Source organism: Centroberyx affinis, unplaced genomic scaffold (genome assembly GCF_046629955.1).
Source record: "Centroberyx affinis isolate AG114_WGS23_722 - 3 ecotype Tasmania unplaced genomic scaffold, CSIRO-AGI_Caff_v1 ptg003223l_1, whole genome shotgun sequence".
Taxonomy (NCBI): domain Eukaryota; kingdom Metazoa; phylum Chordata; class Actinopteri; order Beryciformes; family Berycidae; genus Centroberyx; species Centroberyx affinis.
In genome coordinates, this window is record NW_027281258.1 from 62,485 (window position 1) to 134,573 (window position 72,089).

At 44.5% G+C, this 72,089-nt stretch overlaps 1 protein-coding gene across 2 annotated transcripts; it reads right to left on the bottom strand.

Annotated features, from left to right (window-relative positions):
* Window positions 1-227: 227 nt before the first annotated feature.
* sema3aa (sema domain, immunoglobulin domain (Ig), short basic domain, secreted, (semaphorin) 3Aa) lies at window positions 228-34,412 on the bottom strand. Of its 2 annotated transcripts, none has more exons than XM_071538212.1 (17): window positions 34,307-34,412; window positions 20,280-20,440; window positions 18,513-18,575; window positions 14,996-15,115; window positions 13,914-14,004; window positions 13,703-13,822; window positions 11,495-11,637; window positions 11,148-11,262; window positions 10,971-11,040; window positions 8,164-8,308; window positions 7,847-8,066; window positions 7,195-7,286; window positions 7,038-7,079; window positions 6,643-6,800; window positions 4,223-4,290; window positions 3,978-4,126; window positions 228-3,262 (listed from the first exon to the last, which is right to left on the bottom strand). In XM_071538212.1, the coding sequence occupies exons 1-17, from the start codon at window positions 34,410-34,412 to the stop codon at window positions 2,531-2,533; spliced, it is 2,595 nt and encodes an 864-aa protein (XP_071394313.1). In that variant the 3' UTR covers window positions 228-2,530. The 2 variants fall into 2 exon arrangements, with proteins under 2 accessions (XP_071394313.1, XP_071394314.1); XM_071538213.1 differs by lacking the exon at window positions 34,307-34,412 and having other exon boundaries at window positions 228-2,671; window positions 2,933-3,262; window positions 20,280-20,438.
* Window positions 34,413-72,089: the final 37,677 nt, after the last annotated feature.

A 72,089-nucleotide genomic window follows, 5' to 3' on the forward strand; every position in this document is an offset into this window, starting at 1 on the left:
TCATGTCATGCCCAGAAGCTGAAAAGTATTACTTGCATATGGCACCGCTTTATGTCTGATGTCTATGTTCTCACATTGGAAATTGAGGCTCCACAACCGAAGTAATCCTTTAATACTAGAAAACATGAGTTGTTCGTGGGTCAAGCTGTGACAACAAGAAGTCAGGTACTGTATGTCTGGCAAGGCTGACAACTGAAAAGAGAACAAAGGCAGTTTTTAAAGGAGATGTTTATTTAGACAACTGAATGCATGCCAGAAAGAACCATGTTACAGCAGTGGTAACTCTCAGCTCTCTCACTTTTCTAACTCTGAGGGAGAGACCGGGAGTAGGGACACACCAAACCTTTGAGTTTCGGTAGAGAACACTATCTGCTGTAAGTTATTGCATCGACACATCACTCTTGTCATGTATTGAGGGGACGGGGAGACAGGGGGTAACATTGTTGAATAAAAAGATTAAGGAGCTTGGTTCTTGATCGGTTTTGGCCGGAGTATCGTGAGGTGTTGGTATCGTTGTTTTGGCAAAAGGACAAAAGTAATTCACACCTTGCTTTAGGGAACTTTACCTCTCACACAAAACACTTAAAGAGACGATAAAAAAGATGCACTTACTGTAGGTAGCATTCACATGCAGTATAACGCGTCTTCTCCTCAGACTAGTTTTAACATTTTTCCGCACTATTTCTTACAGAGATTCACAGCTAATGTTTTTCAGTTTTGGGTATTATCTTACATATAATGGCTATTGGATGAATAAATGACATGTTGGATGGATTTGGGAGAAAAGAAAAAGTCATGAAATCACCCGTTACGAAAGGCAAAAGAGACAGAAAATCTGCTACGCAGCAAAATGACAAAATTGTGCTTATCATTGTCGGGATCTCTGTCGAGACTTGGATTTGGTTACTGACACAAACCCCTGTACTCGTGCTCCGAAACTTAATTCATTTTCAACGCTTGCATCCCCAAAAAGGGATTCCTTGACACAAACTCAGCAAGTTGGTCCATCAAAGTCGTTTTAGTTGCTGTTGCCATTATTTCTCCAATATTGATGAGCCAAAAATACCATAATATCAAAAATAAATGCAACCCTTTCACAAAACAATGAGCAATAAATAATAATCAAGTGGTGTTCTTGTACTGTATATATGTACATACACAAAGAGTTAAGTTTGTTGTATATATGTACACAAAACAACTGGCAGTCCAATTCAGACTGAGTTTTAGCATAGCCTAGAACTGGAATTCATGCCCAGAGTCTATAAATCCCAGAAAAAGAAACAACATAATAACTTAACACAGAATCCTCGGGAGCAAAAGGGATAATGCAAAATGAGACTACTATGTTGCTTGAATCTTTGCCCCAAAACAGAAGCACTGGTTTGGATGGAAAGGAAAGTAAATATAAAAGAAAAATGTAACATTTTTAGATAGGGTGTAAAAAAAAAAAAAAAGCCTCTAGAATTCCATAAAATAACTGACAAGAACTAGCTTATTGACACATTGATTGACAACAACATGCACAATGCTTTCCCAGCCTTGGGTGGAGAGGATCATGATGAAGCACTTTTTCTGCACCAAGGCATGACTTAGCAGTTTTGCATGTAATAATGCTTCTATTCATTTCCAAACAACGTGAGGGGCGCTGATGCGGATCACCAGCCCGACAAAATAAACCAGCCTCCTTTTCGACCGCTGAACTTTTGACCTAAAAGCGCAAGCTGTGTGTGTCTGCGCCTCAAGTGCTCTTGGTGAATCAGAACGCTCCAAACTGTGGTCCAAAGCACAGTCCCCTCCTCGAAAAGGTGCTGTTGTTGCTCTGTTGTCGCTTCAGTGACTTGAAAGACTAGACGGCAGGTTCTTTTATCCTCATGGACAGTTCATCCAAATAAGAGTTTTTAATCCATTCAATGTACACAATCTTGCGGTTCACATGCTCAGGTCAAAGAGGGCGGGTTGCAGTGAATGTACATTTCTGCTTCCATAAACGTCCATATATCTATGAATGTCTCCAGAATTGTCCTCTCAACGCATTAAGTCCATCTGCTTAACAAGTAGGTATTACAGTATATATGGAACACATAATATCCTCACTAAACATGAACGGCTCCATTTTTGTCCCAGTCTTATTTTAGTAGCTTATGTACAGGAGGGCTATGTGTCCGCCAGGCAACCAGCCATATCCTCACACATTTACAGTATGCATTCCAGTTTTTCAGTCCTGTTCGTCGTCAGCGTCCTCTTCACAGATTGTGTGCGTTTGTGTACGTGTGCGTCTTTGAATGAGAGCCTTCTTTACTGTAACCGCATGGGCGCATTTACGTATTTCTACCTAAAAAGTCTGTTTTCGGTTATTAATGTTTTTTTTGTTCTGGCTGCAGTTATGGAGAATTCACTGGATGGTTCATTGGATGCACAATCTATAGAATGTGTATGTGTGGATGCATGGGTTTGTGCTTGTGCATGTGTGTGTGTGTGTGTGTGTAAGTCTGGTTGTATGTGTGCATCTCATCTCTGCGCTCAGCTTTCCTCAGACGCTGCGTGGGGGTCTTTGGAGCTCATGGGTCCTCCTGTTGCGTCCCTTCTTATTTTCCTGCATCCGTCTCCACTTGGCTGTGTGCTGGGTGTTCGCCCGAGACCCCCCCACAACCTGGGACCCAGCCAGGCTGCCCTGCCCCTTCTGGCCATTTTGGGCCCTCTGGTTGTTCTTAGGTGCCTGTCCGCTCACCGTACCCAGGTTTGGTTGAGCTTTCTGGGCGTTCTGGCTCCGCGCCGCCCCTTCCCCTGTCGAGGCTCCGGCCTGGACCCTTGGGCTGCTCTGTGGCGGACCGCCCTGCTGCTTCTGGGCATTGGGAGCCATGGCTTTGGGCCTTAACGGAGAGCTGGGACCGCCGGCACTGTCAGGTTTACCCTGACCGTTGCCGTTGGGTACCTTCACACGCTTCTGTTTGCGCTCTTTCCTCCAAACGCGATCACAGAACTCCTCCACGCTGTTGAGGTCCGGGTGGTCCAGGAGAGACAGGAAGTCTCGGTACCACAGCCTGTGTTTGGCCGAGTGACCTACGCCACCGCTTCCCCCGGGAAGTCCAGGTAAGATGTCACCCAGCCTCTGGGTGGGGATGACCTGGAGGTTGAGGCGCAGCAGGGGCTGGATGAAGCCGTGTTCGACGGCGTGGCAGTGGTAGACGCCCGTGTCGGACTGCGTCAGACTGCGGATCAGCAGGCCCTGCTCCGTACGAAGCACCCGGTCATCTAGCTTGATCTGAGAGATGGAGAGAGAGATAGAGAGAGAGAGAGAGAGAGAGAGAGAGAGAGAGAGAGAGAGAGAGAGAGAGAGAGAAAAGGGGCAGGGTGGGTAGAACAGAAAGTTCAGTACAAGCAAGACAAATATAGCCACAATATAAGCTCAGACAAATGTATTCACTTACATCATAGGGTCAAAAGTCAATCTAAACATCCACACCCTCAGGTTTCCTCCCTATCTAGGTCACCGAGGTCAAAGGTCAAATAGGTTATGGGTCATAGGTCAGTAGATGATAACACAGAGGAAAGGTGTTCCCCTCGGCAGGGAGAGGATGTTTGCCTGCAGCAATCTAATTAGTGTGAAATAGATACCAGTGCAGATAGAGATGTGAGTGAGAGTGTGTGTGTGTGTGTGTGTGTGTGTGTGTGTGTGTGTGTGTGTGTGTGTGTGTGTGTGTGTGTGTGTGTGTGTGCGCGCGCGCGCGCGCGTTACTATCATCCAGCCCATGGTGTATAAATACATTGTGCAGATGAACCATTAATTGATTGATTGATTGATTGATTAAGCAGGGAAGCAGCAATATACAGTACATATTTACATTCAATGTGTGTATTATAACATACAAATTATATATCTTCTAGCAAGTCACATACTTTTAGGAGGATTGGAATTGACTCTTACACACACACACACACACACACACACACACACACACATACACACACACACACACCTCATGCTTGCGATCGTCATTGGGCCTCTGCAGCTGCCAGTAGATGAGGGCTCTCTGGGACTTGGGGCTGCACTCCAGGAACATACTGCTGTTCTCCACGCCGTACACACTCCTGTCCTCCACGCTGCCTCCTAGCCCGTCCATGTCATCTACACACACCCAGACATATACACACAGAAATGAGAGATGTGTGGCAAGAAGACAAGAGTGTGTGTGTTTTTACATTTGTTAAGTCGTTAATGTACCGTGATGCTGAAGGTCAGAGCACTGGGACAGAGGGTCTCCATTCCTGATGTCCTGCCGTCTGGTTCTCCTGTGAAGAGAACATAATGAAATCAATTTCTTTTTGTTTAAACTTTTTATTGAGGAATATAGAGTAAAAAATGACATTCCTGGTATCCAAGACTTTTCACAGTAATTATTCCAAGCATAGAAGGAAAAAAAAACAGTGGAATACCCTAATGTTCCCCTCATTTCTACTCCCTAACCTGCAATCTCACCCGTGTTCCTCTGTGGAGGAAACCACGAGTAATGTAATCAAATGTATGCCTTGAGGCTGGCGGCAGCATAAGAGTTAGAGAAGCGGGCATGTAACCAGAAGGTCACCGGTTCAAATCCCTGGTCCAGCTGGCAGGGAGAAGTGAATGAGAAATGCTCTTTCCTCCCTCAACAGCTAACTTTACGATTCCCTTGAGGAAGGCCCTTAACTACTCCAAAATGGTCAAGGAATACACTTGGTCACATATAAAGATAGTTGTGCTATTTAATTTTAACCAGTAGGGGGCAATGTTACCTAACGGTATCCTACATTCACCTTCAACTCTAGTGGATTCAGGAATAGAAAAGGAGTGTTTATTCAACCTTCACTCCACTGCTAAATCACATGGGTGAAAGAACAACTAAACCCTGGCAGAATGTAGGAAACATAAACCTGTACAGCAATGAAACAATGTGCTTCACTGCCTGCTGATGAACCGTTATTATGAAACACATACAGTATTGTTTCGCCCTTGAAATTCCTTGTAAAACAGCCCCGCGCTCTGTCCTTTTCGACATGAAAGCCCCCTATGTCATTCAGCGTTTTACTGCGACGGCGAGGCGTTTTCACAGCCTGGCTTTACTGGCTAACTGCGAATGTTTCTCCCCTGTTCCTAGTTGTCTTGGTTCATGGCCGTGGTTAAAATCTTTGACGTGTGCTGTAAAAATCAAAGTGGAGAGAGAGCGAGGTAAGCCAAAGGTGCGGTGTCTCCCGTGTAGAGGGCTGGGAAGAAAGAAAGAAACAAAAAGGGAGAGAGGGACAGAAAAAAAGTGGGGTGGCTAGAGGTAAAGAAGAAACAGATGGAATGAAATGCTGGGATAAGGAGGAGGGAGAGTGGTCAGTGTGTGTGTGTGTGTGTGTGTGTGTGTGTGCCCTACCCCATGCCCTACGTCTCTAATTCAGTCCTCTTTTGCATCCAAAGTATGGACACACATATTCTCCCTTCTTTACTTTTCTTTGCATGTAGGACTGGATACTTGTCTCTGTCTCTTTTTACTCTCTCCCTCTCTGTCTCTCTCTCTCACACACACACTCACACGGCCCTCTTCCATAGATTTCCTGGGCTAACATTCCTGTCTTTTTGGCTGTCTGAGCACGTGCGGGGCCGGGTGTCTGGTTCTCATTCGGGGAGAGAGCGGCAGGGAAAATATTTGGAGTGGAGTGGAGTGGAGAGCTCAGAGGAGCTGGGCCTGGCCTTAACCATGGGGTGTGCCACCTCCTCTGTAACCCTGCCCAGCTCCACTATACCCACTGGCCTACTTCTGATGGTGTGAGAAGTTCTGGATGAATGAGATGTTGGGGTGTAGTGCCGTGTGTGTGTGTGTGTGTGTGTGTGAGGGCCGTAGCGGTCAGCCTAATCCCGCTGGATGCAGCAGAGGGTAATTTGAGGGTGTGTATGTTCATACCTCCTGGCTGCAGGGTGAAGCGGTCAGACAGCTCCTGTTGGCTATAATTTGGTGTGTGTGTATGTGTATGTGCATGGGTCCGCGTGTGCTTGTGTGTTTGCATGTGTGTCTTTATGTATGTGTGTATGTGTGTGTGTGTACATCTTGGCTGTAGGCTGCAGTGATCATGACTCTGTTACTGGCTAGAGCTGTAAGCCACGGTGCCGAATTTTACTTCTTGGCTGTGGAATGCAGCACTCACTTAGCTTGTGTGTGTGTGTGCGCGTGTGCACATTTAATTGCCGTGTTTTTGTGCCTGTGTAATTTACTTTCAAGATTACTTCCATGTTTGGATGTTTCAGCGTGTACTGTGTATCCATGCACCTACACTGGATCACAGCACATGCAAATGGGGCAGAAGTAGCCTAGAGGTTAGAGGAACGCTGTTGTCAAAGACCAGCTGGGGAAATCTGTCTTGGGAGGGTGAATGGGTGAAAGCTCTCCCTTTCATCGACAACTGCGCTCGAGCTGCCCTGGAGCAAGGCACTTACACCCAATTGCTCCAGTGGAGCTGCTCAACAGCAGATTGTAGCTATACTGGACAGCTCCCAGGTGTGAATGCGTGTGACGGTATAAATATGAGGCAGGGTGTTGCTGAAAAAGAGCATGCATGCTCTGCACACCCTCGCTGGATAAATAAAGGTTAAAGAAAAACATTTGGTTTGTGTATGTGTGCTCCTACCTCTTGGCAGTGGGAAAGTATCTGGAGCACTCGGTGCCGTCCCAGGCGCAGTACGGGTCTCGGGCCAGACAGCACTCAGCACAGGCTTTCCCATACACCTCACAACGGTGCAAAGGCATCTGTGATACACCCAGGCCCGAGCCGAGGTACAACTGTTGCTGTAGGAGCCAAAGAAACAAAGAAGATGTAAAAAATGAGTGTTCCTGTGTGGCTCACTTGGATGCTTCTGTGTAGGAAGAAGGAGGTTGTGGGTTTGATTCCCAGTGGGCAATCTGGTCTCTGGATATCCCTGTTTGCTTAATGGCCTAGCATACTTAAAATATATTATCCTTTTTATGGTTTCTCTTGGACTTGTACTCTTGTCAACTCGATTATGTGTGAAAACAAGTCCTTACCTGCTTGGTGGACAGCTCCATAGCAGTAATGGGAGTTGGCTCCTGCAGAAAACAAATAAACCACATTTAGCACCACATCTACTGACATGGTCAATTCTAATAGGACTTCAACTTCACAATCTGTGTTGCACTCTGCTCCCATGAGTGAACGGCGTACCCTGAAGACAGTCATCTCCTCCAGCACCACCTCCTCCAGGTCATGCCAGCTCTCTCTGGGGATGGTCACCACCTTCAGCACCGTACCCATGTCTGAGAGACAGGAGACAGACAGGTATATAAAACTCTTGTATGGCTATGAATGAACTTTGTGGTTTATTAGCGAGGCAATTCTTTATGTAAAGGTCCAATCTGTGACTGGACCCCGGACCTGCTCCACCAGTATACATAGTATGCAATTGGATTGAAAAGATTTTTTTTACTATGAAATTTATTGTCTGACCTTTTTTTTTTGTTGTAATGTTTGTAAATACTGGAATTTTGTAATGAGTAATGATGGGTTAAGAAAGATCCAAAAAATCTATTTCATGTCATTATTCAGGAATATTTGTGAAATTACCAAAAAATGTAGATGACCAAATAAAGTGCTGACTGTCTATAATATGGAAAGTATTTGAGCAGTATCCATAGAGTTGCTATGTATCACATTTGCTTTTCACTTGACAGCTAAAAAATACAATAAAATGTGAGTTGTATTCTATCGGAACAATATTTCAACAAATACAGACATCTACTGATAAGAAGAGTTACCAGTGTACAGCCTGGCATGTTAAAAAGTGCTGAGGCACTGTATGATGTGTGAAGCTGTGTACCTGTGCCGATGAACATGACATCGTACTGTCCGTCCTCTGCCTCCACTCTGTCCACCACCAGCTGGGAGAACTGGTAGTCCACGTCTGTCCGAACCACGATGGGACGGCCCCCCATTGGGTGCACTGGGTTGTACATGGCCGGGTGGCCCCTGGCAAAGGTGATGACATCATCGGGCAGGTCCTTGGTGGAATCGAAACCTCCGAACGTCTTACTGGGGCACTGAGAATGAGACCAAATCGCATACAGTTACATTTGAGAACTTTCTATGCTCAGAACTTTTCTACATTTATGGCCAATTGCTTGTATGGAGACTCACAGTTCCAGGCCGGGGGTAGGGCACCCTCCCTTGGAAGGGCACCCACTGGTAGTTGGGTCCGTCTCTGTGAGCGTAGGGACCCAGGAAGACCCGCCTAATGTCTGCCATGTTGTACATGCACACTGCTGAGCCTTTAAAGATATTACTGCGGAGGAAGAGACAGCAGTGGGAAAGGGAGAAGGAAAAAAGAGGGCGAGGTTGAAGGGAGGGAGGGAGGAAGGGAGGAAGGGAGGGAGGGAGGGAGAAGACGGTGAAGGACAGAATAAAGAAAGACAGAGAGAGCCAGACAGAGAGAATTCATAAATGATGGGTCACAAGACAGGGATTAGGCACTTGTGAAATACTGTAGAAAGACAACAAAATGACCTTCAGCACACAAAAGACAGAAGGGAGAAAGGTTGTCATCAGTTAACTATGGGATGACAGACTGGAACTTCTCTCTGATTGCTTCCAGCCTCCTGAGAACGGACAGGAATTTGGGCACACCACCAACAAAACAGGAGACCTGGTTCAGAGCATATTTGAAACCGCTTCCAATATTTTGTGAGCGTTCGCTTGAGCCTGCTTAGAGAGCCAGATGGATGGGTTTTGCACTCACTGGCCAGGCAAGGTCCAAACCAGGCAAGGTCAATCAATCACGCAAAAAGGAATTGATGGGGATTTTCTTTCAAACTGTGTTTTGTTCCCAGGTCAGCCAAAAGACAGCAATCTGGGCCATGACTCATTCAAGTGGAGAATCCGGGCGTTCCAAAAGAATATTCCAAGATATATATTCCACAAGAGCTATTAAATATCTGCGTGGAGATTGTGACAAAGTGACCTGGCCGACTGCAATCTTTGAACATCATAAGTACCAAGTCCAGAAATACTTTTGGAATTGAATTGGATGAAGACATTTAACCTCTGGAAAACGTATGAAGACTTCTGCTCCAAAATGCTGTATATCCATTTTGGAACAAAGCTAGGGAATGGATAATCCTTTATACGTTATTGATTATCTGCTGTAAATTGCAATGTTAAAAATCATCTACTGAAGTTCATCAAAGACTCCTATAATTTGTTTAAATTTTGTGCTGTGAATAATTTTGTAAGCGTCACTTTTTACAATCATGGATCTTATTTTGGACACAAAATCGAACGCTTCAGTAACAGATGAACATTGAGTAAGGACGTCCTTTGTCTTACTGACTGCAAAGGGAAGTTGTATCAGAGTAAGTAGTGATGCGGATGGCATACAAACAACCAACAGTAGTCACCAAAGCACGGAAGATGAATGGATTAGCATTTGTAAATGTTAATTACAGAGAAATTCAATTAACTGCAGGGGCATAAAAAGACACTCCAATGTCTAAGCCTGGGGAGAAGGGCGAACATGTGCTTGTGCTGATACACACATTTTGAGAGAGAGAAAGAGGGAGGGAGGGAGGGAGAGAAGGAGAGCAAGAGACAGACAGAGAGACACACATTCAGTCAACCCTATCTCATACACACACATGCTTCCACATGCACACATACACTCACATACATGCAACTCACAAAAACACACACACACACATACACACACACACACACACACACGCCCACGAACAGGGGCACAATCAAACATTGATCTGTCAGTGGCAGCTTCTATGTGCCTCATTAAGCGGCGATATTAAAAGCCGGTCCCTCTGAATCCCCGCTCTATTCATCTCTGAAAACCGGCCACTTAGAAAACCAATTAAACCACTCTAATTCCTCAAAGCCCCATAATTGAATTTTCAAGCGTGCATGTGTGCGTGCGTGTCTGTGTGTGTGTGTGTGTGTGTATGTATGTGCGGGCGTGCAGGTGGGTGTGTACGTGTGCACCCACCGCTGCGCACCGACCCCTCGATTTGAATGCGTTCCAGAAAGCTGAGAAAAACCCACACGGGCCCGGCGATGCGAGGCGGCTGCCAGAGTGTGTTAGCTAGCGCCGTCGTTTCTATTCAGCCTGTCTTATCATTAGCGGTGATTGATGGTGAAGTGTTTGTCCTCCTTTCAAAGTGGTTCAGAGACACTAGCGGACACAAAGTCCCCCACCCTCCCCGAATGCAAATGCATCATCATCATGATAAGTGCCACCATCTGTGCCGTTTCAGCTCACTTATCTGCCTTGCCCCATGCCTTCACCTCGCCGTACGCTTCAATAGAACCACACCCGGCCTCTCAACCCCCCCCCCCCCACCCAATTCAAGGCTGGGGCGGTGGCGCGCGTTCCTGCTGAGCGAGGATCATGTTTCCCCCCCCTGCTCCCTCCTGTTCCGTAATCTGATTTCCCTCCAAGCCTCTGCCAAGGTTTCAATGGAAACGGGGACAGGTAGCGGGGGAGCGGGGGAATCCGCTAAAAGCAATCTCCAATCTGAGCGGCGAGACTCGGGGCGGGGGTTCCAGACGGGGGGAAAGCGACCGTCAGACACCTGTAAGTGGATTACGGGACGGGGGGAGCGCTGTCTGGGAACTCGCCAGGGCGCGCCTGGTCGCTCGCCTCCTTTCCGAGTCATTACGAATGGTTAGGAAATTACGGATAGAGGGATGGGATAAAGCACAAGAAAAGAAGGAATCCATGAAAGGAAATAAGGAGCATGTGTGCTTTTCATATACAGAGGAAATAACTTGTCCAGGATGGTTGCCCGTTGAATATATCAACTCCTTCTGATCTCCTAGCAACAAAACAACAAAACAGATATGATACTGCCAGTGTCTGTCCATGTCCTGCATGCTATTTGAGAATTGGAGCCCTTGAATGCACATTTGGAGCTCCTAATGAACAGATCTGGATATGAAGGTACCTGGATGTGGTGAAAACCGCGTAGATGACCGGATTTTTTGGATCCTTGGAGCTCATGAGAAACACATCCTCTGAAAATACAAAAACAACATCAATCAGTAAACTTTTGGGATCTTTCAACAGCCGAGCTGATCTCCTCTACTCTCACACATACATTAACATAGACATAAAGACTTACGTAGTTCATCAAAGTGTGTATCAATGCCGTTGGCTCCAGGCACTGAGCACATTAGCCGGGCTTTGAGGAAGGTGGTCCACTTGTTCACCAGACTCCTGTGACCTCCCATGTCATTCTGCATAACAGACACACACACATTCTTATAATAACAACATCAACACGTGCAGTTATATCTGTAAGAGAATGTAGATATGTGAGAAATTCAGATTCAGAATACAGTCTTTCCATTGCAACAGTGAACTGTAATAGGGACTTGGGTCATGTGGGATGTGACATATTCATATTCTTTCACTTCAGGAGTGTATGTTAGTTTGTGTGTGCGTGTGCGTGTGTGTGTGTGTTGATACCTTACACAGTTGTCCTATCCTGGCGATGGTAGCCTTGCCAGTGTGCTCCCCGTCCATGGCGTTCTCTTTGAAAAACAGGAAGATCTTGTCGTCTTCGGGGTTGTCACTCTCTGGGATCAGGTTTACCCCCACGAACCTGGGGTCTAGGGGACAGACATGCACACACACACACACACAAACACACACACACACACACGCGTAAACACACGCGCATACGTACACAGAGAAAAATAATAAAACTGAGAAACATTGCATACAGTGAACATACAGTACATGACTTACTAAAACATGCCTAAATAATTTATGCGTACACACTCAGAAAAAGACAAACAGAATCACACACACACCTACCAAACACTATTTTACAACCCAACTAATGTCCCAATGAGAATCCTCTATTTTACACCTCAGAAAACAATCCACCGTGATATTCTGCAGTCACGGCCCAGTAATACCAGCCATGCACTTTACACCCTGGTGTTACAGTATCTCACTTTACCCCAACCAAGCGCTCCAAGTCCAAATCCCACATAACCCCCGTCTCCAGCCCACATCCTCACAAACACACATGGCTCCGATTGTACCGGGTAATACTTGAATAAATCTATCTCGGCTTCGGGCGCGAGAGGAAATCAAAACTAAACGAGCGAGCCGGGGCCTTAGGCTTGGATATCCCCGGCCCAAGGGGGCGTAAGGATTGAGGAAAAGCGGGCGCAGTCACTGAGGCGTCGTCATGCGTAAAACGAGCCCGTGTCTAAGAGCTAGGGGGTTAGCCGGAGAGAGAAACAAGCAGTGCCATGTTACGCCTCTACGGCTGTTTGGTAGGATATAGAGTAGCTGTGAAAAGGGAGAGTGTGGCCAAAGTGGGAAGCAGATTTATAAGCGCTGTGCGGGTGCGAGACCTTCGGTATGAATCATGTGTACCACACACACACTTCATACCTCTATTGAGTGTGTGCCATTCAATATGGACATTCATAAATTCAACATGTGCATGCGCTCGCGTACACGCAAAACACACACGCTTGCGCCAGTGTCGCCATTGAGGTCATACAATTCATTACATTTAATTCCCAACAAAAGGCCACTTCATTCAATGGAGATTTAATCCAACTTCAATGTCAGCGAGTGTTAAAAGATGGAGAAGTATGTAAATAAATGGCATGAATCGAGTCTAGCAAAGCCAGGTTTTAACCCTAAATCCTTTTGAAGTGCATACTCATTTTAGAATCAACAGCTATTAAGGATTCATTCCCAAGTTTCTCTCTTGTTACATTTGAGTACCATGTAACCTCGTTGATAAAGGCTCAATAGAATATCCCCATCCCGGTAATCCATGCAATTACAATCCCTCCTTTGTGGAGGAGCAGTCGGATTTTGCCAGGGCGAATGGATGCAGTCCCTGGCGTATTTGTTTGAACAGGGTGAATAGATAAATGGGGATTAACGTGGGCACAATACCTTTTCCCTTTTAAATCGCTCTTTATGGATATGTCATAGCAATCAGCACTGCAGAGACAAGTGTTTGTGTGTGTGTGTGTATGTGTGTGTGTGTTTTGAGGGTGCTTATTGGGGGAGGGTGGTGGACTGAGGAATTTGACTCCGCAACAGGAAAACAGCTGAGAGCGGATTAGTTCTGTGGGAAAGAGGGGAAAAGGATGGCCCGGCTTGGGGGAAAGGTTCAAACTGACCTTTTGTGGCTCCCTAAGTCCTGCACGGTGCCGACAGATAGCCAGACAGGCTGGACAGTCGGTAACCCGCACTGCTGCACTAATCTTACTAGCACAGGCAAATCCACTGACTTTGTGAATGGGGCTCTGATATCGATGTCTGCATATGAATGGAGATGATTGGAGGGTCGAGGCTCGTGAAAGGTTTTAAAAGACCTAATGCTTCAAAGTCCATTGAATAGCTCAATGGTGTTCTTTCTCCCCCAAAAAAAAATGGCCAATCACAGGGGTTCATTTATTAAAACAGCCATTTTGATGAGAGAGTCCTATTACAATTCTCGTTTGGCCAAGAAAAGCTAGATCATACAAAACACAGTTCAGCTTTCATCAGGAGAATGTATTTAGGAAGGGAGAATGAAGATTTCCACAAAGTCTAGTTTCCCGCCATTGTCATACTTTCTCCACTCGCTACTGAGGACAAATTTACACTTGCCCAGACTGAAAATAGCTAAAACCTTCATCTGAATTTTTTTTTTACCATTCAGCCATCTTGAATCATGCTGCTCCGTCCTGATTGGATGATGATCTCCCAGGGTACGGAAGATAGCAAAATCCCTTCCCATGAAGTCAGCAGATGTGCCAGAGTACAGCTCTCCATCTGCCAAAGACAAGGTAGAGTTAGTAACAAATGACCAGTCGGAGGTAAACGTGTACTTCCTGGCACCAATCACAACAGAGATCAAACTCACCAATCAGGAGTGAGGCTGAGAGCATCTTGGGGTCATAGGGGCTTTTCCCGCGGCCATTCTCGAAATGTGATGCCAGTCGAAAGATGTTGTCCTGGGGTGGAAAGGGTCGAAGTTCAAAACGAGGCCATTGGAAGCCCAATTAAGCCACGCTAAAAGTACATTTATAGGCCGTGTCTCAAATTACCCAATATTCTCCTTATAGCACACTATTTTTGGTGAGATGCACCACAACCGAACATGAGCAATAATACAAAAAGATTTATTTACACTGCTCCACCTAATCCAACTGAGCTCAGTTCTGCTTTGGTTATCAATCATCAATAGTGACTGCAACTGTGCACTGGACAGAAATAATGGGGAAGAGTGTGGGATCATGCACTACAGACACAGATCACCACTGGAGTCTTTGAATATATTAAGAGTGGCCGCGAAAGAAAGCTCTAATTCACTCCTGTTTCTTTAAATCAATGACTGACAACACTATTTTAGACTGTAGTGAACACATGCAGGGCAGCCTATGCTGCAAACCAGCATGGTGCGCACACTCATCCCCCTCCCCATTGTTGGACTGCTGAACCCATGCTGGTACATTGATTAACCTGTAGACCTTTATCAAGATGACTGATTAAACTTTTATGTAAGGGAGAGGTTGTTTAATTTCCGACGACTGATGTCGGACCGTGTAATGACCGCTTTCTCGCTTCGCACAAAAGGAAACACTGATGAGAAGATAACAATCAATGAAGGGAATGAATACTGCTGCGCTTGACAGAAAGAGGAGAAAACCTTTTGTGTGTGTGTGTGTGTGTGTGCATCAGCATGTGTCTGAGAGTGTGCACTAATTAATGCACACATACACAGTGCAGTCAGTGTACACAGTTGCAGTGTAGGAATTCTTTAAAGGGGAAGCAATATTGGACAAACTTTCTCTTTCATTACTTTACTTCTGCAGCCTTGTGTGATGTTTTATGACACATTGATGAATGCCCAATCACAATTACATTACCTTCCACATACACTGATATGATACTAATGAAACATGTTTAAACCAGCATCCATGCACTTCTGTGACCATGCCTTACCTCTGCCCTCTTGCCCATTTCCAGAAAAGCACAGATGGGGTGGAAAGCCCCGGTGCCACAGATGTACAGGTGGGTCTGGTTGTACGGTTGGAGGACCCGGATGAAGTTAGAACACTCCTTCTGGAAAAGAGATAAAAGAGAGACAAGGGACTTAAAAACTCTAGTCTTTTCATTGAGACATACAGCAGGCAAAGAGATTTTAATACAATTGGGTATGCAATGTAGCCTTTTCAGAATGTAATAATCCTACTGAACAAAATGTACTATCCACCGAAGTTTAGTATATCAAAACTTATAGTCCTTTATGAAACAGCTTGCAAATGTTAGCAATGAACCCAAAAGCACTCACTCACTCCTCCAAAACCATATAGTTTAAATAAAGTTTTATCCTTTAATAAGATGTAAAACTTTTTTAATGGGGACAAGCTCTGAGGAAATTCCATCTAAAAGCAGGGACTTTCCAGTTGGCTTGGAAATGACTTATGAAATTGAGTCGCCATCAAGGAAATCCCACCTGTATGTCGAATCAGGCAAATCCACCTCAGAGCTGTAATGATCCATATGTTTGGATTTACTGAGGGTATTTGGGTTGGATCCCCGGCACATGTTGATAGTCCCAGTGCTGCGAGACTGTTTATTACAGTGCTAATGAACAGGATTGGTTAATCTAGGGGGGTTATTAACAGCCTCGAGGAGCTGATTCGGGCCCATGTGTTAAAGAGATTAGGCTGGGGTTTGCTTAATTATAAATACATGCTGAATATCCACCTAACAAATAAGCACACGCATGCAGAGGGGACGTTAAATCGCACACACATCACATGCATACACACACACACACACACACACACACACACACACACACACACAAATTCTCCCTCTTTCGTCCTCCCTCTCACACATGTATATCTCTTTAGCGGGTCAGAAAGAAAATAAAGACGGGCCATCTGTATCAACAGTAGGTGTGTGTGTGTCCAGTCTGCAGACCCCTAAATCTCACGAACATTTCAACTTTGATGCCTCGACGATGTCCCTCATGTGAGAAGTAAATGGATATGCGGGGTCACTGAATTCAGGGTGGGGGTGACGACATTTTCCGTTTCAACCCAAAATCAACACCAGGATCACACAGTGCATTTCTTTTCCTAGGATTTGAATTTTCTGCTATTCAAAATGGCAGAAACTCATTCAAAATGATCTTGGGATTAAATCTGAGTGAATCTCGGTGACTAAACCTCAGTTCAGACATCCGGTCACTAAGGTGGAAAACACATCATGTTATAACATGCTAGTAGTTTCTAACTGACCGAGCTGCGTTCAAGCATTCAACCCTTCAACCTATCATTAACCCGCAGTCCCAGCGAGTTCACACAGTTCAGCCACAGTACTACCACCGGGTTCAAAGAGGAAGAACAAACTCACTGCATGATGTCTAGCGGCTGATGTGAACCTCAGCTGAAGTAACCTCAACCCTGAACGTATGCGTGTGAGCCTATGTATCCGTGTGTGTGCAACTTAATGACTTTACCCTGTGTGTTTCCTACCGTTGGAGGACCGACAGTGGAAGCAAATGTCCCCCTACATCATTCTCACACTCTTATTATGTGCATTTCACCCACTCCCATTAATCCCCCCCTAATGTCAAACCTGTTTAGGTTTTCACATGGCGGGCTTTATGTTAGACTCATTAGCTATGTGGTAGGTAGGTTGCACCTAAACACTGACAGACGTTAGTAATGCAAGTAACTCCAACATGCTGCGCTGTCTCGCCCCAGGTGAAAAATGGCTTCCCTGATCACAAACCATGTTATTATGTGAAAACCGCTACACCCACAGAGGATAAAGGAGTCATTATTGGATAAAATTAATGACTCTCTTTAGACTGGGTATAACTGATGACTTTCCATGGGGGAAATGGGTGGACAGATTTGTATGTGGGTTTGTATATATTTAGATGAGTTGAGTGATTTTTGAGTTTATACTGAGGTCTGTAATTGAATATGGAAAAAGTGTTGGAAATGTAGAATAACCTTGGCCTTATTATTTCCCCTTTGATATATGTGATAGCTGGACAAATAGTAGGAAATTACATCAGGGCACGGGCACAGGACTCATTTAGGGACTTCATCGCGAATCCAAATCCACACACTGCTATCTGAGTCATTTTGTTCACTGAATCAAATGCAACAATCTGAGTCATGTTACACACTCATCGTGCCAGGGAGAATGATACAGCCATCAGGCATTTTTCGGAGGGGGCAGCTGTTACATTTGTTCTGCGGCCGTAAAGTGCGGTTTGGAGAAATTCACGTCTCTCTGGGAGCTCTGAATGCTTCGGTAATGTCCTAATCAAGGCCTCTTCGTGCTGCGCTCCGTCTCGCCTCTCACCGCCTCATTTTCAAGGGTAAACATTTTCACAGCACGCAAATACCTCATCATTGTGTTTTGTGTGTCTTCGAGCTGCCAAAACACATTGCCTTTCCACAGTGCGAGGGAGCGAGTGTGTTTCAGTGTGTAGCGGTGCTTGTGTGGTTGTGAAAGTGTGTGTGTGTGTGTGTGTGTGTGTGAAACCCAAAAAGCTGGCAGTGAGTTACAGCCCAGTGGAACCTCTGTGATTTAGTGAGCGGACTATGTAATTCTGGATAATCCTAAGCCCTCCTCTCCCCTCGTCTGCCCTACACTGCAGACTCAACCAGCCGTGAAATTAAGATCAGATAGAACGCAGAGCGGGCCTATCCAAACAGCAACGCAACGATAACACACACACACTAACACACTCGCACACGGACACAAAGCGGATGGCACATTCGTGTTCAGCAAACTTGCGCAGAGTCGCACACGTGAGCTAACACCCTGCGTCAGATAACGGGAACTCAAACAACAAACTCCCCCATAAATATGCGTCCACACACACACACACACACACACTGAGACACACACACAAACATACTCCCAACATAAAACTGTAGACTGTAGATCACAGCAAACAAATAACCGCTGAGGTAATGCATTGTTGCCCCTCTGGCATTGGCACATTGCGTACGCCTCAGTCAAACAAAACATTGTAAACCTGTGTGTGTGTGTGTGTGTGTGTGTGTGTGTATGGAGGGGTGGGGTGGGGGGTCTGCAGGTTGTGGCCAACAGAGAGTTCAGTCTGCCAGAGACATGATGCAGAGCTGAGAGAAGAAACGGCTACAGTCATTTTTATCCTTCCTGCCTCTATAGTGCTATTGCGTTTAAATTTTTATGAAATAATACGTATCCAAAATGAATATTGTCTCTAATTTCCTTTGGTGGGTAGAGCTAATGACCGGACATATTGGACAATTTAGAGTGCTGGATCCAGGAGACCACTTCCCTTCTGTATTGTTAAACATGTTATCATTATTTAGAAAAAATGCAGGGGATTACATGGGAACAGCTTTCAACACAGGACAGCAATCAAATTTGCATACCAATGGCTGGGAGAGTTGTATGGAAGAAATCAAACGATGATGTCATCATCAATGCAACTTACCCCAAGGTCTTTCCCTGCCCACTTGCATTCATCCCTCTTGGAGGGGGTGGCAGGCCACGCAATCTGTTGGAATGAGAGAGAGAGAGAAAGTCACAATACACCAGAGGAGGAGGGGAGAAACTTTCATGTTGTTACATGGAAAAGGAAGACAGTGAGTCAATGGAGTGAATCAGAGCAGAGCAGGATTCGTGTCATTCAAGGAGAATGCCTGGATTTGTCATAACCATGACTATTTTCACAATGAATGTTCAATTTATAAATTCACAGTATAAGCTGCGTCATATGCATAGTTTATATTGTTGCTTCACAGTTTACCAGCTTCTTTATTTACCACTATATCCCTGGTCATGCTGTCAGCGATGCGTGTACAAGTGATGAATGAGGGATTGTCTTTTTATAGAGGATAGATAGATTGTATCTGAGTGGAGTATTAGAAGGGTTCAGGTGTGTGTAGGCACACTGTAAGTGGAGGATGAATTGAAAATGATGAGAAACAAATTGAGTTCAGAAATGTACCGTGTCTATGTGAAATTGGACAGGATATGACAGACAAGTAGGAATATCAAGTGTGTCCCTATATAAATTTTCATACAGCCTAAATGTGGGTTCTGCCGCAAAGCATGGCATTTGAAAGGTTTAACTCCTTTCTTAAGAAGAGTCACAGTTCAAATCCTGAGCATATGGTTTTACTTTCCACTTTAAATATGAAGGGAAAGCATGCTCTTTTCTGTACTTTGTTTGGAAGAGATAATGCTCTATGTCAAATAAATCATGGCTGTCTACTGTCCTTAACGCCTATCCATCTGTGTCCCCCAGTGTCACATAAAGTATAAGAACACATTACGAGTGTGTGTGTGCATGTGTGAGCTGTAATAAGTAGTGGAAAAATTATTCACACAAAAATTGTGTGGGCTTAAGCTCACTTTTTTGCGGGCGACCACACAGGTGCAGATATATACTGAGAATGTATGCACACGCATGCACATGTATTACATCCATACAATACCTTTGCATGTGCACCCACATGCGCACAACACACATGCAAAGGCAGATATGTGGAGACACACACACACACACACACACACACACACACACACAAACTCTTCATTCCTCATTCTATTCCTAGACTTTATCTTTCCTCTGTATCAGCTGAGTTTTCCTCTCTGGGGAATGTGCAATGCACATTTCAGGGTAATTACATTAGATTTGCTTAATCACTGCTTTTTGGCCCTTATCTTCTAATGACGCATAGATCTGAATAAAAGAGTGAAAGGGAAAAAAAAGACACATCCGAGCCAAGGGCAAGAAGAATTCTGAGACTTTCTCTCTCTCTCTCTGCACCGACTATGTATTTTTCAGTACTTCAGGTCCTCTGCTCAGCTCGCTGCAGCCTGCAGGCAAGTCTGTGTCAATCTTGTGTGTCTATGATAGCGGGCCGAATCAGATAAAAAGACTGTTAACCTAGTGCAGGTGGAGTAATGGAATTATGACCAGCCGTGTCTGGACCAGGAGAGACAGAGGGAAGGAGGGAGGGAGGGAGGAAAAGAGGGAGTAATGGACTCCAGAGGGAATAGAGAGAGGCGGTGGGGGAGGGAGAAGAGAAGAGAAGAGAAGAGAAGAGAAGAGAAGAGAAGAGAAGAGAAGAGAAGAGAAGAGAAGAGAAGAGAAGAGAGAAAAACAGAGTACATTTGTTCAGAGAATGTGAAACAGAGAGAGATGGCAAAGATGCTCAAATAACACCTTGCAACTCAGAACTAGACAACCTACCTGCTTGTGGTCTCTGTTGATGTTGACCAGGTCGAATGAGAAGATGTGGTCCTCGGCTCCGACCAATAGCCTCCCCCGCTCCTCATCCAATAGGAACGTGTCGTAGCTCGAGCTGTTGGCCAAGCCGTTGAAGGTTACAAGGTTACTGGACTCTAACATCTCTGGAAGAGAAGGAGGAGACGACAGAGTGGGTGTTGATACGTGAATACGTGGAAATGGCCGACAGATGATTGAAAGACCGATGAATAGACAGATTGAAAACAAGGAAACATACAGCAGACACACCAAAGCACTTGCTAAATGTACTGAACTAAAATTGCACCTCTTGTGCCAAGTTTGTGCCAAAGATTTTAATTCTGAAGTCCTTTCATGTCAAGAATGCCTGATTGTGTGAAATTAGAACTGCTTTTAGTGTTTCCTCAGTTCCTTATCTACTATATATGTATGAGATAGAGAGTCACAGGCAGACACACACACATAAACATGCACACACATACACACACTCACATACAGACACACGTCAGTCAGGTATAGCGTGAGACCGCTGAGGTGAACACAGCATGACCCAATCAGAGGACACAGTTCAGACTGTTCAGCCGTGTGATTGGTTGAATAATTCATATAGAGTCAGGGCCAGGGGGGACACTGTGTGTGTGTGTGTGGCATTTAGCTGTATGTGGGTTATTATGTGAATTAACATAAAAGTGTGTGTGACTGCACATGCACCTCCAGACAGGACCCTATCCAGATGTACTGTAAGTACTAAAGTACTGTAAACCACTTTGTAGTGTACTAAGTAACAATATTCAATTGGCATTTGAAGGCAAGCAAAACTATTCAATCAGAAAACCAGCACAAGTTTTTCTGTGTCAGACAAGGTTTTAAGGACAGCTAAATTCTGGTCAGACAACAGCCACTCACCTCTGACAAACGCAGTTAAACTTTAATCACCAAGGAAGAGCCCCATTAACCCAGAGGTCAGCTGACACCACAGTAATATACTGAAGTACTACAGTACATTAACAAAGAAGAGCACTCCCTACCTGGACCTAGTTAACCAGTGCTTAAATGTCCAGTAAATATTAATATGAGAGCTTTGTTTTTGTTTGAGTGAACATAATATGCTAAAGTTCAGGCAAGACCAATATACTGTATGAATTTTTCAAATGAGCCAATTTAAGAAAGTGTATTTTTCTTTAAAGTAATAATGTGCAACTTTTTAATGTTCTGCTCTCTATCACCAATCATTTCAACCTATAGCCAGTTCATGAAAGCTTCTACATTTTCTGTTCTAAACATGAGGGGTTTCCCTCTTTCCCAGGAAAAATCCTCTTCTTGCATAGGAAGCGTTTTATGTTTACGGAAGCAACAACAGCAGTTTTTCGGGAATAAATATAAGAAGGTAGAAAAAATATAAGAAGCCGCAGTCTACATTGAGTGTCTGCTGGGGCAGTGCCTAGATTGAGTGCAAAACACCAAAGCAATGACCGCTTATCGCTAAAGGTGCCAATGAATCTTGTGGATTATCACTTTAAGATCCAAAATTAAAAAAATAAATTTTTAATCAAATTTGAGAATAAATTACAGAATAAGAGCAGCAGTTAAACTCCTAAAATGTAATAATAATCAGAGTGGTTAACTTCACATTTTGAATTGACTGAATCACAATTGATTGAATAGAAAATGAATTCACCCCCATGGCTGTAACCATCTGCATCAATTTAGACTGTCAAGGACCAACATGTGCTCTGCATTGGCACCACAGGTACATGGTATAGCATGAGCATCAGCACCGCTATCACACAACATCATCCATCATCATCTCTGTCACACACATGATTGCATGACATGCACGCACGCCGACACACAATCATCTATACAGAAAAGCAGACAAGCGTGAACACACACATGCGCACAAACACATACACACACACACACACACACACACATTCACCCAGGCCAATGGGCTGTGATCTCCCTGATCTCCCCCCCAAAGCTCTGATTGACGGGCTGCTATAGGAGCCATCTGCGCCCACTCACACTGGGTAAGATCTTGGACATCTGTGTCTACAAAAAAAGGGGGAATTTGATAGAGGGATGAAGGAATGGAAGGGTCGACGGAAGAAGCGGCATGTCAACCATCCCTCTGTATGGAGTGCGAGTGGGGTGGGTGAGGACTGCGAGAGGGAGTGGCCGTCACCTAATAAAGAGGGTTGCAGCTCATCTGCGTCAGTGGGATTTTGGTTTGAGGGCAAAGTTTGAGGCTTGGGAAATGGAGCGGGTGGGCTTGGGCATGAATGGAAGTGAGTGTGTGTGTGTGTGTGTGTGTGTGTGTGCGTGTGTGTTTGTATGGGTGTGAGAGGTCATTTCATGACCTCTCACACCCATACAACCTGGCATGCACATATGTACACACACCTCTGCAACTGAAGGTCATCTCAGACAGCAATATCATAGCACACCGACCAGGATGATCAAACCATTCACAGTTAAGAGGTGTAGTCAACGACTCTCAGGCCATTCCGTTGTCATGCGGTGGCCAATCAGATAACCCCTTTATTCTCAATTGACCAGACATAGCATCCCAGCGCCAGGAAATGAGTTGGAGAAGAGAAGTAAGGAAATGCGATTTCCAGTCGACAGAATGCCGGAGGAGGTCTTCTTATGTTTCAGCTATGAAGTAGAGGAAAAAGAAATGGATGTGGCAGCGGGCCAAAGTAGGTTTAAAATGGGGATGAAATGGAAAAAGAAATGGTTTTAGGCTATATAACATTTCAAACTCATAAGTGTATTGAAAGTTTAAAAAAGAGCTGGTGAGAATTTAAAAAGAAAGAGAGAAAAAGAGTGGCAAATAGGAAGACTGAAAGAGAAACAAAAAGAATAAAAAAATGAGCGAACCAGAGAAGAACTGAACAATATCCTCTGCCTTCTCTCTGTTTCCAGTTAGGACAGACTTTTCTCAGCTCCTCTTCACTGCCATTTTGGCTCTGGATGTGACGACCCAGATCATCGAGAAGTGCGAGGCTGGAGCTGCACCCGGGGAGCCAGGAATGCGATCCGAAATGGCAGCCCGCGAGGTCCGTCACGAAAGGTTTCCCCCAGATGGAGCGAAGAAAAAACACACGCACGTATTTCAACACGTGGCGATCTCTGACAAAGACAAGGTGGCCCGTGCACGTACACACACACACACACACACACACACACGCAGGCACACAAAAATATACACAGAGAGGCTTTATCTGCGCTGGGATCTACTGTGGTTTAGAGAATTGAGGGAACTGGGGCGTGAGCACCTAAGGACCTCCAACTTAAACACAGACACGCTCGTTTGGAAACGGCTGCATGAGCACATACACAGCACAGCTCATACAAAATATAGTAAACAAGCAAGGACAAGCATACGTACACTGAATGCACATATGTATGCAAACACAGCACATGCACGTGTACACACACACACCGACCCCCCACACACACACAGACACAGACACAAAGCAGCTTCTACATGAATTCACTAGTAGAGCACAACTCCCTCTACTATGGTCTGCTTTTAAAATGCAAACAAGCACGCTCACCACACCCTCAAACTACGACACGAATATATTAATATTGAACTAAATTTTTGCACCGCATCAAGTCCCCCTGTGAACACAGACACAGACACACACACACACACACAAACACACACACCTCTTCCCAGACCAAGTTGTAATCCAATCAGTATTTCTGCTTATGCAGCACGAACTAGTGGAACAGTGAGCGCACTCAGCAGCTTCCACCTTTCACACACTCCCTGCCCCTGTACCCCCCAACACACACACACACACACACACACACACACACATGTTCCCTGGACTTACACTGGACACACATTCAAACACACATACACAGCCATGCCACATACCCCTCACCACACACAGTCTGCTTACACTAGACGCTGGACACACAGACACATACAATTTAAACACATATACATATACGCATGCATACACATTCCATTCACCCAGCACACACACACATACACACACACACACACACTCATCACTACACAGTCTGCTCAGTCCCCCCCCCCCCCCCCCGCAGCACACAGACCTCTCTCTTGTTACACACATCCTCTGTCTGCCTGCTCTCCTTCACTCACACTTTCTCTCTTTCACACAGAAAAGTACACACATGCACACTCACACACCCTGGCACATATGCAAACATGCCCAACGACATATATGCAAACACGTGCACAGGCACGCCCGCCTATAACACACCTATGTGCATCCAATGACTTTTTGTGGAACCTTTGCCTTGGCTATAGTAAAGTGTTTAGGTATTAGTGAATCTGGAGCCAGCATATGTGACCAGTTATGCGAATCTATGACCAGGATGCGTGTGTGTGTGTGTGTGTGTGTGTGTGTATACATCTATATACAGTATATCCATACGTAGTACAAGAGTGAGTACTGATGTGTTTACTCGTGCATCTTCATATTCACTGCATGCAGGCTCGGTGCATATTCAAGGACGCCCCTTGAAACTGGCAAACACGAGCAAATTCATTCAAATAAATTATCATCTGTCCCTCTGTCGTACGCCATTATGGAAAATAACCTGGCTCTTGTCTTAAAAAGCCCCCTGAAAAAAAAAAAGAGAGAACCACATTCAAAACTCAAGTGCAATTGTCTGTGGAGTGCACTTCACTCCCCCATTCTCCAAACAGACAGGCGTTTTAGACGCCTACGCGCCACGCAATAGCAGAATAATGAAACTGCATGAAAGAAAGGCGACAGGGCATTAAATTATGTTTATCTGAATGTGTGTGTGTATGTGTGTTTGTGTGTGTGTGTGTGCGTGTTTGAGTGACGCGAAACATAAAAGCGTTGCCTGACAGAGGAAAACACTCGACTGAGACTTAACAGATGGGTAATATTCCATTAAACTAATGCAACACTTGTTCATATACAGTTAAGGTTTTACAAGAGGAGAGAAGTTTTCAATATGTAACAAGGTGTTTAAATGACACATTTTACTTCTTCATTTCCTGTCTGTTGGCGCTGCTTCCTTTTTCCTTTTTCTCTACATTTGGCAGAAGGTGCGTGACTTGGACCCAATGGGAGCGTTTCTGTGTTTCGTCAGTGTGCGAGTGTGTGTTATTGCATGGATGCATGGACACACGTGTGTTACAAAAGAGCTACTCCGAGTGGACATCCACAATGACAGGCAGGGAAGAAAAGAAAACGACAGCTGAAAAAGAACCGGCGCAGAAAAGTACACATGTTTATCTTTCAAATACGAGGCCAGACTCAGAACAGCAGAGACGTGCTGTTAATATCTCCAGTGGTTTGGCTTGGCATGTCGACCTCTCTCTCTCTCTCTCTCTCTCTCTCTTCTAACCCTGCGTCCAAATGCTTTCTCTGTTCTCTGTGTGTGGCGCGGTGCGGATTTTCGCCGCTCTCGCGCTGGCCTCCGCCACAAAACACAGGTGTCAGAGAAAAAGACGAGGCAGGCGCTCCATGGAAATTTGCTGAGAGCTTTGCTTAACAAAGTGTTCGAATGTTATCCCTAAGCCCAAGGATATCCACACATGCCTCAAAAGTTCACCTCCCCCCTCTCTCTCTCTCTCCCTCTCTCTCTCCTTTTCTAAGCACAGTTGCAGGTGTGGGTTGGTTTCCATGGTAACCGTCTGTACAACACAACCTGGGCCGATGGATTTCTCATTCAGGTCCGGTTGAGTGACAGCTCTGACAGGAAATGCGCTACCGTACGCGCAGGGTGCCGTGAACCCTGCGACACGGGCTGAGAATAAAAAGCGCTCTGCTGTGTGTTTAATATCAAGGGATAGAGAATGTGTGTGTGAATAAAGTGTGTGTGGGTTGACAGCCAATGTAAATGTGTAAGAACATTTGTGTTGTATCCATACTAAATCACTTTGTACCTCAGAATGAGTGAAAGAATGAGTGAGTTTTGTCTGATTCCATTTCTTTGAACTGAAATATACACCCGAGAAACAGATTCATGTATTTCTATTTTTCAGTTTAAGTGACTCCTAGTTATAATTCATAAGCATATATTCCATCTTATGAGACATTTTAATGCCATATTCTGTACCATGACAAGTCTACTTTTAGATCACCCCTATGTTCAACCATAGGATGTGAATCAGAAGGGCTAACAAGGAAAAACGCGACCACATCCCAAACCACGAGGCATCTATATGAGTAGTCTAAGTATGTGTTGAATTTCACCATACAGCACCATTCATCTCTCTCTACCCAAATACTAGATTTCCTAGTCACCGCACAACATTCCTGTCCTGCCTTGATCCACAGTGGGAAAGACAGAGAGGCACAGAGAGAAAGAGAGAGAGAGAGGGAGAGAGAGAGAGAGAGAGAGAGAGAGAGAGAGAGAGAGAGAGATAGAGAGAGAGAGAGAGAGAGAGAGCAAGAGCACAGATATACAAAAAGGAGTTGACAGAAGAAAAGAAAAGCAGAGAGGCAGACAGAAAGATAGACAAAAAAGATGAGAAATTACGAGAGTAAAATGCAAAGACAGTGATGGCAAGCTAAGTAGAAACACAAGCAGAGGGGAAAAAAAAAACATACACACACATACAACAAAAGCGGTTGAATATGGAACCATTTCATTAGTGTGTGTCTCCTCCTGTCATTGGACGGCTGGACCACAGAGAGTGGATTTCCACCAGCCCTGCGACCACAGACGGCTAGAGGCCCAGCCGTGCCCACCGCAGAAGGCCCACTCACACACCACTAAATGCTCACGGTATAACCAGGCCGCTCTGTCTCTGGTTCTGATTACTCTCAAGGAAAAAACACACACAAACACATACAGAGACACACACAGGGACACCCTTGCAAATCTACATGTTCACTTTTGCATGCAAATATACTCAAAAAGACTCATCCAGTATGCACACACTTGTTTGAATGTGAACAAGCACACTTGTACACATAGACAGGCATAGATCTGCAGAAGCACCCTCGGGGCTTGTGTATCCATGCACACACACACACACACACGCAAAATCACAACGTCCCATCCCCACAGCCTCAAAGCTGTGCTGAAAGGGAGAGATAGTGCTATCAGGAGGCAGAGTGATGGATAGAGCGGGAGAGGAACGGGGCTGTGGTTAGCGCGGTCGTGTCTGGAGACCTGGCCTGTTAGCGCAGCCTGTCAGCTGCACAGTGCAGCTCAACTCCAGCACTGCCGTCTTATTAGAGATTAATAAGGCATTGCTACAGATCTGAACATGTTCTGGGTATACTGTACTGTAAATGTAAATGCACCAATGGAATACAGGCACTCAAGCACAGATCCACAGGCACAGGCGCTCACTTCAGCTCTATTCGGACAACTGCACTGCAAGTGGTCAAGATTTGGATTTCCTGAAGTAGAACTTTAAGTTTGCACTAAAAAAATCCTTTCAAAACCTTCCTCTATACATTCCATTACTGCCTCTGTTTATCGTGACAGGAGGAAGAAAGGAGGAGAAATCATGCATCTAGAAAAGAAAAGGAGAAAGGAAATTGTGCGCCAAAAAAATGTAAAACTGAAATTACTGCGAGTTTGATTCACACAGGATTAGTATTATCAGGGGATCTCTATCGTCACCAAAATATGGTAGGCAATTAAAAAAAGTTGGATTTTTTACTTCACAAAATACAGACATGGCACCTTTGCATGCACAATCTCTACAATCACTGGACATCCCCAGGTAATTTTAGTCCTATGCAAATATATATTATACTCTAGACTTTCTCCACTGACTTTTATCTTTCTCTCTCTTTATCTGCCTCTCCTTTTCTTTGTCTACATCTGTCCGTCTGTCCTTCAGTCTCTCTTTCAGTAGAGATGTTCCCCTCATTTGTAACATGACTCTGGCCGGAGTGAATGGTGCTCCCACTCTCCATCTGACTGACAAGACTTAGCAGGTGGCAGGACCCATTCATACCCACGGTGCAGCAATCTCCACCACGCTGTAACCCAAGCCCACGTCTAGAACACAAGTGTCCTACTCCCAAACACACACACACACACATACACACAGATGTACAGACAGGATATTTTTCTGTGTGCATGTACATACAGTGCTTATGTACACACAGACATAAAAACAGACTTAAAAATGTACACACATTAGAACATACACAAGTGCTGACACTGCGCCCAAAACACATACTCCCCCGAACAAACACACACACCAACAAAAATACTGAGTCCCTCTGCTGTTGTAGCCTATGAGCACACATCCAGAATGTTGTTGATGATCTGTTTCGTTTTAATGGCGTTTACTACAGCGAATAGCAAAGTAGTTAGAACTTTTTATGAACCATTAAAAACCCATCTTGGGAAATACATGCCATTCCACCCAAACACATCAACTTGGAAAGCAAACAACAGAGAAATGCTATTGAAAGGTCACAAAACTTGCAAACTATGCTATACTATGTTGCAATATAGGATGATGTTAACAAACTCATTGCAACAACTCTAATCGTTCCTCCCGCATTCCTGCATCAACTTAAACCACATATAGTAAGATGAGACTGATATGAAACAATCGTTGATAACACACAACATCCACAGTGCTTTTACAATCAGCCTCCTCTATAGCATTAGTATGCAAGCTTAAAACTGCAACAAAAACATTTGACATATTTTTCAATGACTTGATGAATGGCTTTTTGTTTTGGCGTGGCGTCATTGCATAATTATTTGCGGGCCGCTGCGTGTCAGCACAAACACGGAAGGAAACAGGGGCACACACACACACACACACACACTTGCACATGCACACACACACAGAATAAACTTTATTATGCCATCTATCAACTTGTGGACTAGGGTGGTGGGAGTTTGCCCAACATTGCGGTCGGGTATGTGAGTCAATGTATTGTAATGTAACATATTCTGGGTGGGATGTGAGCATAGCGGAAAAGCAAGTCACAGCAAAACATAGGTTACTGGACAAGACATGGTAGTGGAATGTAGCATTCTTGTGGGAGCAAAGGGAAGATGGGGGTAGACTCAGTGTGTGTGTGTGTGTGTGTGTGTGTGTGTGTGTATGTGTGTCCAAATACAGTGAGTTGAAAAGAGGGATAGCCAAAAGATATGTATCAACTGAGCCGCAATCAAAGAGACAGGAAAAGGAGACAAGCAAAGAAAATACAAACACACACACACACACAAAGACACACACACAGCCTGCATGGAGACTGTACTTAGGGTCTGCGGTGTTGTGGTTCCTTGAGAAGCGGCTGAGAGAGGGGGGAAGAGAGAGAGAGAGAGAGAGAGAGAGAGAGAGAGAGAGAGGGAGAGAGTGGGATGGAGGCAGACATCTCCAGAGTTGGCGCGTTGGGAGAACACCTTATAATTATCTACATCCGCTCTGTCAGCCCCAGCCCACAGAATGGACAGATCCAACAGAGAGAGAGAGAGAGAGAGAGAGAGAGAGAGAAAGAGAAAGAGAAAGAGAGAGAGAAAGAGAGAAAGAGAGAGACAGGGAGACTCACGTGTAGTCAGACGCGCACACGCATAAAAAGTATGCATACACAAGACACACTGATGCAGCAACACGCATGCAAACACCCACAAACATACATACATACACATATTCACAAACAGGCACACCCACACACACACACACACACACACAGACACACACACAAATACACATAAATACGTAGAGACAGGCTTATTATGGGGCTCAGTCCAGACTGCGTTGAGTGCGGTTCCACACCAAGTGTCTATTTTGAAAGGTTGTAAGCCAATTCCAAATTCCCTGTCTCTTTCTCAGTCTCGCTCTCTCTTTCTTCCTCAGTTCCACCCATCCAGCCAGCATGGGGCGGCTGGGACGACATTAAGAGGTTATAGGATCCATAATTACCCGGCCGAGGGTAATTATCAGGTTGTTTAACGAGGCCTCTAAAGTTCTGATATGCCGCCGTTGGCTTGCTGGCTCTGTTTTGAGGATCACAATAGGGTCAAGTTTTACAGTCCCACGGGTCTCTCCCATACTCTGTGAATTCAGTGTGTGCTGCACATGCGTCGGTCGACCTTTAGGGGTCAGCGTTTCTCCTGATGGCTACTTGCTCTCACAGTGTGAGAGTGTGCTGTGCATGGACTGGGTTCAGGTATGTGGTTGTGCGCAGGTATCCATTGATCCATGGGAATGTATCACTGTTGTATCCTTGTAACCTCATATGCCTGCTGTATTGCGGTAGTCATCATAGTGACATTGTGGCATTTCCAGCAGGAAATATCAGATAGCCTGGGTTTTGCTGCATTAAAGCACCGCCATCCATGATAATGATTTTTATATTTTGATCAAATTAATGGTCCTTTTGCTGGTGAAATATACACTTTCAGTAGGAAATCAAATTACCTATGTTTTGGTACGTTTAAGTACCACTCATCACAATATTGATTTCTACATGGGCCTTCACATTTGCGATAAAATGATATCAACAAGCTTAAAACCTTTGCTAAGCAGGATTATTTTAGCTTGGACTCGAGTTTCGCCTTATGTCTCTTTCTCTCCTTATGTTACTTGTCAAGGCGAGGAAAGGAAGAGCTATTTTAGTCTCAAGGAGAAGAGGAAAATCATTAACTCTGTGATCATCGTTCTGTCCCTATGAAGCCAGATCCTTCTCTTTGAATGTCTAACTGACCCCACTGGGAAATCATTTACTCTGCACTTGCTGTGCCAGCCGTCCCATGAGAGGTCATTCTATCTACCTGCCTCCATTCCTCAGTCCCCCTACCACTCAAACTGCTCGCTCTGCAATCATTTGACTGTCCTCTCCGGGAGAAGAAAATCGCTCACTTTGCGCTTGTCTGACTCTCCGTCCCTGGAGATGTGTCTTCAGCGCTCGTTTGAGGATGATTCCGTAGGACCCCGCTCAAACGCTTGCTGTTCATTTAACTGCCTGAATCACGGGCCCCCGCTCGTACACTCTGTGCTCTTGCGACTGTCCTACTCAAGCACCTCGCTCGCTCATTTGCTCTGCGCTCGTCTGATTTTCCTACTCAAGGGCCCTGCTCGCTCTTTCGCTCGGCACTTGTTTGACTGTCCTTCCCAGGAGGATTCCTCCTTGTCGTTTATTTGACTTAATTACTATGCTGGCTTCGCAGAGGGAGAGGGGATGAGTGACACTTCACTTAACGACCAGCCTCCCTTCCTTCTGCCTAGTCTACTGTATGTCTGCCAGCTTTTCCTTCATTAAAGCAAATCTCCTCCCTCCCACCATCGCTCCCACCGTGCCTCCATCCTTCCCTTCCTCCCTCCATCCGCCAGTGTGTGGGTGTTAACAGAGAACCGTCCCTTGACAGGCATCAAGAGAGCCATCAAACACCTGTGGGCCCCTCTAGCACCGAGACACAAATGCAGACACCAGCAAGCGTTAACACACAAAGACAGCGGCACACCATACACTCGCATACTCACACACACATAGACTCACACAATGACGTGCATATATAAACAGCAGTGCCTGCAAACAGCAGTGTGTAATCACACATATTTGCAGAAACACTGATTCCAATGCTCACAGACGGCTGCATACAAATCCACATACACAAGGATGCACACATACTGTACAATAACAGACAAAGATACATGTGCTTGTGCATATACAGTATATACTGTACATATACATGCACACACACACAAAACCAGGTGTCTAATTATCTGAGCGCAAGTCACATCTGACACGTTTTGCCTCACTAAAACACACACAAACTAACACACCACTTACAGTCTAAGGGGAGGAAATCACAAGAGAGGGTGTTGAGTTCTCACACCAAGACGTGGCAAGAACATTCACACACACACACACACACACACACACACACACACACACACACACACACGCACACACACATAAACGCACAGGCACATAAACAAACAAGGAGTCTTTGATGTACTTTTAGCAAAAATAATTTCACATCCACAAAAGTACATCTATCATGACTACCACTCTTTCTCAACCGAACTGCCAGCTTGGGCTAGTTTGATGGCGCGCATCCATCACTCATAACGTCAATGTGGACTTTGATGCTTGATGACATATTTCTTGTCTAGTATGTTGTCAGCAACATGTTAACTTGTCAGAATGAAGAGTGGCGGGGATCAGAAAATGGGGCAGGGAGGAACCGTATTCACATTCTTTAGACAGATGGATCTATGGGCTGAGATTTTCCCATCATGCCTCGGGGCTAGATTGTGGGCGAACTGTTATCATGGAGCCCAGGGGATGTATGATTTGTAGCAGGTAACTTCAACTTTGTTTCTGTGGTGATATATTTCTTGTCCCTGTGGTAAATGCTCGTCACCACGGCTTAACATCATCTGTCATGCCACTCCAGATCATTCCAACCCTGGCACACCACAAGACACTGCTGTCCTTCTGTGTCATGGCCCACTGCACTACTTTATTAAACTTTGAGATGCAATAGCCACCATCTTTATTTCAGAATCCAGCCTGCACAATCATAATGCACTTAGAAGTTGAAAGGGTGATATATGAAAATATACCATACCAAAATTACAACTTGCACTGCATCTAAAGAATAAAACATGTCATACACTAGGCCTCTAAACATAAGTTACACAAAACGTTTTGGCCAAAGATAGAAAATGAATTAGAGTGATAAACACCATATTCACCACCTTCGAGACTGGAATTCCTATTTTCCCCACCGTGGATTGAAAAAATGTACGACAACAAAGCTTTGGGTGATAGTCAAACACACAAGGGGACTTTTAACCGCATAACCTTGTTTTCAGCCGCAAAATGAGGTCAAATCGGCCTGTTCATAAATTTTCAGAGGGCATGTTTTACGAGGAAAACGGGACGAAAATAAAGAATTGAAAGACCACACTCTCAGCCGTATACTTTCGGTCATGTTTTAAAACAAAGAACCACAATAGCCTCCCTCACCGACATTAAAAAGCAAAAAAACCTTCCCAAAATATGCCAAAAATGTTGCCAGTTATTTCTAGCTGAGATGAAAAGTCTGCTATTACAAAGAGCCTGATTTAGTGTAGGGTGTGAGAGAGGAGATGAGACACACAGAGAAAGAGAGAGAGAGAGAGAGAGACAGAGAGAGGGAGAGAGAGGGAGGAGGAGAGGACGAGCCGGCGCTCCGCAGTCTCCCCTCAAAATAACACAGGAGAGAGAATAACATGTTTGCTGTATACGTCAAAAACTTACACGTGCACTGTATAAAAAGACACACAGAAACTCCCTCTCATTCTCTACCATTACAATCTATCGCAAATATCCCCTTAATGTATTGGCATTAAATCAACATGGATATATAGTTCCCCCTTTAAACAAAACCAGAACTCTCCAACTGCTGGATCCATTTGGAGATACAGTAATGAGAACTGGGGAGACCTGCACAGCTCCTTAAAGAAAGGCTCTGTGTCACGACAGAAGCAGATCCCCCCCTTTTTTAGGAGTTTTTGGGACAGAAGCCATTAAAACAGAGGCTCTACTGCCTGTTCAGAGCACTTAACAGGGCTGTACAGTACTAGCAGAAGGCGACAGCACAAGGGGAAAATTGGTACAGGGGCCAATACATACATTTAACTTCAGGCAAGAGCCCTTCCTCGGCATATGGAAGCAATCTGACTATTTGTAAGAAGGAGAATTGTGAATTCTGAGAGACAGGGGAGAGAAAGTCAGAAGGAAGGAGTGAGTTAACGGGAGAGAGGAATATAGAAGAAGGCTAAGCAGAGAGGTAGAAAGCTGTATGCTGACCGAGAGGGAGAAAGAGTGAATGAGGGAGACACTGAGGCAGAAATAGATACCCAGAAATAGAGGAGGAAAAATAGATAGTAAACATTAGAAAGGATGGATAAAAGGAAAAGCATGAAAGAGTGCCCACAGAAAAGAAAACAAAGATCTACAAGGCAAGCTAGTCTACATTAAAAGCACCAGCAACCACCGCGGTCCCACATATCCTGGAGGCTTGCACCAGAGCCAGGGGAGAACAGAGAATGGGCTTACCCTTGTACGAGAGCTTTAGCCTGGGTACGTTGTGCTTGGGCTCCCCTCCTCTTCCCAGCTGCACCGCCCCGCACAGCAGCACTACAATCCCAAACAGGTAATCCATGGTGCTGGAGCGCTGCTGGCTGGCCTCCAGACCAGGGGGCACTCACACCCCGACCAGTGCCCCGAGATGAGTGTCTCCCGCTGGGGTACGCCGAACCCAGAGAGTCCCTCCCTGGGAAGGAAGATCCACACGAGCCCTGAAAGTGGAGGGTCCAGGCGGGGAGAAAAATCCTGGTTGCGCTCCCCAGATCAGAGTGCAGATTGTGGGGGGACTTCTGTAGTGTGAAGCGGGGGGCGGGGGGGCGCTCACATGGCTCCCCGTGTGGACGTCCTGGCTATATAGTCCCTTGGCTTATGTAGTGTCCTCCCCCAGGTGAAGGCTCAGCAATAGGGTGCTGGCTTGGTGTGCGTGTGATGAGACGCAGCGCCTATGCAAGGAAAACTTAAATCTGCTCACTTATCCAGAATAGTAGGGCTATCCTTTCTAGAGATTTTCTTTTTGTTTTATCTCCTTCCTCTGTCTTCTTCTCTTTCTCTCTCTTTCCTTCTTTGAGCAGACACTCACAGCAACCCTCTAATCCTTGTGTGCGGCTCCACCAGACTGCGAGGGAGAGAGAGAGAGAGAGAGGGAGAGAGAGAGAGAGAGAGAGAGAGCTAAACCATCCACAGGAGGGGAGGGGAGGAAGAGCAGCTGAGAGAGAGAAGGGGTGTGTTAGAGAGCGAGAGAGAGAGAGAGGGGGGGGGGGAGGGATGACTTGAGAGCAATACTGAACCGGTGTAGTGGATAGGAAGGATCCTGCGCACAGGTTTTTATAGTGTTGTCGCTTCCTCTCCTTTTTTTTCTCCTTTTTTGTAGTCATTCATTTTCCATTTCCTTTATTCTTCTTCCCTTACAGTCAGGCTATCTATTCATCAGTCATTTAATTCAGATGTGTGTCACCCACATTAACAGCGTCACTCATGTACTTTAACACTCACCAGCCCCACCTCCCACATAGTGGACTACTTACCTATAAAGAAGCTTAGTTGTGGAAAAAAAAAAAAAAAAAAAAAAAAAATTATTGAATTAGCTTCCATACCAGGATACAAATAAGGAGAGTAAAATGTGGAGAATAAAACGCCATTGTGGGGGTTTCTATAATTTTGTTTTGTTTTGAGTTATTAAGAATTATTTACATAATTCACAGCAAGTTATGAGAAGTATTGTACATATATTATTAGCCATGATTTTCTCACAGAGAGTATAGCTTTTGACTTTGTTTTCGACTTATCCAGATGAAACCTGCCAGTCAAGAAAACACATGCTGGTAGTTAACCTGTATAGTCTGGGACGGATCCTGTCTCTGGTAAAGTCATTCACATCAGCAAGACAGGTCGACAACATTCCCCCACCCCCCTGACCCCTCTAGCCCCTGCAGGTGTGTGTGTGTGTGTGTGTGTGTGTGACTGAGCGGGCACCTCCTGCTTCCTCTCGGGGTGTGACAGAGAGCAGCGGTGAGGTGATAAAAGCTTTGATAAACAGGAGTGCTGATGTGTCAGCTCACACACCTTGAGACACTAAGGGAAAATAACCTGAGAATTGGACCAAGAAGCTGGTATAAATGGAGTGTGGGTCTTGACACTTCTAATGTGTGTGTGTGTGTGTGTGTGTGTGTGTGTGTGTGCACTCACGGGTGTGCGTATGTGTGTGTTGGTGTGGGATATAAGGGTACCCTCATATCTCAACACTTGTGTTTTGAAACTATTGTTGCTTTTATTTAGAACACTTCTGTTTGTGTACATATGGCTTTGGCAGTGTGTGTGTGTGTGTGTGTGTGTGTGTGTGTGTGTGTGTGTGTGCCAAATAGTATTTGTAAATACTTTTTCTCGTTTTGCAGCATTCATTTTGCCTCACTTAAAGGACCAAATGGGTGGAGTTTGTCACATGACATTGATATTTAGCACCAGGCCAAATTCATCCAATCAGAGAATGTTGCCTCAAAGCTTCCAAAATACTGATATGAATGAATAATGATAATAATAATAATAATTGAATAATGATAACTTTACTACCCAAAAACAGAATTGTACTAAAAGGCAAACACCACCCAATTCTTTTTAGATTCTGCAGTAACAGACAGCCAAGGCTTTTGGTACCCATAAAGAGTGAGTGGATTCAAATAAAGCAACTGACAGGCAGGTGTAGGTGTTTAGTCCTCATATGTGTTTAAGTTTGTGTGAGTGAATCTTCATGTGCGTGCCTGCAGCCACGTCTTCCATTGTGTATTCACCTCTACAAGCACGGGCGCGCACGGCCTCGTATCTCATCGCCCCTTCAGTCTAAACAGGCTTTTTAGCTGTTTACCCACAACAAAAAGATGTGCGGATAGACACATGAAAGAACCCCCCCTCTCTCTCTCTGGCTGCCTCTCTCTCCATCAACCTCTGCCTCCGTCGGCCACCTCCCTCCCATTTATCTGCATTAGCCGACCTAATGGCAGCCGCGCTACCTGCATCGATCCCCACCGGGGGAGTGAGATGTGCTGGAACACGCCTCCACGCGCTGCCCTTTAGGGAGTGCAGCAACAGTGCGACCTATCCTCGCCGATCTATTTGCGACACCCCCCGCCACCCCGGCAGCGGGAGTCAGAGTTGCCCTGAGTAATGACGACTTAATAAATGGTGACACGCCGTTGGCGGTGGAATGAGATGCCCATTGACAAGGAGCTTCCAGAGGCTTTCAGCGCCTGCCGGTAAAAATAGAAGGGGACAGGAGACACCCTGCCTATGAGGACACAGTGGATAGGGGATAGGCGTCAGACGGATCAGTGTGTGTGTGGGGTGGTGTCAATGCACTGTTACTGATATGACAGTGTATCTTCATCCGGAGGTATGGAAAGCACCGCTAATGTTTTATGTGTGTGTGCGTGTTTCAGAAAGCGATTATGCTGACATGGCCCCCGATGTTACTTTTACAGAGAACATCGGAAATGTCCCACCCTGCGCTTCACACACACTGTCCTTTGCCCTCTTCCCTTCCACAGCGCACGCCTACAAACCACCGCACTCATATCCTAACTGACCCTATGTTCCTATGGATGTCGCCGCCGCTAGTGCTGTGTAACTAATTACCATGTCGATAAGTGACGTGCGGAGTTCAAGGTACGAACGGTCATCACGTCCTCCCTGCTGCGGGAGTTCCACTTCCTGTACCCAACCGCCTCCCACTCCGTGTTATGGGAGGTCACTCCGCACCCCCTTACTCAGCAGATGACCCCTCCACCGACACCTCCGGGAAACACGGATGGGGAAAAAGGTGGAAGGTGGTAAGGAAAGAAGGAAGGAGGGGTGGAGGGAGGGTGTAAACAGTAGCTAAGAGTGGGTGTTCTGGTATTATTACGGAGCAACCTCGTTCATTTCCTTTTATGTGATGGTGGAGTGCTCATCAAGGCTGTTTATTTGGCACGTTCAGGCAAAAGGACCGTCCTACAGGAACTGTGTGTGTGTATGTGTGTGTGTGACTGAGGGAGTAAATTGTGTAAGTGTTTGTGTGTGTACGTGTGCACGCAGGCGTGTATGTGAGATCATATGACACCATAAAAGATGTATTAACAGATGACAAATGAGGAAAGTGAAACTGTGAAACATCAGCACAATGCTGAGATATACTGATAACATTTATTGCAAAAGGGAGAGTAAGAGGGTCATGAGATAAGGAGATAGCTGCGCAACCCTGGATTTCTTCACATTCGTACACTTTCGGCTGTGAAACAGAAATAAAACATCAACTGCGGTTACACAAGTGGTATGTCACAAAAAAATATTTGCCCATCTAGGCACCGACTATCTAGGCATGAGGGAAAAAACATCTGCTTAGGCAATCATTAATGTAACTCTGTAAACCTGTCTTTCTCTGTGAGAGCTATACAATGAAATATATATCACAGTATGTGGAGCCTGAAAGTACGTCCCCGCTAGCGTGTGAAAGTGTCAAGCCAGGGTTTCTAATATTTCTAAAATCCAGACAAAGAGATAACTTTAACAGAGAAGACATTAAAACATCTGGAGTGAGGTAGGTGGGGTGACAGGGCAGATAGGTACACATACCAACACACACACACACACACACACACACACACACACACACACACACACACACACACACACACAGAATGACCTCATTCTCAGTCAAGACTACAGAGATCCAGACAGGCAATATAAAATCACATTCATCCCCCTCCTTCAGCCTCTGTCCAGTCAAGTGCTGACACCTGTTTCTGTTGCTGTGCTTTTTTTGCTCTAATCTCACTCTTCAGACAGGGTGGCAGTTTCATTAAAAATCCATTTTAGAGCTCATTATGAATGCTCCCTCTTCACCAGAATGGCCGCCCAACCTCGGCGGAGGGAAATAGGAAGTTTCCCTCCATTTCATCACTTCTCAAAAGGTCAGAGGTCGGCCTCCTGTTTTACAATGGGGTCACGCACCCCCATCCTGTGCATGACGGAGCTTGGGTAATCTCTTTTAGCGAGGCCTTCCACCTACACACACACACACACACACTTAAACACACGCACATCCAGTTTCCGCATCCACTCGCGACAAATACGGGAACGAAAGGATAAATAAATAAAACAGAAGTGTAACCACATTGCACCATGGGAGAGAAAACACCGCCGAGCTCGAACATCTGTTGCAGGGAGGGAGCGATGGAGGGAGGTTGTTGGTGTATTTATTCACTGCTGATACATTTCCATCCATCTTCTCGTGACGGAAGTCTCCTGTGGAGCGTTCGCTCCCACAGATGTGTCCGCTCTGCTCACACGATGACGGGGGTACAAGGCGGATCAGGAACCATTTACAGGAAGCGAGGAAATTTGACTGAAACGTAACACTGATTCATAAAATCTGATCATTTCCTGATGTGACTTGCTGCTGACGTTCGGCGTGGGGGAGGAGGCTGGAGGAGGTTTCGGCTTGCATGCACTTGTTGTGCAACACTATAGCCATGTCCAAAGCAGAGGTGTAATCTCTTCTTCTGAGGCCTGTTCTAGACATCACATATGTAGAAATCTTTATGAATTATGATGGTATATGCTACATTATAAACCAACAAAGGACCCCATTGCACCACATTCCTCCAACACTTCTATAGGCCTTTCAGATCAGTTCAACTGAACAACAAGTGGGATGGCACAGCTGAATGACTGAGCGACTTCCAGCTCTGGGATGAAAGGCTCCTGGGTCGTTTTAGTCCAAAGCGGGCTCATCATGAAGCACCACTGATGCGGAAAGAACCAATAGCAGCCCTGGAGTGAGGAGGGGTGCGGACTAATCCACAACTTGAAGGGTGCCTTTAAATCGCATGTATATGTAAATGCAAAGCACCCACGTTTGTGAATGGAGGGGTGGACTGTGGCTTAACTCAGGGGTTGGGCTGAGACAACAGCGGAGCAGCTCATTATTCCCTCCATGTAACCCAATCAGGGAGCTTAGAGCTTGTAGAAATCTGCCCCCGCCCCCCGCCCCTCACCTCCCACCTCCGCCACCCCCCCAGTCAAGGTGAATAGGACCTCTGAGAGATCTCTCAAAGAGCATTAACTTCTCTGCTTGGCGGCTGAAATTAAAATGTAACCTAATCAAATCGAGCAGGAGGGATTCGCTAAATGCGGGGGGGTGGGGGGGGTTAATGATGCGATTGCAAGCACTACGCCGGGACCTTGTTTAGAGGTGAGGCCACCGCATTGTGAGCTGGGAATGGGCATGAATACCACTCCCCGACGTCAGAGACCACCGCGAGGTCCGCAGGAAACTTTTACGCCAGTGTTTGTTAATCCGGCTTTGATGATTTGTTTTAGCGTTGCACAAACACACAGCGTCATCGGCTGATTAGGATAGAAAACAGGGCATCTGTATAGGACTGGATATGTATGCAGGGCCTGTGGGTTCCAGAAATATGACTGGAAAATGTCGGTTTAAATATGAGAAAGAAGAAAATGTATCTGAACACCCACAAACCTTTCAAACACATGCAGTGACAAAATACCAAACACATCCGCTCAATAACAAACACACACCCCAAGTCTGGAATGCCGTGTGCCGCCATCATGTTTCTGACGTATCAAGTTGACAATATCTACACCAACTAACATCCTCGCGAACCATAAACAGCCTGTATATCCATGTCTGCGTCATATGATCCAAGCGCCCGACTGTGAGCAGAAACTAAAGCGACTGAGAAATACGGTTAAGAATAAGTCGAGTCTATGAATCTTGGAGCCCGCTCCATAAATTTCTCCTGTCAGTGGAGACCGGAGCTTTTCTCTCGGTATCTCTCTCTCTCTCTCTGGGTCTGTGTCTGTGGCTGGCGGGGCAGGCACAGTGACACAGCACTCCATCCCGCTCTTCTATTAAATATTTACACGCTTGTGAAACATATAAAACTAACCGCCGGCGCTCGCATTACCGCTCGGCAGAGGAGTCAGATTTAATATGGCTCACATTCGCTTCCAAGAATATGTGTGTTAAATAAGGAGAGGTAATGAGAGAGAGAGTGAAAGAGAGAGAGAGAGAGAGATGGGTCTGAACTGCATTCAAACTGTCAGACAAGTGTGGAATGGTCATTTGGGAGGGGGATTTTTTTCTTTTCTTTTTTGAGTCAGACCGAAACTTGAAATCCCACGTGAGGAAGTTGCACTTATATCTCTCGGTAAAATGTCACAACCAGTTTAGTTTAATAGATATCCGACGGGTTTAATAGATTATGTGCAGAAAAGTTCATTGAGGCTTCTGGCTGCCATAGGGTTTCCACTAGAGTCCCTGTGAGTGAAAACATCACTGGATATGTTTATACTTCAACAGAAATAATTATTTATAATGCAACTGACTCAGAGGATAGCATGTCATTCCTCCTGTCTTTTAGGGATCATCGTCATTACCAGTGTTAGGAGATAATGAGTTACTCAGTCATCTTATTACTTTTCCCACTAATGAGTAGTGTAACAAATTTTCATTTCAATTTCATCAATAATATTACAAATTATTGTTACAAATTTAAAAAAATCAGTTGTTTTTTGTTATCACCACCTCTAAATATGAGGTAGTTGTCATCCTCTCACATAGTGAGCTAGCTTAGATGAGAAATTGCAGAAATGTTTATTTCGTCCAGGTGGAAGTATTCCCACTGCTTTGATTTTTGCATGACAAGAACATCAAGACTTTTTGTTTTCTCTGATCATTCACATAGGAAAACAGGCAAGGTAACTGAGTTCTCCTGATTATTGAGGGATATAGATGTAGAAGAAAGGATGCAATTGCAAACTTTGAGAATATAATAGCGAATAGTGCAACAAATTACTACTCCCAGGGAGTAATCAGTAATATTACTTTTGATGATGAACGAGAACAATACATTTTTTGAGTCCAACACTGATCATTACCATATGCTTTCACTGAAAGCAATCTTAAAGTAAAATAGTGTTTTTTAGCATGGTTGCAGAATGTCTCCTTACAACACAGCAGATGCGTTATGGCATGTGGGTGACTCAGCCGCCACATATTTCGCCACGGTGATTTGCCCCAGCTGTGTGAACAGGGTAACACTTCCACTCCAAGGGAAAACATCACTGTGTTTTATCAAGAGAAGAAAACTCATCGCAGATATGCGGCAGGCTGAGCAGTCTTGCTTGGGTGGCACCCAACTTCATCACCTCTCATTACTTAACCTCCTTTTTCCCCAGATAAAAGACAGAATTCCTGGATGGAGTTATGGCCCTCATTTTTTACAACCTAATTACCTTCTCTTATTTATTGTCCCAGCCTTTTCCCAGAGCCATTAGCACAATATTATCAGTTCAAATTTATCAGGGCACATAATGCAACCTTGGGGAACTCCAAACAACCTTTGCGCCCCTGGGTCGCCAGTGTCTGGCTGGTGAAGTGGTTCATGTCTATCGGCTTTAACTTTTTATGAGACCCCATGTCATGTAACCCTGAGAACAAAACTGTCATGTATTCTCCATTCATTACTCTGTGCAGACAAAAGTCCTCGTATTCAGCTAGCTTTACAGCATTCATATAGGACCCTGGGTGAATACAAACCATCTGTGTAAACAGCGTTGTGACAGCCTGCTGTAGTGAGCGATGAGTCCCACCTGTACCAAAGCTTTAAGACCGGCACAATCACTTGGACAAAGTCTCCTGGGCTTCTGAAGTGGTTGGGTGCCTTCTTACACGAGTCGCACAAGCTCAATCCACAAGCATTCAGGACACTCATGCAGACACTTACCATATACCTGTCTATGCAAAACCTTCTTGTCAGCTTGAATCTACGTTGCCAGGACAAGTCGTTCATGATAAGAGTAATGACTGAAATGACTCACTCCATTTCGGCAAGGGATAATTGAAGGACATTCTGGCATGTTAATAAATGATATATCCTGCCATCTCCTCTCTCTCTACTGCAATCACCCACTCACAAATTGATGCTTCACATTCGCTGTCCCTTAGACACCTTGTAAATCAAGTATAATTGACAGACAGAAGTGATGAAATGCAAAGCGGTGCAACTAAATGACTCCATCAAAGCAGCTCCATTAAAGCCTCCTAGGTGACCAATTATCTTTCACACCAGCTTGGCAAATAACACAGCCAGGCAGATGCTAAAGAGCAAACTCTGTTTGCTTGTACACTATGGTGGCTACATCAAAGGCATTTTTTTTATATATAGATATAAAATTGCTGTTTGTGAGAGTAGCGATCATTACATAGCTAACAATTTTACATGAATTTTTGCAATCCATCCAGAATTTTTCTCACTATATTTAACCAGCCCCTTGAGAGTTCTCTCCAGTCTTTTAAAGGATTCACAAGCATCTGTCAGAAGTGATATTTTCCCAAGGGAAAAATAAAGTTGGACTACCAACTACTCCTCTCATCGTCTTCCACAGACTTCAGTCCCTCATGATGTAAAGGATTCCCTTCCTCAACTGCTTTCCCTGACAGCCTGAGGACTGAGAACCATACAGCTCCTCTGGACTTGGACTATTAAACCACTGGACAGATGGATTCAAAGCACTGTCCACAGGGTGATTAGGTTTCATTATGCCAAATGAAACACCCCATTACTCTTTACTGTCTTATAATAAATGTCTTTAAAGAATGTCTCCATGAGTTAAAAAAAAAAAAAAAAGAAGACTGCCCAGAGATCAGGGGGATCAGGGGGAAGGACACTGATGCTGATTGTTGAAGACTCTTCTTTTGACCAGAGAGAGAAACAGAGACAGAGACAGAGAGAGAGAGGGGGAGGGGTGGGGGGTGGGTTTGGGTCAGGGGAAGTGGGGATTTGATTGAAAATAAATGTCCCTGGTATGTGTTTGACTGAACTGGAGGCCTCGTTAAAATAAATAAGTCAGTATGTCGCTTGTATGCTCTGTTCGGCCGATGGAACGCAGTCCATCTGGGGCCTGGGAAAAATGATCTCCAGCTCAGGCACAAAGATCCAGATTCAACAGACCTGCATCTGGCACCCCAAACTCTGAGCAGAAACTGTACAAGCATGTTCAATTTACAGGACAAGTCTGGAGCTGTGGGTTTTTCCACCACTTAATGTCACAAACGGGTGCTTTTTTTCCCCCCCTGACAAAATCCCGACAAGCCAGTGGCAACAGATACCCATCTAATAGAGTAATCCGGGTTTGCACCAAGTCCAAAAAACGCAACACACATCGCCGCGCAGGACGATCTGTTTGGACAGTTCCCCGGAAATTCTGTTATCAGTGCGCGCCCAGAAATTAATAGGCCATTCGCAGAGTGTAATAGTGGATCGGGAGGGTGGATGGTGGGTGGATGGCGGAGGGATGTGGGGGCGGGGGCTTGTTAGAAAATCAACATTGCGGCCAAGTGGATGGTGGCCCCCAGCTGAGGCTGTCTGGCAGAGGATCAGTCTCATTCCTCTTCAGTCGGAGGCTCCTTTTCTCTGACCCGTCAGGCCTGACGTTTCAGGGAACTGACGCAAGGCATGCAGCTTTGAAAACAGCCTCTGGTCCTGCTGGTGAGAACTGGGCCCGACGCGCGCGCGCGCGCACACACACACACACACACACACACACACACACACACACACACACACACACACACACACACACACACACACACACACACACACACACACACACACACTGACTGATATTCTCACTCATACTCTGCTCATCTTGCATGTCAATAGGAAGAGCCGACAAGATACTATACATGCACAGAGTTCTAAAGATGTTTGAGCTTGAATGGCAGTATGGAGGTCTGTGTGTGTGTGTGTGTGTGTGTGTGTGTGTGGTGGGATGTTGGTAGCAGATACAATGGACGATAAAGATGATACCGATGTATCAAGTGTCTCAAACAGCTGTATTGCACATGTTCTGGCACTGAATCATGTCTTTGAAGCAAAGCCTTTGTGGAGACTGTAAAATAAGATGTGGGATACTGACGGTGTAACAGACCACATCAGTCACCTGGGAAGTGAATGGCGCATCTCTCACCAGCCGAGCAGCAGAATCACGCATGCACCGTTCAAATTAAAAAGGCTTTCTTTTCAGCTACAGTCTATTCAGAACCTCAAGTCAATGCTCATCTCATTGATAATGCTGCACTTGGGCCAACTTTTCACTCACTTGTCTGCTTCCAAAGGGAGCAAAAGACAAAAAAAAAAAAAAAGATTAAATGCAGCCACTATTTGCTCTGATAACATTACACATTTCCAGGCTGGTGGCACAGTGGTTCACCAGTCACCTCAGGCATAGAAACTCATCACACATCCTGTTTTCCCTGTGCCAGTGAGGTTGGACAATAGCAGTGCATCTCCTGCCTGTGTTTTTCTTCTGGGTGGATTCTTGCTGGATGATAGATGAAGCAGTGCCCTCCTGCTTCCCTCTGATGTTTGGGCTCTGGATTATCCCTCAGCTCAGTGTGCTTGTTTTTGGTGGATTCTGCTCTAATCTCATGTGCTTCTGTCACACTGCGATGAAAGACAGCCTGTTGGTATTGGCTCAATGCTGAGTCTGACTCACAGGCACAGGTGCACCATGGGAGCGGAGAGGTGGCCGCCCTACAAGCTGAGCCCTACGATGCATTACGTACATCTTCGGTGATGACATTCATTGGGAACACATGCAATAAAAAAATAACTTGCCGTTCATCCAAGGAATGTTCATTGACAAATTAAACAAGTTTGTTGACTGATAGGGATTTCCACTAAAGAACAGCATGTTCACCCTAAAGCAATGTTCTTCACCAATTACATACCGGTTTCAACTTGTAAAACCTGATTTTGCGGCGACTAAACTGACTATTTACAGAATTCAGCTTTTTTTCCCCCAGTAAACCTAATCCTTTAAAATGGTGGAGGTTTGAAAAACAAACCACTCACTGTGGGCTTTTGTGGCAGGATTTTGCAAACCTGACAAGTTTAGCCTCCGCAGCTAAGCTATTTGTGATTAACGTGTCTTCATCTTCTATATACAGGATTACCTTAAAACAACAATTGTCAAGGGAAAAATGCGGCCAAAACCTACATCACAAAACAAGACACGTCCTTTGACAAAACCCCTACCTTTTGAATCCTCTATTATTATCCCCACCAACGCTGTATAATCTTACTGTATAAGCTGTGTGGCAAGGGCATGTCTTCTAGCACCTGCATGCCACAGGTGTGTCTGTGCATGCTTTATGTTTACAGTCAGCATCCTGTAATTAGTCTATTCTTACACCCCATCAGCTACTAATGAGGATCATTTGAAGCATATGTAGCAGGCATTAGGAGCTTTTGGTGCTAAAGGCCATCATGTCTGTACAGATGATGAAATATAACTCCCAAAGGGTTTGCATGCTGCTTAATAGAATACAAGTATGACTGTTTTATTGAACAGGAACTCTTTTTCTTCTGGATTTCAGGTTTTTTGGACACAAAACCATTCGTTTCTAATGTGATTACAGTTTTCCCCTGATTTTATCCTGCTTTTTTGTATTTCTCATCACATCCTTGAGAATGGTAATTGGTTGATTACATAAATAATACGCTTTAGCTGGCTGCTGGGGTGCAACAAACATAATCCCTGCAGGATAGGTGGGTTCACCTGCTCTAACACAGCATGAAGCGTCTTATCCAGCCAGCCAATTCCACTGATATTTCCCTTGTGGTGTGTCAGATTAACTATTTGGCCACAGAAAGCTCAGGGAATAACAAATGTTTTGATTACAGCCGTTGAAGATTACCCTCCAAAACATAGGCCTACACTAATTCATGTCAATGGCTGGGGCGGGTTTCTACTGTGGCCCTCTACCTGCTGGGCTGGGCTGCAGGGGTGCTGGGTAAACAGTGGCTGTGATGATGGTGGTTGGTGGCCCACCGGTTTGCTGGTGATTCGTTCCCCTGGGGAGCGGTCCTGAAGAGGAGGGGATTACCTCAATCCTCTCTCCATTCTTCACCCCTTCCAACTCGACACTTCAGACCCAAACAAAGGCTCGGGGACTGCGGGCCTCAGGCTCCTGGCGCGCTGCTAATCCCATTCCAGCTGGACAACAATCCGTCTGGCCAGGGGTCCCTGCGGGGCTGTAAGCCCCCAATAAGAGGCTTGGAGGAGAAGTCAGACAGCTCGTCAAGGATGAGGACTTAATTAGCCATGCAAAGTCAACCTGGCTAATTGAAAAGATTCGACCCGAGTGCCACCGCAGAGAGAGAAGAGCGGAGGAGAGCATTTTCTGCGTTTTTTTCTTCTTTGTCCAAGGTGTTCTGTTGCCAGGCGAAGAAAAATGCCAGGGATGAGGTTCCCCTGCTGCTTCAGAGTTGGCATGGTGAAAAAGGGCCTGCTTGTAAGGTTAATTGGGCTGGACACGGTGCCAAAGTAAAGTATGGCGGAACATGTCTTGAAGTGTTTTGCTGGGTCTGAGCTTAATCTTTCATGACGGGTTTTATCTGTGGGGTCAAGAGTGTAGTTCTGGGAATGATTGTACATGCTGATTTTATTGGAAGCCTGAAGTTTAAAACAAACACAAGACAGACTGGGTGTGCCTGTGATGTGTACGTGTTTTTGTGAACGTGTAACTTTATTCGTGCACGTGTGTCCATGTATATGTGCATATCTGTGTGAATTCGTCAGTCTATGAGTGTGTGTGTGTGTGTGTGTGTGTGTGTGCAGATAACCCCTCTAGTGTGCATCAGGTGAGACAGATCACTCCAGCAAATTCTTACTGTTTGTGTACCCAGGGTGAGCTGATGTCAAAACTCAGTCAGCACTCACTGGGCAGACAATGCACACACACCTCTCCGAAATAAAACAGAAACTCTCTTGACCCCCTCTCTCTCTCCGCTCTCCATCAACACTCTGTTAAAGCATGCCATCGCCGCTCCAGCGTAATGTGTTTAGAAATGTCGCACTCGCTCAACCTCCCTGGCTCTGTAATGCATTTGGCTGCACAACCCCCATCTCTCTTATCCATAATGTGTTTGAATATGCCACCTCTCCCCAAACACGCCGTGTTTAAAGAATGCCACACTCTGCCTCTCAGGCTCAATCACTGTAATGTGTTTGAGAGTGCGAGGTACCTCTCTCTTTGTATAATTTGTTTGACGATGCTAGCCTCTCCGACGCCACTTACACCTAATGTGTTTGAGCGTACACTATATCACTATATACACTGCCACCCCCCCCCAGCCTCTCGCACACACACACACACACACACACGTACACAGCAACACACACACACATACACACACATAAATACTTAGTGAACTACTTTTCTCTGAGCATACAATTGATAAAGCAATCACATCACATCATGCAATCACAGAACATATAAGCCAAAGCTTTATATAGAAAGATACATTGGTAATACATATATGTTCAATGCATTCCAGGAGTTATTTTATGATGAAGTTTTCAATTTTTATTTCAATTTCAGTTTATTTCTAGTTAGTTTTCAGTGTGAGTTTGGTACTTTCAGTTTCGTTTTTATATATATATATATATTTATTTTTTTACACGTTTATCTTTAGTTTTTAGATTCGTTTTTATTTAGTTTCAGTTCTGGTTTTACTATTTTTTGTAGGAATGGTATTATTTAATGGTATAATGATAGATGTTCAGAATAGAAGAACAGAACAGAACAGGTATTTTCTATATGGTATTGTATAATACAAACAATAAATCATACATTCTTTAAAAACTGAGTATGCAGGTTATCGTTCCAACTACAGACTACACCAGGTGATTTCACTTACACGGTTTGAGACCCCTGGTCTACAGCATATCGCCATCTTGTGGTGTGGTTGTCATTCAGTAAAAAAAAACAAAAATTCTCTGCCTCATTCATTCTCTTTTTTACCCTGCTCATGAACAAAAAGACTAAAATTAGAAACATTTCAAATATATTTTTTATTTTATTTTAGTTAGCTTTACACTCAATATTTTTAGTTCAGTTTTAGTTATTTAGTTATTTCGTTTTTTTCTTAAATTTCAGTTACAACTGTTTCAGGAAATATCACGTCATGATGTCTACGTTTGGCTAGCTATCCACACGAAAAAGAAACATATACCACCAACCAACAACAGGGACCAATGCAAGGTATATCGCCAATAGAGTTTTTTAACAATATTAAAGTGTTTTAAATTTTTTCCTTTAAAAACAGCTTTGCATGTTTAACTTCTTTACTTTGATCAACATCTTTCCTTCCTCTGGGCTGCTGCTACCACAAGGTAATCCCCACGCTGACCCAGAGCTGCAGAAACCGATCACCCACTGCGACCATGCTAATGGTCTTTATGGGGTGACCATACTGTATACAGTGTGGTCATAAGGGATTAGTGCAGCCCTCCGCACATGGAGCCATCACTCATAGGCGAGGACAGCTGAAAGTAAAGGCAGCTTCAACAGAAAATGATTTAACAACTTTAAAGCTGTTTTGAATTCTCTTTGTCTTTCTCCCTCTTTCCCTCTGTGTGTGTGTGTGGGTGTGTGTATCTGTGTGGCACATGTTGTACTATGGCTTCTATGCTACAGCAGCCTTTAAAAAAAAATCCCATTTTGCCCAGAAGCTGGTACTTCGGTGTATTTTTTGTGTATTTGAAGTTCCTCCTAAAGTTATCTCCATAACATATCCCACGATTTAGAGCATATCCCATTCTCATGTGCAAATAATCCCTTGGCACACAGTTTGTTATTACCGCCATAATCTCTTGTCTGTTTAATATCAAATGCAATGCTTATAGAATCAGTTGAAATAACAGCGCCGGTGTTTCAAGCAATTAACCTTTTCCACTGTGTAAATGGCTTGAGGGGAAAGAGGGGCCCAGGTGGGAATGAATGTCTGCCTGTGTGCCTCATCCACTCTGGGAGAATACGCGGCACGTTTCGGGGAGGCCCCAGCCGACGCAGGAGACGGCAAGTGTGTGTGTGTGTGTGTGCATGTGTGGAAGGGCAGGAGACGAATGCAAAAGAAATCAGTGTGGTCTTCAAAGACGCGGGTTGGAGTTAATATTATGGGGAGGAGGGGAGATGTGTGGCAGCAGAAAGGAGGGCAGTGGGGGAGAGTAAGGGAGGTAAGACATTAATAAAAACCAAATCAGCCAGGCTTGACATAAACACCCCATTGTTCTTTGATGTGACGGCAGCAGCCACACAGTTGGCAACGCAATACATCATGCACAAGGCGGCCCCAGACCCCCCATCCCCTCTCTATTGCTTCATGCGACTGTTGAAGACCGCATATACTCATGTCCTCCCAGGCTCTGTCTCTCTCTCTCTCTCTCATACACACACACACACACACTTTGAGGTTAATATCCCCTCCACCTCCATCCCCTACCTAGGAGCCTAATACCCAGGGCTTGATAATAGAGCACTGTGTCTGATTCGTGTCTGCAGGAAGGAGCCATGAAATTACCTTCCTATGCATCAGGGGCTATAGCATAAAGCCTCACCTCAATCACCAAGAGAATAAGGCCTATTGTTACAAGCCGGGGCTTTTACGTAAGTAAGCGATCCTACTTAGAAAAAAAGAAGATGATAAGACTTGATATCCTTGAATAGCAAGACTGTCGCCCCGAGTTAGAGCTTTACAAAAATCCAGGTCAAGCCCCCTCTGTGAGTTCTTGGAAGAAACTCTGAATGTGTGTGATTATATAGTGAGTTAACCCCCTAGTGCAGGAGAAGGCCTATCCTTAGGTCCAGGGATGTTTAAAAGAGAGTACATTTTCAATTGGTTTCGCTTGGGATTATCTTGCCTTTGTCTTCTCGGAAGCCATGGTTTTAGTTGGGTTAAGGCTATGAAACTTGGCAAGAGGAGCGGAGAAATTGGCAATGCTCTCTTTTCAAATGAAAGGATGCCATGTTGCATTGAAACAGTGGCGTTCGATGACCCTGAGCGCCGCAGGTGAAAAGGGTCATGGGTTTTTTTTGCTTGGAGGGTCTCTAACGGACAAGTCAAATGGCCAGAGGTCAGCAAGTCATGTTTGTCCTGCCTGGAGCTAATCACAATAGAGCAGGGTGGCGATGGACGGGGGCATGGATAGATAGATAGATGGATGAGTAGACACAGACCTGGATCTTATCAGCAAGAATCAACAGGGAGGCAGACGAGCTTAAGGACAGCAATGTCTCTCCCATTTATCGGATCCACAAAAGAGCATACTGATTAAAAGTTATAATGTCCTACACTCTCATCCACAGTATGACTACACAGTACACTAAATGGAAAATCTGCTGCTAGACTAGCCTGCGAAACAAATATGTTTTACGTGTGCAAAGAGGTTTGGATAATTTTAGCTGTGTCTCACTGTTATCAGCATTTCAGTTAATCAAGGCCAAGGTTTGGTCCAAGAGTCGGCATTTCCCTCATAGATAAGCAAAACAAAGACATGACAAGGGGAAAGTGTCGAGAGTTGGACGCAGGAAGAGAGTAGGGACTCATTCATCATTCCAGTGCTATGATTATTCAACCCTTCTCATTAAAACCTGATTTGAGATGGTGGAATTCAAGCAGTTCAAAGTTCAATGCAGCTGGTTTTGAATTCCAAAAGGGACTTACATTATCATACCCCCATTCATTTCACCTACACAAAATACAGATTTTGAATATTTCTCAAACAAGAAATATAAAACACTGATGATTACTGCAATGTGAAATAGTAATGTGCCCAATCTGTAATGTGCCCAGCACCAAACAAAAGCATAATGAATATTTAATAGTGAGTGACAGAACAAGGTGAAAAATGTGTTTTTCCTCCTTTTTGCCCATATCTTAGTTAATATATGTCCATAGTCAGGCAGTATCCCTGCATCAAGACTGGCTCTGATTCTAGGAGAGCATAATAATTTAGACCAGAGAGGATTGGGATGATTTTTTGATAAGATGAAATTCATTAACAGGGACAAGCCATCATTTATTTAATTTAAAGGAAGAGGATGAATGAACCAAGAAGTTAATTCAGGCCCTCGGAACAGAAATTATTCTTGTCTCTTGGTTCTCGAGTCTCGAAATAATAACTATGCCATATCAGTTATTACTGAATAGTTCTAATTAAAGCATAAACATTTGTCTTACTGGATTCAATATATGATAATTTCTCTTTAATCTCAATCTTGTTCAAAGGGAAATTAAAATTAGTTCACAGATTTCTGCTGACGGTTAGAATCCTATGAGCAAGCACTGTAAATGAATGTCATACAATATGCAATAATTAATTAATGCAGACTGACATATTGATACTGTACAAAGGGTACTAGTAATTTTTCCAATTCATAGATGCAGAAATAATATGACCATTGTGTATGGCATTATGAGATTTTGGCATAGCCTTGCATAATGAAGAAGTGAAGAAATACACACAATCTGAGTTATTTTTATAACCAATTTTGAGAGAAATTACAGGAATATAAGCCCAGCAATAAAATTTACTGCATTGTTTCCATAAATTATTACCATTTTTATTACTAACATCATCATATTAGCAAAAGCAGCAGTGGTTTTAGCATTTTATTTGTTGCCTCAATTAGATCATAGATAATCGAGATGTGAAAGATGCTATTTATCCTCTGTGGTGAGAAAAGCAAGTACCACCCAAATGGGTATTTACCATGGAAACAGCCAGAGAGAGGGGTTTTGATGGGCACCACTTTGTACCGTGGCCCAGATTTCCCTCCTTGGAGCAAACGCTAGCAGGGAGAGAGTGGCTCAGACAAATGTTTACTTAATTACCAGAGCGAGAACAGCGATTCCGTCAATGGCCGCTGTCGGTCAATGCCTTTAGCTGGGTTGATGAGTTCTGCTGGGCATGACGGGACTGGGCCTGGGATCGATCGGGGACTTCCATTAACGCTGAGTGACGGGCGCCCGAGACGGGTCGATCCAGAACCGGGACTGACATTGACCCAGTTCCCTCCTGCATGAGTTCTGCGTCTACCCAAGTCCATCATCGATGTCATCAATAGCCAAAGCCCCTGGAGGCAGACCGTGTGGGGATCAATCGGAGTGCGAGGATTTGGGGGGGGGGTGGGGGGGCACGTGCAGGGTAACACTCATGGAGGCACTGGACCTCATCCAAATACCAACATCCATCACTGCGCTGCCTCCGTATCAATTCTCCATTACGATTGAATTAAGGCTCAGCAGGTTCCCACTCAAACATTTCGCCTCATTAGTTATGTGGTTGTTCTTGATTTAAGAGAAAACATGCTTCGCTTTTGTGTCACACAAAAGTGGAAATGAGGTGTGGAGTGGAAGTTTGTTGCTTCGTAAGTGAAAGCTACTCCAACTTCTCACTGGGTCTGACCAGAGTGCCAATGTCCTGCTTTCATTTCCCGCTCTCCCTCCTTTCTATTTGTGTACAGGTCTTGCTCACCCTGCCTGTCTAGATCTCCCAGTGCGTTCAGTCTCCCTTCACAGTTTTTGCCACACGCTTTCAGTGTATATCTGTTTTACCCACTCATTCTCTGTCTTACCTAGGCACTCCTACTCTATTTTTGCCTGTCAATTCATGCCTTGGTTTACTGTCTTGCTCTCTCACACCATTTCTAGTTCACACACACCCTAATGTGACAATCTGTGAAGAGTTTACCTTCTCTCTCTCTCCCTCTATCCCTCTCTCTCTCTCTCTCTCTCTCTCTCTCAGCAGCCCCCCCCCCCTTCCCCAAGGGAGTCACTCCAACAGACAGGACCAATTTTCTGCTAATTGGGCCTCAGGAAATTGCTCCTCGTTTTAATTTACTGTCAGACAGCCATGAAGACATGTGATCCACCACTGCTTTTCTCTCTCCCTCGCTGCCTTTTTTTCCACAGCGAGTGCAGGTGTGAGGACGTGAGTTACACTGCACCTTCTCTCTCTCTCTCTCTCTTTGAAATTGACATAGTACGAACTGCGCTATAAGGCTGAGACTAAGGCCTGGTTGAAAGGTCAGCCCACCGTGACACACAGATGCAGCAAATACGACACGGTCCAGGGTTGTAGGTCAGAAACACACACAGCGCGGGGCGTGACTCAAATGTATTTAAAGGTTTCTACGACAAAAGTGAGCTTGAACAGACAGGTCACGGCGTAATCGATGTGATCTGTGGCAGAGCAGGATCAGGGAGTTTGCGCGCCGCCCCAAGGGACAAGGGACAGGTATTTTCATAAACACCAACTGTCACAATATTATCTGAACCACCGGGGAACGTGGTCCACACTATCCAAACAGGAACTGTATTCATTGGAGAGTGTGGTAACCTTTGTTATCTGGCTATCACAGGCCGCACTGTGAGATCATCAGGATCGAATGACCATATTCCACAGAGTTGCATCGCCTAGAGGTTTGTCTAGATAAGATTAATGGCCATAGAGTGACAAAACTAACATGATAACTGTAACATTACTTACAAGGATTACTCTGTTAGCAATTACTGACCAAATATCAGGGGAAATCTACACCACACTCAGATTTCCAAACATCAATAGTGAAGGAAGGGAGACAGGAGTTCCCTTCTTCATGGAGGAAAACGGCCATTACAGGATTACAGGATTATAGGACACTATCTGCATTCAAAACTGCTCTACCCGGGGCAAAAGAAAATTTCATCACAATACATAAAAAAACTGAATCAAAATGAATGTAATTTAGGGCTTTTAAAGTAATGTTATTCTAGATACTTCTGCCACTGCAGCGAAAGACATGTTCTTACCCAAAACATTCACCTATTTATTTTACCAAAGGAATAAGTCAGCCTTTCCATTGAGAGAAGTCATGCCCATTTCAAGTGCTTGTGAAGCAGGGAACAACCCAAGGTGTCTACAGAAGTCAAGGAGAAATGCCTCCACTCTAAAGAGCACTTAATGGAAAATTCCTCCCTGCACTTCTTTTTTTTTCCCCCTCTTTATCTACCTCACGTTTCTCTTTTTCTCTATCAGTATCTATCTTTTTCAGACACCAGTTTATTATTCCAACACAACTGGGGAAAATCATGTGGCAGAGATGTCAGAAAAAATATTTATTTGGAAAATGTGAGGCTTACCACATCTCTGACAATTTATAAGCTCATCGTGAGAATAACATAGCTTTTTAGATGGATTTTAGCGGTTTGATTTTGCTCACATTTTAATTATAGTGTACGCAACCTTTTGAAATGATTCTCTCCGCAAATCTATCTTGGTGTGGCCATATGCCATGGCACTGATAGCCATGCAATAGCATTTTCATTTTATTGCACAATTTTGGCATCAGCCTAAGCTCATGAAGTATAGGGTAGAAACTCTTGGGGCATGAGTCAATTTTGTGCTGATACTAGAAGTACTCAAATGTGAAGAGGCAAGCATTGATATGTATGCTTGATAACCAATATGCATCCATGTTCAATACAAGACACATATACACACACACCCACACACACATACACACAGCCCCCACCTCTTCATACACACACATGTTGCAGGATGACTTGATCCGACCTTGGTTGACATTCACACACACACATCCATCCCCCCGAGAGCCCGCTCTGACCCTCACACAGGGTTCATCTGCATCAAACCAATCAATACGCACGCATGTTTTAGCACAGAATCCCTCGATCCCTCCCCGTCAATACAGACATGTTACCCAAGCCAAACATCCATCAGTCAACTTGACATGTTTTTGAGCCAGTGCCGCCATCCATCAATGTTAGACTTTTGCAAATCTAACGACCGAATATAAATCAATAAGTTATGTTTTCAAACATTCTCCGCTGTCGATATGAAAAGACGTGCTCTCTAACACCAGCAATGACCTCCACTCAAGGACCTCAAACACAATCACAACAGAGATACTCTTCTATAGATAGATGGCCTTCCTGTTATTGATATACAGCACAGCCGGCCACTGTATACAAGCAGGAAATGAGGTTTTGTGTGATTTCTAATAGTGTGTATTGATCCTGACCGCACAGGGACTGCTGGGCTAACAAAGACCCAGTAAAGTAGTCAGGCTTGATAAATCTGCAGTGTTTGGTAAGCTACTTGAGTCTCCTTGCAAACACACTAAGAGGGCTGTTTGAGTGACCTGTGTGTGTGTGTGTGCGTGTGTGTGTTAAGGGGATAAAAGGCCATCAGGGACAGGAGGGAAGGGGAAGGGGAAAAGGAACTGGAATGGCAACTCTGGAACACACACGCAACGACACACACATCTACACACGCACGCACACACACAAACAAACACACCAATACACACACCCGCACTTCTTTCTTTCTTCTTTCTCTCTCTCACACACACACACACACACACACACACATATATACACACACAGCAGGCTCATTACATCCACTCTACTGCCTGACGGCTGGTTGACAACTTAGCACCTTCAACTTACTTTCACACTTTCAAAACTTCCTAACTGCTCAGCCTCCATACACAGTGGAGCTCATTCACTTCAATCCTCAGCGGACGGAGAGGAAACAAATAACCCTGGGAAGCCTGTCTTCCACAAATCCACAAAACCCCCCACAACACCTTATCAGCGCGAACTCCTGACTTTCCACTCGCACTTTAATTGCTCACATACTGCCCAAATACGGATGCTCAAAGATCCGCCTCAATAAAAGCGAGCAACTTTCTCCCCAAAGCGGACGGGGGTTCTTTTGTGCTTAAAATCTCCATCAATCATGCAGATAGGTATGTGTCCCCCGAGGGGACTCCACCGCTCTCTAGCCGCTGTAATAAAGCGGACCTATCAGTCAGGACGGGGCAGAGTTATTACTGTCTGTGTGGCCTCCTAATGCTTTATGCACTCTGTAAACCCCCCGCTGGTCCTCTGCACTCTGCAATAACACCGCCGCTTAAAACTTGTATTTAGAAACAGCGGGAGGCAAATTCAGGGGTTAGGGTGGTAAAACATACTCATGTTTTTCAAACGATAATGGCCAATAATGACAATTCATTCTGAATATTGTGCACAATAAAAGACAATCAAGAAATTAGATGTTAACATCACACTTAGGGTTTGTGTGGAGCCATGAGTAATACAAACAATTATAAATTTCATGATCACAGGCCTTTTAACGCTGAAGATGACAGCCTTGTACCCTAGCGTTTCACTTGGTTGTATTTCTCTTTTCATTTTGTTTTTCCTTCAGAGGATTAATTGACTGGGAGGACAATGGCCAAACACACACGGGTATTCTGCAACCATAGGAAAATAAAACAATGTACTGCACTGCGGTCACCACAGAAACACTGGGGCTGGGGCTGCAGCAACAAAAGAACAAGGACACTTATCAAGGATGCAGCAGCACTGCAATGGCGACTGGGATCTCTTTTTTCTCCACCGAAACTGTGGTCTCAGCAAGCAATGAACTGCTCTATTCAAGCTATAGTGATAGTTTCCCCATTCAGCCCGGGTTTCTGCTCTACAGAGATGCATCTATCTTTCCAGTGTTGAGCCAAAGGTTAAATCTTGGCAAATAACTGAATTATTTGAATTATGCGGTTACCGCCCCCAAAAGCCATAAGCGATAGGACAGGCCTGAAGTAAATCATAGCTTGCACTTTCAAGAGAGCACCTGAACACGGCGCTTGAAGGATCGGTGAGTTTAATGGTGTGACAGGTCATCTGCGCTGTGTTCAAACACCCTCAGGGCAAGGAGAGTGAGAACACTCTTTCAAAGGCCTCCAATGTATGTACAGCAAGATATTCCACCTGGGTGGTGTATAGTAAAGAGAGAGAGAGGGTGGGAGATCAGTGGGGAGGAATGTTATGGATTTATGCATGTCAAGTATCACCTGTCAAAAAGAGGGGATGATATACAGACTCAGATCCATAATGAAGAAGCCAGGGCTTGTAAATGAGGTTTTCACAGTTGAGTTGAAGGGTTATGACTTTTTTTCCCCCTCTCTGTTTTCTTTTCTTTCTTTGCTTGTGTTTTTGAAGGTGAGATGTTCCTGTGAACCCCTATGATCCTATGAGTTTTTTTCTCAGTTCACCTGCACAATCTGTTACTTCCTTCCTCTTTATTCTTTATGTGGGTTGCCATTTTTATATGTGCAAATAAATTCTAAACGCTCTCTCTGTCCCTTAAGGTTAGAGGGGGAGCTGTGATTAGGCTGGAGGTGCTGCGGTATAAGCCATTATCCCCACCGTCCCCCGGGCCTCTCCAGTCCAGGCAGGGAGCGCGCTTCAATTCCCAAACCCAGCCCGGAGCAGCTATTTCAGGTCATATCTTGAAGGACTTCCCCCTATCCTCTAGCATCATCAACTGCAACCTCTTCTCAGGTCACCGGCGACAGATCATCAGCCTTACCTGAGAGCTTTGGGAGAGCCCACTGAAGGCGAGCATCAGGGGTCAGAACAGCACAACAGCCCCATCTCAGCGCCTATCACCTGTCATTATGTGACCCAGGTAATGCACTTAGACAGTCTGCGGCTGCTTCAGGGTGTTTCTCCGTTTAAGTATCCACAGTGAAAATATCATTGAGTACCCCTGGGGCTGGGTGGACCCGGCGACCTTTGACCTAAAGGTCAGGAGACTAATTAGTCAACACCTCTACGGAGTTCTGGAATGTTCCGTGCCGAGGGCGGGAAAACAGAAGCGTGACCCGTCAGTTCCCTTAGCTTGGACTGTAAGCACTCTGAGGAAGATATTCATAAACATGTGATTATTATTATTATTATGTGTGTACAGTCAAGTGTGACTGCGCTCCTGTGTGTACAATACAGCGCTGGAACCGAGTGTGAGATCTGGCAAATTGGAGAAGAGAAAGAGGAGATGGTTTGGGGCAGACTGGGGAGGGAGAGAGAGCTGTGGTTATGTTGACATTTGGTGCATTTGGTGACAACATCACCAACAGTCGCTGTATGTGTTAGGGTGTGTGTACACTTTCCTGCCTGGATATGTGTGTGTATTTGTTTACGCAAACCTCATTTTACTGAAAATCTTGCTGTTTTTTTTCCCCTCAGAGAGCTGATGTTAGTTGCCAAAGGGGCATAATTTAATGCTGCATTAAGATGAAGGGTACGAGCACAGTTCTAATGACATATAATGGTCTGTGTCCTACAGCGTTTTATTGGCTTTTCAAGGGCGTAATGACAGTCAATGACCATGCATTACATTTCAGAACATGGCCTCCATTAGGTCCAATAGGATCTTTCATCTTCTACGTTCCCGCTTGTAGCCAATAGAGGATCCTATGTCATTGTCAAACCGCGCTCCCCATGGTACAGGAATCAACTGCAGGCCACCTTGACACAGAATTCAAAATGATTGATGGTAATTGCCTTTTGTGAAACGACATGGTCATGGAAGACTCTTTATTTTCCTTCCTACCTTTCAAAAAGCGCAACTGAAATGTTTTACCTCAGCTGTATGGGGAAATGTGGGGCACCATATGAAATTCGTGACACATTCGGCTCTCTGTACTTAATGGCTTAATTATTCTGATGACATGGTGCGATTCATTGGCCTAGTTGGACTCAGTGGCTGTGGTAGAGCGGGGCCAGATTTAGATGGGATAAAAAGGCTATTGTGTGTGTAAGGATGAACGGGGAAAATATATAAGGAAAGGCATTTGAAACTGAAACCAGATGTGTGCATGTGTGTGTGTGTGTGTGAGTGTGTGTGTGTGTGTGTGTGTGTGTGTGTGTGTGTGAGTATGTGTGCATGCGCAAATGCTGTGCTCGTTTCAAGACTGCTGGCCATGCCATTGCTTGGCCAGTGAATTTTTAAAAGAGAGTGTGGTTTTCAAAGAAGTATGTTTGGTACAATTAAAGGAGAGAATAAAATGGGTAACACGGTAGGGCAAGAAACACTGCTTGAGGTCTTTATATGAGTTTTATTCCTTTTTCTCCTTTCCTAACAACAGGGAAAAGGATAAGGATGATAAGAATAGAATACATACCAAAAAATGTTTTTTTGACACAGCAATGAAGGCCTCATTGGAGGAGGAGGATATGTCAGAACCTGACATCCTGAATTCACATCACTGTAATAAAGGATGGGCCCAAAATCTCACCCCATGGATGACCTGCATGCAACAGTCATCTTACATAAATGGCTGTCCCAAAAAACTCTCTGTCTCTGTCTCTCTCACAGCAGCCAAACAATATTCACTCTATTCAGAACTGCTCAGCCTGAGTCTAAACTCTGTCAGTGTAACAGCCATATTGAGCAACAGAAAATAATTTCTGTTTGGGGAAGTACTGAAAGTGCTCTGGCATAGCTTGGGACAATATAAGCCAAGAGACTCATTTCCACCACAGCTCCACAAATGTCCCCTTCCCTTGCACCTTGAATATTTCCAGCCATGCCAAATAAAATTGTTCCAGGTGCACCAATGAAAGGAACGGACCCGTTTTCCTCAAAGTGGGGCCAAGGGCTGTTAAACGAGAGGCGTGAATTCAGCCAGGCTTTGTAATGGCTCAGAGTACTGGCCAGTGGCCCCTGTGAAGGTTGACTGCCCTCTCTCAGAATACCTAATGGTGTTTTATGACAGGTGTCTGCTAACCATTACAACATATGGCAGATTAATTCTGTCTCATAACATAAACAAGGATAAAGAGCGCAAGATTAATTAAAATACAGATAAACTGTCGTGATAAAGAAAAAGACATAATGATGTGATATCCGTTATGAAAAAGAAGTATAGTAACCCTATAATAAATCATACTACAGAAGAATACTATCATATACATACTACCAGTAAAAAGTTTGGACACACCTGATAATGCACTATGTTTTTCATTATCTTAAAGCCATTTTTATCTAAAGGCTTATGCTTAAATGCTTGAAATTAGTTTCTTAGACAAATAGAAATAGTGAAGTTGATCCTATGTATGAATCTCTTTCCAAAGCCTTTGCCTTTCCATCAAGGCAAGATATATATATACATATATATATATATATATATATATATATACATATATAAGATATATAAGATAGTTTGGATTTGTTTAACACTTTTTTGGTCGCTGCATAATTCCATTTGTGTATTTCATAGTTTTGATGTCTTTACTATTATTCTAAAATGTGAAAAACAGTAAAAATAAAGAAAAATGTGTGTGTCCAAACTTGTGATTGGTAGTGTATATCATATATCAAAAAACACAACAAAATAAAATATGTAGCTACTACAGTTGAAAAATGATACCAAAGAAAATCCTAGAGTAATACAACCTGAGATAATATATATCCTGAAGTGCAATAACGTTGCTATAATCTCACTATTGAGTACCACAGACACATAATAGTCCGTTTATGATTAATATAGGAGTATTATGGTGATTTCCCTTGAGGGATAAAATGGTGCAGAGACATGGTGAGTTAATGTTTTGAGAGACTCAAAACCTCAGTCTAAGTCTAGGTTGTAGTAAGGACCATGTTTGATGTATGAGAAGCCATACCATGTTTTCAAATATAGCAAAGTTTATGGGGGAGTTTACAATAAAATCCAGAGCTGCAGTATGGTTTAGCAGTGTGACAGGGACCATAAAGTAGACTTTATTGTGTGAGGCTACAGAGAAGCCTGTGTGTCTAGAACAGGACTCGTAACCAACAGATCACAACAGCGCACAGCTCCTTCTTCTATCTGGGGTTCCTTTGTGAAGCCCTAACAAAGTCCAGGTCCCAAGGAGTGGCGCTTTCTGTCCGAGGTTCATCAGCGCTGGTAAGCTGAAACCCGAGGAGAGGAAAAAAGGGCACCTCCTCGTATGGAAAGGTTTAGGTGAGCGGTAAACTCCTTTTTACGGAACTGATGAGAAACACCTGGGTGTCTAAGCGGCAACATCAGCCAGACAAATCAAAGCCAGAATAGATTATCGAGGGCGAGGGCGGCACAAATCAAGACCTGATCGCACGATCCAGAACTGAAAACATAAATGAATGGCTGATGTTCGGAATGAACCCGCAAAGATGCCATCAACGACAGAACACAGAAGAAAGGACGGACAACATGAAACTGAACACATTAATCAAATACTTGGTAGTAAACACTGAATAAACAAACTGAAGTCTGCATAAAGAATCAAGATCCAAGTTCTAAACCGCAAAGAACTTAACTCACAGGCGAAGCAGTACGCAACACACTCCTAGGCATTAAAAGAGGCCCGGCCGAGAACAAAACACACAATCAAGCCACTTCCAAAAGAATCTGCACAGGCTACTCGCATCATTTCATCTATGTGTGTGTTTCCAAGTGGCTGTTTCTTCCCCTCTTTCTGTCTCTTTTGATTGTGTCATAAATCATTTAGAGTGGGGCACTGGGTTCTTTCTGTGCTTTCGCAGTGCAATGTTTGATTGAAGTCATTATGGGTCGGTCTGTTCAAAACAATCAAATGAGGGGTGAGGAAATGCAAAAGGGCTGGAACTCGACTAATCCTTGGCCAGCGTTTCCAAACCCATCTCCCTCTGCGCGAAAAGGTCACAAAAGCAATTTGGGCAAAACCGAGGCTTCTAAGTGCCACAGGCGATTCCAGCCTACTGCCCTAAGTTGTGAGCTATTTTTGAAATGTAACCAGAGAGAGGAGAAATATTTCTTAATTCGTGCTGTCTTCATGAAACCAAATTAGACTTCAACCGAGAGCGACCAATCTCGATTTTGTACACGTCAACTGAAAATAATTATATTTTGGATAATCACAAGGGCTTGATGTTTCAATTTCCTCTTTGTGGGGAAGACGCGGCTGTTGGCGAACACGATGCAAGCGGAAATGAAACACAAATGTCTCTCACCCTGTGGTCCGAGGTTGTGTGCGAGGAGGTCCATTATGAAAAGCACCCTTCACCTTGTGTGCCCCTTTCGCTGCCCGCTGCTGATGTGTGTATGCACACCTACGAGTGTTTCACTGTGTGTATGCTGGGAGCTGTGAAGCGAAGACAATGGTCAAAGTAGCAGAAATTTTCTAGCAGAAGTTAGCTACTTCGTTTTAAAGCATGACTTCCCCCATAAGTCTATGCTCTTGTGTGTCTGTCCGCTGTTTCTGCTCATGTGTGCTGGCAACAGGACTAATAGGGCTGTCAGATGAGATGCTGCTGAGAGCAGTTGTCATAGCCCAATGTCCAAACTGGCAGCATTCACTTTCCACTTACAGTCCCTGGAGAGAGTTTGACCTGAGTGGACTTACCACAATGTGCTTTCACACTGCCCAGTCGGTCATCTAACCCTGCACACACACACACATGCAAACACACACACACACACACACACACACACACACACACACAACCCAACTGACACCCTTAAGATTCTGCTACTAAAACCAACAAAGATAGAATAATAAAGCTTTTTAATTTGAAGTAAATTAAAAGTGAATATCCTCTCTAAAAAAGAATTCAATATTATGTTATTCCTATCACCCAGGAGTTCAGTGTAGACTTATGAACAGGTGAACCTCTAAAATATAAATAAGAAAGCCAAGACTCCAATCTACGACGTCAACTGGAAACCTTTTCTGGAGCTGCTATTTTGGAAGACTTTGGGGACACCGTGCAGGTGGTTTCACATGCATATGGGCACATTTTCTGGTTCATAAATGCTAGCAGGCAGGTAATTTGGACATGTAATCTCAAACAAAAATTTTGGTTTCCCTTTCATTGTTAATGTAGCAGAACAAATACTGACTTTCACTGGACAGTCTATTTTAGGGTGTATTTTCCTTTTAATTACGCACACATTTACACAAGTAGCAGATAGATATAACATATAACATACGTATATGAATGTGACAGAACTGATTTCTTCTTCTTCTTTTCAAAACTGGAAGGCACTCAGAGAAAGCAAACCTCCTTCAAATTCCCCAACTTGCTGTAACACCCAAATACATCATTCATATCACTTAAATTCAAGTTGAATTGATTTCTTGCTTCCACCAAATTTCATGGAAATCTGTTCACTGGTTTCTGAGATATCCTGCTGACAGACAAACTACCGGGGGCAAAAAAATAGCCTGCTTGGTGAAGGTAACTGACATTATGAGAAGTTGAGTTAAGAATCTGAAGAATCTGCCTGTTAACTTCAGATTTCTTTGTGTCAAAGTGTCAAGCGAGAAGAAAATGTCATGCAGGTTATAATTAGAGTTAGGTAGTTCTTGGTATCACTATAGGTTATCGGACTTGAAACCGTTTTGTTCATAAATACTACTTTCTGCAGAAAATGTCAGAACGACAATGGCTCTTCCTGCACAAGGTCAGGCTTTAGCCTACAACACATGCGCACCAGACTCTGAGCTCTGAAATGCAGAAGCACACAGATACAGAATTCCCATGTGGCTGCAAATTTTTAAGGTCACATACCCATGCACATACACACTCTCTAACGCACACATGCGCATACACACACGCTCTGCTCATGACAAACCCCCACCGTGTTCACAGATGAGGCTGAGTACACAATGGAGCCAAAGGACAGAGACCTCAACCGAGACTTAACAGGAAAACAGCATGCCGGCCTGCTGGGCAGTCAGTAGAAGTCTCACAAAGAAAACAGTCCTGTATTATTCCACAGAGAGGAACCCATATTACCCATTCTGCCTGTTCTGCAGCAGAGACCTGTTTAGTCTTTGACTGATTTTACAGTAACTACTACTGTCTGTGGTCTACAAGAACCACACTGCCTGTGCTTTCATTGGAAATGAATGAAAGTTGTGACCTCACTGCGACCAACTGAGACCACCCTTAAGTGAAAGTGTCTGAATTAAAGACCTTGTATGAAATGAATCTCCCTGTCAGACGCCTATGTTGGGTTTTCCCATACTGGAACGTTGTTTTTGCGCAGGGAAATGCAGCTGCAGAACATCCATGCTCCTGATGTTTATTAAGTAAACCTGGAAATCCAGCAGAGTTCTGTCACCGTCTTTAACAAGTGTCCGCCGAATCCACCGCACACACAAACACATAAACACACACGCGCACGGCACCGCAAAAACATACGCACACAGCATGCAAACAAACACGCACACGAGTGTACACACACACACGCAGAGGAATGACGACATTGCACAAACGTCCAAGTGACCTCAAACTGCAAATACCTGGAAGCTTTCTCCTTTAACAGCAGTTCTCTAAACAACAGCATGGACATTTATTAAAAAAAACAGAAAGAAACGCTTATTTTTTTCCTGCTGCAGCCCCTTCTACTCTCAAAGAAAACTGCATTGAAATCAAAATGGAATTCATCCATCTCTGTCCCGGGGGCCCTGATTAATAAATACTGCCAGGACATGGTTTGAGTGCTGTAAAGAGAAAACATTGGAATTGGGAAGTGTGTGTGTGTGTGTGTGTGTGTGCGCGCGCATGTGTGTGACTTCATGTGCTTGCACGAGTGTGTGTGCACATGATAGAGATGGAGTGTGATGCTTGTAGATATTAATGCTCTTTGTGTGTGCATGGGTGTGTTTGCTGGCAGCATCAGCCCAGAGGACAAGTAGAAGGCACCCAGCCCCAAATGAGCTCTCTCTCTCTCTCTCTCTCTCCCTTTTTCTCTCTCTGTCTCTCTCTCTCTCTTTCCCTCTGTGTATTGGTGCTGGCTCAGCAGGCTCTGAGTCCGGCTCATTCGGTTCCCTGATTGCATCGGCCTTCTGTCCGCCTCGCCATTGATCCCCATGCCCCAGCCAAGCACTTTTCTGTTCGCCTCGCTCTCCTCTCAATACCTACAGCCAAGGCAGCCTCAACACCGGTATTACCACGGCGTTACCTGTATTAGAGCAGAGGTCAACGGGTTTGAGAGGGGAGGGTTCATCTGTAGTGGAAGATGCATGGACCCCGGCTTAGGGAACTTGACATAATGACTTACGCCCTGCTGCGATGGTAAAACAGAGAGCGACCTGAACAATCCCAAAGGTCAGAAGGAGCTGTTTCATCATTCTGCTTAAGAGGTCTATCGGTTTGACTTAACTTCAATTATTGGTATTTGAAGTCCTGTGAGGAAACACTGCAGAGGTTACTGGGGGGGTTAGGGGTAAAGTACATAAAAGCCTTGTTTATCTTTCCGTCCCAAACATCCTGTCCAGGATGAAATCTCAGTTGCTGATATATCTATTTCCTTAAAACATCCTCATCACCTTCAGAGACAACAGTCGCTCAAACATTAGATCAAAATCACACTAAATGAACCTACTGTGAAACTGATATTGGCTTTTGTGGATAGCTTTACAGGCAGGCAAAAGTACAGAGGACGCACTGTATTTGTAATAGCTCTTTATCTCGAGAGCACTTCTTTGATAATAACCTCTCCACTCGTACAATGAACACATTTTAAGACTCCAATTCCCACTGTCAGTGACGTGGCGAGATTTGATCCGGCGTCTCCACCAGTTTTCAGCATGAATAACCTTGCATTAGCACTGTCCTGTCACTCATGTTGAACTAAGAGGGCGGTTTCATAATGGACAGAAACATGAAACCGGACGCAGAGGTGGGAATGTTCGCCGACACAAAATATTCGCAATAACACAAAGGAATGCCAGTCTAGCCTTTGAAGATTGGAAACCTAAGCAGCCAGTCATGATAACATTCTCTGCGATGTACGACAGGGAAGCTTAACAAAGAAGGGTTTTGATGTTCCTGGTGTACACTTAATTTTAGGGGAGCGCACTGCATTCACTTGTTCACTAGATTTCATTAAAAAGTACTTGATGACAGCAGCAGTTTATCTTGGGGTAAGACTATTTTGCCAATCCAGAAAGCATGAGAAAAAGAGGGAATAAGGCAGAGAAAGAGCAACAAACACTTAAAGAGTGGGAGAAGGGAGACAAAGAGAGAGGAGGTGAGGAAAGAAGGAAGTGCAGATGGACCAACCTAAAGAATTCCTCTTAATGAATTCACTCTTACAAGCTGCAAGGCGCTTTAATGAAAATCAATAGTGTAATTTTCTACTTAGATAACCCAATCCCTCTAAACTGATTCTCTCATTTCCTCCCGGCGCATCTTCGATTATTCAATCACGGAGCCGACCCCAACAGCACTCTGGTGCGGAGATTATAGTTTTAAAGTCAGTCACTCCAGCCTTTGGGTCAATCTCCCACCAAGTTCACAGTGATTCCACCCGCCTGCTTCAAACTTTCATATTCAGCAGCTGTTTGTAGTGGAATTCATCTCACAAAGGCATGCTTCTTATTTATGACTTAATCAATGTGGACCTTTGGAACTGAAGGCCAATCAATATGATTACAGGGATGTTAAAAATCTGTGAAGAGTTGCCAGGTCCCAATTCCAATTGTGCTGATTGGGCAGCTTGTGAAGCTGCCTGGGTTGTCAGTCATCGTGGTCTCAACAAATAATGTCCAGGGATTTGGCAGAAGGCTAATCAGGGGGATCTTCACATGCTTGTGCAAGTTAAACAATGATCACAAATCTTTGCTCTGCCTTATTGAGCTCCTACGCAGCCTGACTCTTCACGTTAAGTGTGGGCATATTTTCCCTTGGGAACATTTAAAGACCTTCAAGTGTAGCGCTGAGCAATGCTGTGCCTACGCTACACCTCCTTTACTACATCCTTCTCCTTTGTGAATTCGTTTAAATTTGGGTGGGCCCAATTTCTCTGGGTGGATTTGATTGTGCCATGCTATTGAGTTGGCATTTCAACTACTGTTTCCTGCCAGGAAAGTCCTAATACCAGTTGTTAATGCAGGGCATTGCAAACAATTATAAATGTGTCTAGACACATAAACTGAGCTGTTGAGGGGGAAAACCCAGATATGTTGTGGAGATACACACAGCCACAGAGTGAATATAAACTTAATGCAGTAGTAGAAAGGTGTATTACAAATAATGTAACAGGAGCTGACAGAATTAATGTGTTTTCAGGGGGATGAAATATCATGAGAAGTGAATAAGTTGAGTGAATTAAGTTGAACACAGCATTATTTACTACTGTTATCCCATTGGAACATTCAGGTTTGGAGGTGCTGAATAAAGATTAATAAACCAAGACATTAATAAACCAAATAAGTCATTATGCTATTTCTCAAAGAAACCTGTCCGTGCTTCACAATCTGTGCCTGCCAAAGAAGATCTGTCAACTTTTATCATGTGCTGGAACTTCATAAATCTGAATGTGTGCATGAAAGAGAGGCCTCTGTTGAAGCCATGCCAAAAGCGATTGAAAATCTCCTGAAATTGAATCAGCATCCAGATGCTGTTAGCATGGGGTTTCTGTTTCGTGTTTGTGCTGCGGTCCGATCTTCGGCTGAGGTAAGCGCAAGCTGATCGCTACCAACAGCTGGAATGTGCTCATTTCCATTGTCTGGGTCCTCTTTCTCTTTTGAACAGGCGGGAAAACAGCTTGTAGGGTGTAGGGGTCGAGTCTCAAGTCGCACTGGGAGAAGATCCAAAGAGGTAAGGCAAAAGAGAGGATAAGAAAAGGCAGAACGAGGGGAGAATAAGAGATAGAGAATGAGAGAGAGAGAGAGAGAGAGAGAGAGAGAGAGAGAGAGAGAGAGAGAGAGAGCATCTGGGGCAGGTACGTCCTTCCCGTCTTCCCCTCTGTATTCAACCCCTCTCCTCCTTCACATTCCCTTAATGCATGGTGATCCCATTAAACATAAGGAAACAAATTTGATATCACCGCCGTCGTCTTTGATTACAATAAATACTGACCACCAAGGAGACAGAATTGAAGCTGAACCTTAATTAATTACATAAGAGTTTCACTTCTCAAAACATCCCTTGCTCTCTGTGAGTACTTGGCACCGATTTCACCCCTTTTATTCTCTTGTTCACTCTTGGCAGTCTTCTCTTGTTTTTGTGAACTGTCCCTTTAAGCCTATCCAACCACAATTGATGAAAACAACACAGGGCATCGGGGTAAACACCAGGCAATTGCACAAACACAAACATGTCCTAACATTTACAGCGATGATTGAAGTCGAGGCCTGAAATCTGGGAGAATCGGAGCGAGCCCGTTTCCCAAGGGCAGGGTGGAGTGCGTGTGCGCTGGGCGAACAGTGACCATGTGTGATTCACGGCATGTTCTGGGCATTATTCTTGGCGTGTGGAAACATGGCGTCTGATATTACATCCGCACCGTAATAATAAACCGCTTCATCTCTCGGTGAAAGGATGGATGGAGCGTTCCGAAAGGCACGGCCCGTCCTGAAATTACATACCAGATGCTGAGGGCATCTCTCCAGATATGTACAGTAATGAAAGCCAATAGTAATGAGTGCACCGTGTGGCCGCACATGCCTTCAGCCGCCCACTCGCTCCCACTCTTCCGGATGCTATGCTTAAAGATGGTCCCTTCCATGCTAAATAAAGGCATGTGTTTGTAAAAATCTGGGTTCTTGCCTCCTCTTCAGAGAGAACGACTGACACAGATTAGATAAAATGTCATTTGTGACGCTGGTGTGAAAGAGGAGAAACAATTAATTAACTGCGTGAGTCACATCAAAGAGAATAGCAAGTCAAATTGTGGATGTGTAAATACTCTTGCCCTACAGAGTTGTTTGTAGATTTATTCACACATACAGTATAAAGACTCACAAACAGAAACTGAGACACTTTCTCTCTTTCTCTCTGGCACACACACACACACACACACACACACACACAGACAAGTCCTCCTGAAAGCCCCAGTGACATAACCTTGTGTGTGATCATTAAGTGACTGTGGCAGGTTGTTTTTGCCCAGACTGCCCCCTCTGCATCTGTTCCCCATAGTCCCTCATTAGTGTGATTCCTATGGGAGCTGGTCGGCAGGTCAGGAAGAAGGTCCCAGACCCTCGCTGTCTGTGAATCTGACACAGCTGATAACGTTGAGGCCTGGACGGGACAAGGGGGGGCTGACCCGTAACCCCTGACCTCCACACCCCTGATTTGATGAGAAGGCCTGTGGATAAGGCATCCCAGAATGCACTCCCAGTCCCTTGTTGATTCCCATCAAAGGGCCGATGCTGTATCCTCTATCCATATGGATATTGTGTGTAACAGATGCACTTTAGGTGCATTGGCTGAATCATTAATGTCTTTCACCGCTCTTTCTCGCTGCTTATCTGTCAGTCTTATCCCCCTCCATCGTTCCCTGCTCCCCTATTTCCCACTCCCTATTTCTCGCCCTTTCATTTCACCAAAGTTACTTTTTCTCACTGACTCGCTCTCTATCACCAGCTCCCCCTTCCTCGATAGTATCCATGTAATCGGTCTGAGTCACAGATAAACAGCAGTGAACAATGAATGACGTCTCCCAGCTGGTTTTGATTTCTCTGCTGTCCTAGTGGGTCAGTCAGCGTCTCACACCGGATCACAAAACCTGAATACGATACCTCCCAAATCCCACCGGAGACCACTGCTATCCCCGTATAATACACATGCATGGGTGCATATACACACACACACGCGCGCGCACACACACAGACTCATGGTCATACGTAGGTGAATATAATTGCACGTTCATGTGCAGACGCATACACGCTCACACACACATAAAGACACACACAAGTGGACCTCAGAACCTTCACAAATCAACACTGCCTATTGAGAGACAGCATTTGTGAACACACACACTTCATTTTCGCCAGTTTCCCTGAAGGACTCTGCCGTATTGGACATGACAGATGTCAGCGCACATTTCTGTCCGTATTAGGAGGATTTTCACCTTAAGTCAATCTCACCATTTGAAGTCAATGCAAGTTGTGTTCTTATGCTGTCCAGTCCAAGGGTGAGAGCAAGTTCACAGCCTGTCAATGCAAATGAACAGCTTTCAGAAGCAATTTAACTCACCCTATCTGTGGAGCCGACTGATTAGCCATAGGCTTCTGTGAAGGCTCGGTGCCCATGCTGTGAGACTTGGAGTCAATGAAACTTGGCACCCACTTCAGTTTGACCTATTGGGAGCACAAAATAACCAGTGAGCTAATTCCATATAAATCTGACAGAGTATCATGCCTACTGTAAGAACAGTGAGTGAGTGAACTGTGAGCTATGATGAGGCAGGCTTAAAAAAGAAACTGCAGATGGGAAGTGATGGGCTGAAGGTACTGCATATTTGTGCAACAAAGTTGATTTACACTTTTTTAAGTGGATAGGATGTAACCTGAGCGAAATCATAATAGACAGAGTATCCTTTAGCTTACTTGAAAATTCTTCAAGTAGTAGCGAGTCAGTCTTTCCTATGGATTCTCTTCTCATTTCAGGGCTCCAGGTGATTTCTGAGTGAAATCCCAGTTTTACGTATGGCAGTTTACCCAAATTTATATTTCTCCTATCATGTTTCTTTGTATAATGCTTAAAATGACAGGCAAAGTAATAGCAATGCATTTGCCCAAACTAACTGTTAACATTTGCAATGAAATATGTCCATTTCCATTTGCACCTCATGAGTTCATTGAATAATATTTTTGTTACTGACACAAACTCATGCACAGTATAAAATATAATGAGGAACTGTAAACCATGCTAGAAATTACAGCTGGCTTGATGGTGAATGAAGTGGTTCAGATTTTTAATGGCGAACACATTCCCATTCCTAGCCCAGTTCTATTCCAACTATTGATAAAATGTGGAGCTAACAGCCTAATAGGTCGTGGTTCGCCTTACATTGGAGACTAGTGCCAAGCCTTCACTAAGGTTCATACACTGCTTTTATTGTGCCTGAGCCATGGGCCAATGCTGCTGCATGGTAAACTAGTCAGTCTTCTCACCGTATTCTCTTTCTGTCATACATTCAGTTATTTCACTTCTTGCCTGCAAGCCCTGTGTCCCCCTTGCATCACTTAAATAGACACTGTAGTTAGCTATTGGCAGGTGCTCAAAAATCTGGTTGGATTTAATGAAATGTGACTGCCCGTTTTAAACAGGCCTCAAAACTGAAACTGCGCTCCCCCCGCCTAATCCCAGAAGGCTACAAATATCCATATAAATATGTCACATTTGTCTAAATCCACAGGTTTGACAGCCCACAGGACAAGCAATCGTTTAACGCTGACAGACACCATAGTACACTGAAAAAACAAAACAAAAAAAAAACACCAGTTCCATTTTACAATTTGATCTTCCTTCCATTTTGGTTATATTAAAATCTCCCAGGTTCCCCCGGACTGAAGGATTTCAGTGGGGTTTTTCATTGTCAGCTTATGGGGGAATCACATCCAGATGCGGTTAGTCAGGGTTGGAGACAGAGAGGAGGTGCAGTGGATGTGGCGGGGGGGACAAGGAGAAACCACGTGGCTTTCGGCACACTCCAAGACGCCTTGACTAAACATGACCCCACGGTGACCCTTACCGGCCCTCAGGCCCAGCCTAGCCCTCGGGGGGCTCCTGCTGGTCCATTAGACCTGTTCAGATACCT

Coding starts and splice junctions, on each gene's coding strand:
- sema3aa (XM_071538212.1), bottom strand. CDS start 34,412: ATGGATTACCTGTTTGGGATTGTAGTGCTGCTGTGCGGGGCGGTGCAG. Junction 11,263..11,494: donor GGATAGGACAACTGTGTAAG/GTATCAACACAC, acceptor TCTGTTATGCAG/AATGACATGGGAGGTCACAG. Junction 8,309..10,970: donor GCGGTTTTCACCACATCCAG/GTACCTTCATAT, acceptor CTTCCTCCGCAG/TAATATCTTTAAAGGCTCAG.